The sequence below is a fragment of the Triticum dicoccoides genome, chromosome 7B, assembly GCF_002162155.2.
Source record: "Triticum dicoccoides isolate Atlit2015 ecotype Zavitan chromosome 7B, WEW_v2.0, whole genome shotgun sequence".
NCBI lineage: Eukaryota > Viridiplantae > Streptophyta > Magnoliopsida > Poales > Poaceae > Triticum > Triticum dicoccoides.
The window spans coordinates 105,967,988-106,040,076 of NC_041393.1; positions in this window are offsets into that span (position 1 = coordinate 105,967,988).

Consider the following 72,089-nt stretch of genomic DNA (forward strand, 5'->3'; position numbering starts at 1 on the left):
GATATGGGTAGTACAAGAGTTGATCTACCACGAGATCAGAGAGGCTAAACCCTAGAAGCTAGCCTATGGTATGATTATTGTTCGTCCTATGGACTAAAACTCTCCGGTTTATATAGACACCGGAGAGGGCTAGGGTTACACAGAGTCAGTTACAATGGAAGGAGATCTACATATCGTATCGCCAAGATTGCCTTCCACGCCAAGGAAAGTCCAATCTGGACACGGGACGAAGTCTTCAATCTTCTATCTTCATAGTCCGGGAGTCTGGCCAAAGGTCATAGTCCGGCCATCCGGACACCCCCTAATCCAGGACTCCCTCACCACCCATCCAGATTCAAGTGATCTTTCCCACATCAGACAAGTGCCCCAAGAAACAGTACATCACTTCTAGGCCATATTCCTCCTTTTAATGAACAAGGTTAAGGACTATTGCGAGGAAGACGCAGTCTCATTCTTTTGCAAAAATTGCACGGACAAGGGAATCCTCAACGCCATAAGTCGTCGTGACATAGTACACTTTGCCAACTTGGCGGCCATAGTACATAAGTATTGTGCTATGGAAAGCACCTGGAAAACCCAAACAAAATTCTGGGATCCTCCGGCTCTCATTAAACCCTCCGTCCGAACTAAAAGGGTGCACTCTCGCAAGTCACCCGATCCAAGTACCAAAAAACCAAGGTCTGCCGCAGGGCCTGGAACCGTATTGGAAGGATGGCTCAATGGGCCATGCAAAATTCACAGTACACCGGATGCCACACCAACACACGGCCTTAGAGCATGTTGGATACTACGGTAGGTGGCCTAGAGCGGTGACGATCTCCTCAACAACAATACCATAGAGCAACATCCTGCCGAAAATAACAATACGGTACTGACAGTCTTTGAGACTTTCACCTCAAACAATAGGCGCAAGCAAGCATTCCGCGGCCTCGCCAAAGTCTGCAACGTTGCAACAGTAAATCCATGGAACGACACGGCTATAACTGTCAATGCCAGTGACGAACCCCAATTCCGAACAGTTTGGGCACCAGCCGTTCTGGTCCTCGGTCCAATCGTGGACGGCTTCCGGCTTACTAAAGTGCTCATGGACGGCGGCAGCGGATTAAACCTCATTTACGAGGAAACCCTCAACAAGATGGAAATAGACAAGAGCCGCATTGAGCAAAGCAGCACGACCTTCAGGGGAATCATCCCAAGTCGGGAGGCACAATGTGCGGGAAAAATCACACTAGATGTGGTATTCGGCACGCCGGAGAATTACATGTCTGAAGAAATCATATTCCAAGTGGCCCCGTACAGTAGTGGATACCACGCCCTTTTAGGGCGGGACGCATTCACGAGCTTTCAAGCTATACCCCATTACGGGTACATGAAGCTCAAAATGCCCGGGCCCAATGGAATCATCACTCTAGCTAGTGACCCGGACGTAGCACTCCGCGCTGAAAATAAAATCGCCGCGCTGGCCCTTGAGGCACTATCGGAAGCCCTCGCAGCCGAAGAGCTAACCACGCTACGCTCCATAGCGGACATGGACGACGTGATACTCGACAAACGACCCAAGTCCACCTCTTTCAAACCAGCGGACGAGATAGTCAAATTCCAGGTCCACCCAACGGACCCTACTAAAACAACTTCCATTGGGGCACAACTGAACCCCACAATAGACGTTGCACTGCGAGAGTTCTTGCGTGAGAATTAGGATATCTTTGCCTGGCATCCTTCAGACATGCCAGGTATCCCACGCAGGTTGGCTGAACACAGCCTAAATATACTAAAGGGATACAAGCTGGTAAAGCAGACTCTTCGGCGCTTCTTAGAGCCTAAGCAGCAAGCCATGGGAGAAGAGCTAGCCAAGCTACTTGAGGCCGGATTCATTAGAGAAATAAAACATCCGGATTGGCTAGCAAACCTAGTGATTATACCAAAGAAGGACAAATCCTGGCGCCTACGTGTTGATTTCAAGGACCTCAATAAGGCTTTCCCTAAGGATCCCTTCCCCCTCCCCCGCATTGATCAAATCATTGATGCTACTGCAGGACACGAGTCGTTGTGTTTTCTCTATGCATACTCCGGATACCATCAAATCAAGACGGCAGAGTTCGACCAAGCCGCAACGGCATTCATCACACCATACGGCCCCTTCTGTTTCAATATTATGCCTTTCGGGCTCAAAAATGCCAGTGCAACCTATCAATGCATGATTCAGACATGCCTGGAGAAGCAGATCGGCAAAACAGTGGAGGCATACGTAGACAACGTGGTCATCAAAACCAGACACGTCGAATCTTTAATAGATGACTTGAGGCTTACATTCGATAATCTTCGAAGATACAACATCAAGCTCAATCCGTAAAAATTTGTTTTCGGCGTACCTGCCGGAAAGCTGCTAGGATTCATCATTTCCAACAAAGGAATTGAAGAAAATCCGGCAAAAATTCGAGCTCTGTCACAGTTGGCCACCCCAACAGACCTCAAGCAAATCCAGAAATTAACTGGAAGCGTGGCTGCCCTAAGCCGCTTTATATCCCGATTGGGAGAAAAGGGACTACCTCTTTATCGCCTTTTTTGATGCACCAAACACTTCGAGTGGACGGATGCGGCCACGGCCGGACTAGAAAAAATAAAGGCTCTCTTGGCCAGCAATCCGATCCTGGCCACGCCAAATACTGGCGAACCTATGCTATTATACATGGCTGCAACACACCAGGTTGTAAGCGCAATGCTCGTCGTCGAACGAGAAACGTACGGACATAAGGTCCCGCTTCAAAAGCCGGTATACTACGTATCCACTGTCCCCACTCCATGCAAGTCCCGGTACCCACATTATCAAAAGATAGCATACACAGTCTTCATGGCATCTCGAAAGCTACGACACTACTTTCAAGAGCGCTCAATCACGGTGGCCTCCGAAGTACCACTCAATGATATAATAAATAACCGCGATGGCACGGGACGGGTCACTAAATGGGCTATCGAGCTCCTCCCATTTGACATAACATACAAACCACAGTGAGCAATTAAGTCGCAAGTACTGGCTGACTTCGTCGCCGAATGGACAGAAGTCGAACTCTCTAAAGAGTATGGCACATACTCCAATTGGATCGTGCACTTCGACGGCTCTAAGATGCTAGCCGGATTGGCAGCGGGTGTTGTCCTGACATCCCCCACCAGAGACATGGTCCAATACATACTCCAAATACTATACAAAGACTCCAACAATGCAGCCGAATACGAGGCACTGTTGCATGGTCTTCAGATGATAGTATCCATGGGAAACCAATGCCTAGAAGTGCGCAAGGATTCGAACCTTGCAATATCTCAGATAAATGGAGACTTCGATGCCAAGGATCCGAAAATGGCGGCCTATCGAAATGCCGTCCTCAAAATGTCAACTCGGTTCGAGGGGCTCGAATTCCACTATGTGGTTCGAGAAAACAATCAAGCGGCGGATATCGTCGCCCGCATCGGTGCTAAGCGGGACCCCGTCCCACCTAATATGTTCTTGGAAAGGCTATTCAAGCTATCTGTGGTATGGGAAGGGGAGACCGGCAATATCAGTCCAGATCCGAATATAACTCCAGATTTCGAATAATCTGACGTAATCGGAGGCTCCGCCACCAAAATAACACCTTCGACCCACGTGATCATGGCTGTCATTGCCCCATGGACAGAACCCTTCTTTGACTACTTAAATAGGCAAGAACTCCTTGAGGACCAAAATGAAGCACATTGCATGTGCGGCGCTCTAAAGCCTACAAAGTCCACGAGGGAGAGCTTTATAAGAAAAGCGCTACCAGAGTGCTCCAAAGATGCATCTCCGAGGAGGAAGGGAGGCAGCTCTGGGCGGAAATCCAGCCGGACTCGGGGGCCATCATGCCGCAGCTCGGGCTCTTGTAAGCAAGGCCTTCCATACAGGTTTTTACTAGCAGACAGCCCGAGCAGACGCACAGGATCTCGTCCAACATTGCGTCGGTTGCCAGCCCCCTACCGCTCTTCAAACAATCCCCATAACTTGGCCCTTCACGTTCTGGGGTCTTGATATGGTCGGACCCTTCAAAGGGGGAAGCCATAAGAAAAAATACTTATTGGTCATGGTGGACAAATTCACCAAACAGATAAAAGTCAAACCAGTTAAATCGGCAGAATCCGGACCAGTGATAGACTTGATATCAGGGGTCGTACACCGTTAGTGAGGGAGTCCCGGATTAGGGGGTGTCCGGATAGCCGGACTATGACCTTTGGCTGGACTCCTGGACTATGAAGATACAAGATTGAAGACTTTGTCCCGTGTTCGGATGGGACTTTCCTTGGCGTGGAAGGCAAGCTTGGCGATACGATATGTAGATCTCCTCCCATTGTAACCGACTCTGTGTAACCCTAGCCCTCTCCGGTGTCTATATAAACCGGAGGGTTGTAGTCCGTAGGACGAACAACAATCATACCATAGGCTAGCTTGTAGGGTTTAGCCTCTCTGATCTCGTGTTAGATCTACTCTTGTACTACCCATATCATCAATATTAATCAAGAAGGAGTAGGGTTTTACCTCCATCGAGAGGGCCCGAACCTGGGTAAAAACATCGTGTCCCTTGTCTCCTGTTACCATCCGCCTAGACGCACAGTTCGGGACCCCCTACCCGAGATCTGCCGGTTTTGACACTGACATTGGTGCTTTCATTGAGAGTTCCTCTGTGTCGTCGCCATCAGGAAGGATGCCTCATCCCGTCTTTAAAGATGGCGCTGTCGCTAAAGGAGCTTTGACTATCGGCCAAACTCTCCGGCTAGGCGGTTTTCTTATGACCGCCTGTTCGGCGGCCGCAGGGACGATGACTTCTCGGCTCATCGAAAGCAATCTCCACGTCAACTCGGAACTCGTCGAGCAGTTAGATCTGGTGGAGCTCTCTTCCTTAAACGAGCTCTTGGATTACATCGCCGCCCTGGGAGTCACTACAGACTACGATCTGATTGGTCTTAAACCCGATCCGAGAGACATTAACTCTCCCCAGGTCACCCACCATGTCGCAGTGGTGGAGGAACAATGTGGCAAGTCTTCATCTATCTTAAGGACTAGTTATGTCCGGATTCCCGACCCCTCCAAGCCGGATACCCGTGGAGGGGAGGACGTCACTCAAGCCCTGAACCTAAAGTCAGGCAGCGGGCTAGATTCATAGGACAACATCCAAGAACCCAAGCTTCCGAGTTCGGAAACTCCTTGGCCCCTGAGTCTCAGATTGGGCGAGGTTCCGGATTTAATTCCACCCGCCCACCCAAATATAAGGGATCTAACCCAAATTCAGCAAGAGCCTGCAGAAACAGTACACCGTTACTGGGCCAGATTCCTACTGGTTATGAACAGGATAAAGGACTGCCGCGAGGAGGATGCAATTTCATTCTTCTGCAATATTTGCACGGACAACGGAATCCTCAACGCCATAAGTCACCATGAAAATTACACGCTTCGCCGACTTGGCATCCATAGTACGAAAGTACTGTGCGATGGAAAGCGCCTGGAAAACCGAAATAAAATTTTGGGACAATCCGGCCCTGAACACAGCCCCGGTCCGAAATAAAAGGGTGCATTATCGCCAGTCACCTGGGTTAAACACCAAAAAGCAAAAACCCTCTATAGGGCATGGAACCATACTGGAGGGATGGCTCAATGGACCTTGTAAAATTCATAGTACAAAGGGCGCCACACCAACTCATAGCCTTAGAGCATGTTGGATACTCCGGTAGGTGGCCAGGAGTGGCGAGGAGCTTCTAACTCCAGAATTCACAGAGCACCAGCCCAGGGATACCAGTACGCTATTAATAGTCTTCGAGACTTTCGCATCCAATAATATGCGGATTCAAGCCTATCAAGCAGGCTCTTCGGCGTTTCTCCGAATCTAAGAGACAAGCCATGGGAGAGGAGCTAGCCAAACTAATGGAGTCTGGATACATCAGAGATACAAAACATCCGGACTGGCTAGCAAACCTGGTGATGGTACCAAAGAAGAACAAATCCTGGCACCTCTGCGTTGATTTCAAGGACCTCAACAAGGCTTGCCCAAAGGATCCCTTCCCCCTCCCCCGCATCGATCAAATTATCGATGCTACCGCAGGACACGATTCATTGTGTTTCCTCGACGCATACTCCGGCTACCATCAAATTAAGATGGCAGAGCCTGACCAAGCCGCAACGGCATTCATCACCCCATACGGCCCATTCTGCTTCAACACAATGCCTTTCGGGCTCAAAAACGCCGGCGCAACATATCAGCGCATGATTCAGACATGTCTGGCAAACCAGATCGGCAAAACAGTGGAAGCATACGTAGATGACGTGGTCGTCAAAACCAAGCATGTCGAAACTCTAGTAGATGACTTGAGGCTCACATTCGAAAACCTCCGAGCATATGACATCAAGCTTAACCCAGAAAAACGCGTTTTCGGCGTGCCAGCCGGAAAGCTCTTGGGCTTCATTGTATCCGGTAGAGGAATTGAAGGAAACCCAGCCAAGATCCGAGCTCTGTCACAATTGGATATTCCAAAGGACCTCAAACAAATACGAAAATTGACTGGATGCGTGGCGGCTCTAAGCCGCTTCATCTCCCGCTTGGGAGAAAAAGCATTACCCCTTTATCACCTCCTCCGGTGCACCGAACACTTCGAGTGGACGGATGCTGCCACCGCCGAACTCAAAGAAATAAAAGCCATATTGGCAACAAACCCAGTCCTGGCCGAGCCCAACATCGGCGAACCAATGCTATTATACATTGCGGCAACTCATCAAGTTGTAAGCGCAGTGCTCATCATCGAACAAGAAACGGATGGACACAAATTCCCCCTTCAAAAACCAGTTTACTACGTGTCCACTGTCCTCACTCCATGCAAGTCATGGTACCCGCATTATCAAAAGATAGCGTACGCAGTGTTTATGGCATCCCGGAAGCTGCGACACTACTTTCAAGAGTGTTCGATAATAGTAGCCTCCGAAGTACCTCTTAAGGATATTATAAACAACCACGACGCGACGGGCCGAATTGCCAAATGGGCCATTGAGCTCCTCCCGTTCGACATAACCTATAAGCCACGGCGAGCTATCAAGTCGCAAGTTTTGGCTGACTTCGTCGCCGAATGGACTGAAGCCGAACTCCCTAAAGAGTATGGCACATATTCCAACTGGATCATGCACTTCGACGGCTCCAAAATGTTAGCAGGTCTGGGGGCTGGCATCGTTCTGACGTCCCCAACAGGAGATACAGTTCAATATGTACTCCAGATAATGTATACGGACTCTAAGAACACACCCGAATACGAGGCCCTTCTACAGGGTCTCCGGATGGCAGTCTCCATGGGCACCCAACGCCTAGAGGTGCGTGGGGACTCGAACCTCGCGATATCCCAAATAAATGGAGACTTTGATGCCAAGGATCCGAAAATGGCAGCTTGTCGCAATGCTATCCTAAAAATGTCATCTCGGTTCGAGGGGCTCGAATTTCATCATATAGCCCGGGAAAACAATCAGGCAGCAGACGTCTTGGCACGCATCAGCGCAAAGCGCGATGCAGTACCCCCCAACATTTTCTTGGGAAGGCTATTCAAGCCATCCGTACTATGGGAAGGGGAATCCGGAAATAACAGCCCGGACCCAACCGCAACGCCCGACACCGAACATTCTGACACAACGGGAGGCTATGCCAACGAAGTAACATCCTAAGCCCACGTAATAATGGCAGGCATTGCCCCGTGGACAGAACCATTCCTAGCCTACCTAACTAGGCAGGAACTCCCCGAGGACCAAAATGAGGCACGCTGCATAGTGTGGCGATCTAAAGCCTATAAAGTCCATGAAGGAGACCTTTATAAGAAAAGAACTACCGGAGTCCTTCAAAGGTGTATCTCCGAAGAAGAAGGGTGGAATCTTCTGGTTGAAATTCATGCTGGACTCGGCAGGCACCACGCCGCAGCCCGGGCCCTTGTAAGCAAGGCCTTCTGTACAAGATTTTATTGGCCGACGGCCCGGGCAGATGCTCACGACTTAGTCCAACGATGCGTCGGTTGCCAACTCTTTGCTAACCAAAGCCATATGCCACCTGCCGCCCTCCAAACTATACCCATCACCTGGCCCTTCGCGGTCTGGGGGCTTGAGATGGTTGGACCCCTTAAAGAAGGAACCCACAAGCAAAAATACCTACTGGTCATGGTGGACAAATTCACCAAATGGATAGAGGCCAAGCCCATTAAGACGGCCGAATCCGGACCAGTGATAGACTTCATATCAGGGGCCGTACACCGTTACGGCATCCCCCACAGCATCATCACTAATAATGGCACGAACTTTACGGCCGACGAGGTCAAACTCTGGTGCAAAAACATGGGCATCAAGCTCGACTACGCTTCAGTCTGTCAACCACAAACTAACGGCCAAGTCGAACGGGCAAATGTTCTAATAATGAGCGGCATCAAACCCAGATTAGTGCGGTCCCTCAAGGAATCTAACATGCACTGGGTAGAGGAGCTCGACTCCGTACTCTGGGGGCTGCGGACCACTCTGAATCGCACAACCGGATTCACACCATTCTTTATGGTTTACGGCACAGAGGCAGTTCTGCCCTACAACATTATTCATGACTCACCTCGCGTGCGCATGTACGAAGAAAGAGAAGCCGAACTCGATCGGCAGGACAGTTTGGACACCTTGGAGGAGGAGCGTGACGTGGCAAAAGCCCGTTCAGCATTCTATCAACAACAGGCTCGAAGATATCAAAGCAGAGAAGTACGGGCCAAAACTTACAATGTTTGCAAGTTAGTTCTACGCCTGCCGGACAAGAAAAAGGACAAACTCTAGCCCAAATGGGAAGGTCCCTTCATTATTGACCAAGTCCTCACTGGTGGAGCGTACCGTCTACGAGGTGCATCGGATAACTGACTCGAACCGAACCCATGGAACGCAGCCCGTCTCCGAAGATTCTATGCCTAGCGCCGGACTCTGTGTTCGTCTCCTTCCTCTGTCTATTTATTATACATTAGCTGTCTTATATTTCTCTACTTCTCCCTCCTTTTCTCTTACAACCTATAAGGGCTCGTTCGTGCCTTGTTCGCACACAATTGACACGCTATTCGCGCTCATCATACCTGGGGGCTTCTTTAACAGAAGCTTGTTTATACAGGGCCTCATGCCCAACACATGTGTCACACTTTCGCATGTACCTTTTTTCTCACCATTATATGCATCGATATGACTTAAGTTTTGGCCAAGCTGGGTTGCCTGGCTCCTGTGCTTACCCCTACGTTCCCGATTGTTCGGCTAGGCAGTAAAGGGAGCACCTCTGCGATTGTTACTGCCGGGTCAGCCGGATGTGTACCTCAGACTGGGTGAAGCCGAAAGCTAGCGTTCTTAAGGGAATATTCGGTCGGTGAACTAAAGATGATTTCCCACTCATTTATCTATCCGCCCCCAGATGCTTTTCTGCTCTTTTCACAGTCCGGACATGCACTTTAGGGCATGCCTCCCTAGGGAAAGGAACCCCTAACGGAACTATTCTCCCTGGAAGATGTTTCTTACTAACCATGTAATATAACATAACTAGTTGGGCACTTGTCTGTTCAAGCACTAATGACCCCTACGCCTGGTCTCCATGCATGCCCCAGTTCTTACATAACCGAGAGGGCATTCGGAGACACTCTGAACTATCGGATCCCGAGGTTGAAGCGAAAAGGTCTACCATGAAAAACGATCTACAATCCGGCTAGAAGGCATTTTCTATGTCATTTTAAATTACATAGTCAATTTGACTGGGTATATTCCTCTTCAATACCATCCAACAGGCTGTCTAGTTTATAGTCCTGTTGGGAATATTTGGCGGCCAACTCTACCTGGCCGTACATTAAACTCATAGGGATATCCTTCCCATCGGGCCCCACTGGTCCGACATCGGCCATGTGGTTTGGGTCGGCCTTCGTGTACCGCGTCTTCACCATGGCCCAGGCCTCCCTGGCACCTTGACAGCATTCCGATATCTTCCATAATCGAAAGCGCCACCGTGCTCCCTTCAGCTTCTCTGCAAGCTCTCCAAGGCCTTCGGGCATGGAGACGGATGGCCACAAGGCCTGGACGACGCCTTGCATTACCTGCCGAACTCGTCCGTGCAGTTGTAAGAGCTCGGGAAGAAGGTCACCCGTAGAACCGGGCATTTCCTTGGCAGGCCGACCTGTCAGCATACCTACAGACATAAATCTGTCAATCAACTTCCTCAACGAACTCTTTTTCGAAGTTCATTCAAGCACTTACTAAAAATGCCGCGTCGAAGCCGCCGGTTCTCCTTCACGGAGTCCGACAGCTGAGCACGAACATCCTTTAGTTCCTCGCCCAGCTGGGTGTTGGCATCCTGGAGCTTATTCTTCTCTTGGCTCACCCTCGTAAGCACGCTCTCGCCGGCCTTTAACCATCGCAAGAGTTATTGCTTGTCCGGATCCACTCCGGCGCCATCTGCAATGTTATTGTCAGATTTGCACACATGCCGCCCTTCACAACATACTAATCTTTCGAAGCATATATTACCAGAGGGGGTCTCCTTGGTCTCCCCCGCCGCGGCTAGTGCGGCCTCAAGTTGGGCTTTGCACTCTTCCAGCTCCTAGGACAGTTGGGTATTCTTTTCTGTAAGATCCTGCATAACAAATGATCCTTAAATTAGTTATTCTAACTGTTTCACGTCTCGGGGGCTACTGACATATATAACCATCAAATTTTCTCACCCGTATGTCTTTTACATACTGCTCTGTGACTCTGGCTAGACCATTTTGAGCGGCACAGAGGTACGCATCTCCCGTATTAACTGCATCCAATGCCTCCTAGGAGAAACAAGCGTCATGAAGAACTGTCCAGCAACGCCTGTGGTTCATGGCACTCTCCACCTCGGAATTGGTGGCAGACAGCCCGTCCGCATCCTCCGTCGGAGGAGCGCCCGATGCGCGCTTCGTGTTCGCCTCGGCCTCCGGACCTGGCCTTGGAGCCTGGCCGGTGGAGGCGTGATTGGCAACCTCTCCGGATATAGTCTGGCGAGTGCTCTTTTCCCTGAAGAGAGCACGAGCGTTAGTATACCTTAAGGGAATAAAACCTAGGAATAAAATCGCGCTCCATACCGCTGCGCCGGCTTCTCAATCTGGACCGCACTTCTTTTTAGCATGTCGGGCCTTGATGCCCCTTGTTGGCTAGCCACCGCAGGCTCGGCCCTCCGTCTCAAGGACTTCCCCTGCGAAAAACGCCATTGGTATACGGTGGTCAAAAATAAGCACGGGTGGATCGTCTTAAAAGTACGAGGACTTCGGTCTTGGTTACTTGTGAGGCTGGAAGTGGTCCGGGATAATCGGCCGTAATTGCCACGAAGGTGTTGTCCTTGCTCAATTGATGAAACACCCCATCAATCAGCTCCACAGATAAGTCTGGGTCCTCTTGGCAGTCCGGGTCGAAGGACCGTTCCGGGTCCTCGGGTTGTGGAGGAGGGTTGTTTATCTCCTTTACAGCCTGGCGTAGCTCCAACGTTAAAATTGCTAGACTGAATACTTAACTATGGGAATATGAAGCGGATGGGCGAGTGAAAGTGTCCGCTTACCCAGCTTGAAGGATTATACATAGAAAATCCGCCCCGTAAGTTGACGCGGAGGAATTCCTCCTCTTCTCCCTTGTACAAAGCGTACAAGATCTTTATTAGAGCGGCAGCCGATTCCGGCCCCTTACGTCCGCACCGGGTGGCGTTTTCCTCCCCATTGAAATCCCACATGGGGTGGCCTCTATACTGAAGCGGTTGCACCCCCCGCATAATGCATGTGGCCATGACCTCGATCATGGTCAGTCCGGAATGAGCTAATAACCTTATCCGGCCCATCAGGTAAAGGACGTCCTTGTCATTTTCCTTCTGAGGGCTTCATGGACGCCAGCTTAGGCGCTTCTTCAAAGGAGCATTATTAAACTCAGGGAGGCCGATCCGAACAGGGTCCAGCAGGGGGACATCTTCTATATGAAACCATTCTGAAGGCCAGTCTTCGGACGTCTTCTTTGGGGTTCCGGATAGATATCCGGTCCCAGCGATGTGCCATAGTTCGGCTCCGCCAACTTGATATATCAACCCCTCCTGAGAACGGGGCACAAGGCAGAACAACTTCTTCCATAGCGCAAAATGAGCCTCGATGCCCAGAAACAGCTCGCAAAGGGCTACGAAGCCCGCAATATGCAATATGGAGGCAGGCGTAAGGTTTTGCAACTGGAGGCCATAGAACTCTAGGAGCCCCCGGAGAAACGGATGAATTGGAAATCCGAGCCCTCTTATCAAATAAGGGACAAGGTATACCCGCTCTCCTTTGGAGGGATTGGGGACGCTCTCCACTTGCTCTCCACCATTATAGGTGGCAAGCCCGGTTCGAACCGGGACCATGTAGGCTGGGGGGAGAAACCCCTTGGTTTGGAGCGCCATTAGCTCGCTGTGTGGGACGGAGCATCTCGCCTTATCTCCAGGCTGAGGGCTGGGGGGCGAGAGGAGGAGCTGCGTCAACTAGCCATGGTGGAATGGATCTTTATTGAATGCACTCCGATAAATGCTCGCGGAGGGAAGATTGTGTGATTCGGATCTAAATCCCCTTCTCTTTTATAGGCGGCTCATTTGCGCAGCTAGGGGGGTAAATGAAAAAACACCCTGTCTTTTTGCATTCGCTTGACACGTGGAAGATGGCCATTATTGGGCGCATAAGCCAAGGAGCGCAACATTCACCGGAAGCCGGACACTATTCAATAGGTATATGGAATTTGGAGAAGAACCCGCCTTGCAATGCCGAAGACAAATCTGGGCGCCGGACTCATCGTCATTGAAGCCCGGTTCGGGGGCTACTGAGGGAGTCCCGGATTAGGGGGTGTCCGGATAGCCGGACTATGACCTTTGGCCGGACTATGAAGATACAAGATTGAAGACTTCGTCCCGTGTCCGGATGGGACTTTCCGTGGCGTGGAAGGCAAGCTTGGCGATACGATATGTAGATCTCTTCCCATTGTAACCGACTCTGTGTAACCCTAGCCCTCTCTGGTGTCTATATAAACCGGAGGGTTTTAGTCCGTAGGACGAACAACAATCATACCATAGGCTAGCTTCTAGGGTTTAGCCTCTCTGATCTCGTGGTAGATCTACTCTTGTACTACCCATATCATCAATATTAATCAAGAAGGAGTAGGGTTTTACCTCCATCGAGAGGGCCCGAACCTGGGTAAAAATATCGTGTCCCTTGTCTCCTCTTACCATCCGCCTAGACGCACAGTTCGGGACCACCTACCTGAGATCCGCCGGTTTTGACACCGACAGTTAGGGTGCCCCCTCAACATCATCACCGACAATGGCTCAAACTTCACAGCCGATCAGGTGAAAACTTGGTGCGACAATATGGGCATTAAGCTCGATTACGCCTCTGTCTATCACCCTCAAACAAATGGTCAAGTCGAACACGCAAATGGTCTTTTTATGAGCAGAATAAAACCCAGACTGGTGCGATCCTTGAAGGAGTCAGATACGCACTGGGTCAAGGAGCTCGACTCCGTACTATGGGGACTGTGGACCACGCTGAATCGCACTACCGGATACACACCATTCTTTATGGTGTACGGCACAGAGGCGGTATTGCCTTGCGACATCATTCATGACTCACCTCGGTTGCGCATGTATGAAGAGAGAGAAGCCGAGCTCGGTCGGCAGGACAATCTAGATGCCCTGGAGGAGGAGCGCGATGTAGCAAAGTCCCGTTCCGCTTTCTATCAGCAACAGGCTCGAAGGTATCAAAGTAGAGAAGTGCGAGCCAAAACATACAACATTGCTGAACTCGTCCTACGCTTACCGGAGAAGAAAAAGGACAAGCTCAAGCCGAAGTGGGAGGGTCAATTCATCATTGATAAAGTTCTCACCGGAGGAGCGTACTGCCTGCGTGATGCATCGGATAATCGATTAGAGCCGAACCTATGGAATGCGGACAGACTCCAAAGATTCTACGCCTAAGCGTCGGACTCTGTGTTTGTCTCCTTACCTCTGCCCCTATTATATTATACCCTCTCTCTTTGTTCTTCTTTCTTTTTTTACTCTAGAAGGCTTCAAGTGTGACACGCTTACACAATTTTAACGCGCCCTGCACGGTACTTATACCTAGGGGCTTCTTATACAGAAGCTTAATATAACTACTTTCCAGGCTTTATGCCTAGTGCATATGCGTAACTTCTCCATATGTGCCCTTTTTCGCCATTATATACATTGATATGACATAAGTTTTGGCCAAGCTGGGTTGCATGGCTCTTGTGTTTATGCCCTACGTTCCCGTTAATTCGGCTAGGGCACAAGGGGAGCACCTCTGCGATTGTTACTGCCGGGTCAGCCGGATGTGTACCTCAGACTAGGTGAAGTCGAAAGCGAGCGTTCTTAAGGGAATATTTGGTCAGTGAACAAAAGATGTTTTTTATCTATTACAACATAAATCCCCAGATGTTTTGTATCTTGCGCCTTTGTTCGCAGTTCGGACATACACATTAATGCATGCATACCCAGGGAAAGGAACCCTTAACGGAACTATTCTCTCTGGAAGATGTTTCTTACTATCCATGTAATATAACACAACTAGTTGGGTACTTGTCTGTTCAAGCACTTATGACCCCTACGCCTGGTTTCCATGCGTACCCCGGTTTTACATAACTGAGCGGGTATTTGGATACACTTCGAACTATCGGGGCCGGAGGCTGAAGCAAAAAGGTCCGCCAAGACAAATGATTTACAATTCGGCTAGGGACTATATACGTCCACTGAAGTACATAGTCACTTGGACTGGCTAAATTCTTCTTCTATACCATCCAACGTGCTGTCTAGCCTACAATCCTGTTGGGAATACTTTGCCGATAATTCTACTTGGTCATATACCAGACTTATGGGAATCTCTTTCCCATCTGACCCTACAGGTCCTACCTTGGCCATATGGTTCGGGTCAGCCCTTGTGTATCGTGTCTTCACCATGGCCCAGGCTTCCCTTGCACCTTGTCGGCAGGCCGATATCTTCCATAAGGAAGCGCCGCCGTGCTCCCTTGAGCATCTCCACAAGCTCCCGCATGCCTCCTAGCAGGGAAGCGGATGGCCACAAGGCCTGGGCAATACCCTGCATCACCTGCCGAGCTTGTTCGTGCAGTTGTAAAAGCTCTTGCAGAAGATCATATGCGGATCCGGGCATTTCCTCTTTGGGACGGCCTGTTAGCATACCTACAGACATATCTCTGTTAACTCGTTTCTTCGCTGAACTGTACAACAGTTCGTTTAGGCACTTACCATAAATGTTGCGTCGAAGCCTCCTATTCTCCTTCACGGAGTCAGCAAGCTGGGCCAAAACATCTGCTAATTCGACGCCCAGCCGTACATTGGCGTCTAGGATATTGTTTTTCTCTCGCCTAACCTGTGTAAGCACATGCTCGCTAGCCTTTAGCTATCTTAGAGCATGCGGCTCATCATCTCGTACGATCTCCAGATTCTCTCCGGGATCGTCTGTAGAATCTAGTGTTAGATTTGTAAAGCATGCCGAATATTAACTGGTGTACATACTGATATTCTCTTTGATCAAGACAAAGTATTACCAGATGAGGCCCTTTTGGATTTCTCTATTTCGGCAACTGCAGCCCTTAGCTGGGCTTTGTATTCCTCTAGCTCTTGAGATAAATGGGTATTCTTCTCTGCAAGAACCTATGCATACAATGATCCTTAAATCAGTTGTGCCAACTGTTTCAAGTTTCAGGGGCTACTGATATACATACTTATCAAATTTTCTTACCCATATATCCTTCACATACTGGTCCGTGGCTCTGGTGATTGCATCTTGAGCAGCTCGGATGTATGCGTCTCCTGAGTTGAAGGCATTAAATGCCTCTTCGGAGAAACTAGCATCGCAGAGTACGGCCCGTCGGTGCCGGTGATTCATGGCGCTCTCCACTTTGGAGTTCGTAACAGAGATTCTATCCACATCCTCTGTTGGAGGATAGTTCGGCTTTGTCCCCACATTAGCCTCCACCCTTGAGGCTGGTTCTGGAACCCGGCTAGCAGAGGCATGGCCGGCAGGGTCTCCAGATATAGTCCGGCGACTACTCTTTCTGCCAGGACACAATGGACGTTGTTACATTTCAAAGACGATAATCACGGAGCAGGTTTTAAATTATACCTTTGCAACGGCGTCTCAATCCTAACCGCCTTCCTCTTAAGCCTGCCTGGCCTGGGTGCCCTTTGCTAATGAGCCCCCGTGGGCTCGGCGCGGTGTCCCGGTAGCCGTTTCTATAAAGTACAATATATGTGTATAAGGTAAGGCATGAAGAAGGAACCCTTTTTGGAACATAGGACTTCGGTTTTACTTACGTTCGATACAGGGAGCAGTCCAGGATAGTCAGCGATGATGGCCACCAAGGTGCCGTCATAGCTTGCCTGGTAAAATGTCCCGTCGACAAGATCCACAGATATGTCCGGATCTTCTTCAAGTCCGGGGTCGAGGCCCCGGTCGGGGTCCTCTGGCTGTGGAGATGGGATGTGAATCTTCCTCACGGCCTTTTGCAATTCCTGCCAGAAATTGGCAAGGTAAGTGTTTATGATGAAGAGTACGGGAGTGAATGGAGTTGAGTAAAGGATAGCAGCTCACCCAGCTTGGGGGGTTGTATATAGAAAATCCATCCCGTGGCTTAATACGGAGGAACTCCTCTTCTTCTCCTTTGTACAAGTCGGACAATATTTTCGACAAAGCTGTGGTGGAGTCCGGACCTTTATGACCGCAGCGGGCGGCGTCATCTTCTCCATTGAAGTGCCGCATGAGTTTTCCCCGATATTGCAGTGGTTGCACCCCCCGCATTATGCATATTGACATAACTTCTATTATTGTCAATCCTGATTTTGCCAGCGTTTTTATCCTGCCCATCAGGTAAAGGACCTCTCTATTATCTTCCTCCTCGGGGCTCCGGGGGCGCCAACTTTGGCGTTTCTTCAGCGGAGCATTAGTGAACTCAGGAAGGCCCGTCCGAATTGGGTCCGAAAGGGGAACGTCCTCTACATAAATCCACTCCGAGGGCCAGTCTTCGGATGCCTTCTTTGGGGTGCCGGATAAGTATCCGGTCTCGGCGACGCGCCATATTTCAGCTCCGCCCACTTGATATATTGATCCCTCTTGATTATGAGGGACGAGGTAGAATAGCCTCTTCCATAGATCGAAATGAGCCTCGCAGCCCATAAAAAGCTCATAAAGCTCAACATAACCTGCGATGTAAAGTACTGAGGCAGGGGTAAAATTATGCAGTTGGAGGCCATAGAACTCCAGGAGCCAGCGGAGGAATGGGTGGATTGGAAACCCGAGTCCCCTCAGCAAATAAGGGACAAGGCATACCTGTCCCCCTGAGATGGGTTGGGAAAGCTCTCTGCTTGCTCCCCGCCAATATAGGTGGCTAGTCCAGCTCGGACGGGGACCATTTATGCAGGCGGGAGAAACCCCTGGGTTTGCAACTCTACTAATCGGCTATGGGGAACAGAACACTTCTCCCAATCACCTAGCTTAGTGCTACGGGAGCAAGGGGAGGAGCTGCGACGGTCGGCCATGATGGGATGGTTTCTTCCGAGTGCGCTCTAATGAAATGCTTGCTGAGGGGAGGATGGTGTGATTTGGATCTGAGGATCCCTGTCTCTTTAAATAGACGATTTACTTACATGGTTAGGGTGGCAAATGTAAAAATGCCCCGACTTCTCACATTCGCTCGACACATGGAGATAATCATTATTGAAGCACAGAAGCTGATGAAGTACAACATTAATGGGAAGCTGGACACTATTCGCTACAACGGGTACTCTGGATTCGGAGAAGAACCCGCCTTGTAATGTCGAAGACAATTTTTGCACGCCGAACTCATCGTCATGGAAGCCTAGTTCGGGGGCTACTGAGGGAGTCCTGGATTAGGGGGTCCTCAGACAGCCGGACTGTTGGACTTTGAAGATACAAGATTGAAGACTTCGTCCCATGTTCGGATGGGACTCTCCTTGGTGTGGAAGGCAAGCTTGGCAATTCGGATATGTAGATCTCCTCCTCTATAACCGGCTATGTGTAACCCTAGCCCCGTCCGGTGTCTATATAAACCGGAGGATTTATTCCGTAGGACAGGAACAATCATAATCATAGGCTAGCTTCTAGGGTTTAGCCTCTACGATCTCGTGGTAGATCAACTCTTGTAATACTCATATCATCAAGATCAATCAAGCATGAAGTAGGGTGTTACCTCATCGGAGGGCCCGAACCTGGGTAAACATCGTGTCCCCAGCCTCCTGTTACCATTAGCCTTAGACGCACGGTTCAGGACCCCCTACCCGAGATCCGCTGGTTTTGACACCGACACCCCTCCCGATGAACAGGATCCCATTTTGACCATGACCGATTGAACACAAGTCTGTTTCCTCCGTTCTGCGGTATGCCAGGCCTCGTTTCCATTGGTTGTTCCGTCCAAGCTGGTTGGCTCCCAATGAACAACACGCGTTCCGTTACCTCCCCATGAACACGACGACGACACAGTTTCTCTGTTCCGACCCAGCCATGTACATGATACCTGGCCGTACATATGCGTGAGTAGGCGTTCGAGACCCCGCCCGTATGTACGTATGTGGACATATTTACTTTCTTGCACCCTGGCCAATGTACGTATGTGTACATGCTACGTGCGCGCCTCTACTACAACACGTGCACGCCTTTACATCGACCAGTATGTACGTACATATTCGCGACCAGAATGACAATGCTACGTACGCTTCGACCAGGTGGGTCCCGACTGTCAAGCACTTCCTTGCATGCAAAGATGTAGCTGGTGGGTCCCAGCAGTCAGGGGGTGAATCATTTTTTTGCCCGTAAGATGGACGCACTTCCTTGCGTGCGAAGATGTAGCTGGTAGGTCCCAACGGTCAGGGGGAAACATTTTTTCACGAAATACAGGGCCTGTCCGGTGGGTCCCTGCTGTCAGGTGGGGGGATCTTTATTTTCCATGTAATAAGGAGGCACTTCCTTGCTGCGGTCGTGGACCCAGCAGTCAACCTCTCCACGTACAGTACTCTTCCAATGGAAGTCGGTCCTTTACCACATTGACCACACCGCGCAGAGAGCACCAAGGTGGTGGTCGTCAGCGACGCCTAGTAAGGGGATGACGCGGAGCCAGGGAAGACATGGCAGTGGATGCCCACGTGGAGAGAAGTACGAGGGTTCACTGGTTCGGCTGCGGTGTGAGGCTGCAGTCACCGCAGAATAACAAGTGGTGTGGGTGAGTGGAGGGATGGCCTGGCCAACGGTGGGAGTAGTAGGGGCAGTGAGGCCTCCGTGACAGCATAGCTGTCCACGGGAGGCAGGAGCACGCAGCACGACCGGCACTGCTTTGGGCAGTTGGAGCAAGAAGACCAGAGGTTGAAGAAGCACTACGGCCGTTGGATGGACATCGTGCAGTCACTAGAGCTAGAATCGTTCATATTGACTAAGTTGACAAAGCCCTCCATCCCTGTCAACTTAGTAGGCCCACAAGTCAGCATCCCACTATGTTGGGTCCTAGCTAGCAGGGGGAGTATTCATTTTTTTGTGAGTAAAGGAGGCACTTCCTTGCGTGCGAAGATATAGCTGGTGAGTCCGAGCTGTCAGCGGCGGGTACGTTTTTTTCATGAAATACGGAGGACCTTTCGGTGGGTTCAAGATGTCAGGTGGAGGAATCATTATTTTGTGCGTAATAAGGAGGCATTTCCTTGCGTGCGGTCGTGGACCCAGCTGTCAGCCTCTCCACGTACAGTCCACTTCAGATGCATGTCGGTCGTTGACCACATTGACCATGCTGCGCCGAGAGCACCTGTCACACCCTGTTTTTGTAACATGTCATTTGCATTAATAAAGCATGAAAATTTGGACCAACAAAAACTTTTGCATCATTTGGCTTTTTAATTGGAGTTGGTTTTTCTCTCTATGATTTTTAAGTGCTCTTTAAAGTCAACACAACTCCAACTTATATACTTCATCTCCTTGCCCCAAACTTCTGCCCAATGATCATGCCATGTGTATAGTGCAATATAGTATTTTCTTACAAAAATAATTTGGCCAAATAGTATTTTCAAAAATTAGTTTTCCAAAAACCCCTGAATTGAGGTTTGCACTACAAGTACTTGATTTGGGGTATGAAAAATATTTCAAAGAGTATATTTGAAACCTATTAGATGTAGGACTCCCATAAACCACAAAAATATAATTTTTAAAGGTAATTTTCCTGTATCATTTGAAGGCTTTCTCTTTAGGCCAGAAATGGTGTTTAATAGGTTAAAATTACTTAAAAGCTTCAAAAATATTTTAGAAAAATTAGGGAAACTCAGTGGTCATATATTTTCCACATATAAGAGTTTCAACACATGGTCATGTTCAAAATATTGGGCAAAACCCTCCAAAACCATTTCTGTCCATTTCAAGTATTTGCAATATTTCTACAAGAAATATTTTCCAATAAATCCAAGGAAACTCCAGCAAGTCACAAATGCATATTTTGATCACCTTGCAAAGCCTCATCTCAATTAAGGTCATTCTGGTTCACCCAAATGACCGAAAACCCCCTGTGATCAGAATCAAATTTGAACAACTTTGTACTGCCAACTTTCTCTCCTAGATCCCAGCTTTTGTGATCATGATCACATGACCAAATGAGGCCACCACACCAAGTGGTGCATCAAGGAGAAGTGATTTACTCAGCTGGATCTGCACAAGTTCATTTCTGCTAATTTCTAGGGTTTACAAAAGTTGCATTGGCAACTTTGCCCAAATGAGCTCAAGATTGGTGGAAGGCCCTAATTATATGTGCCATTTCACCCTGTGGGGTCTCATCACAAATGGAGATCATCTACTTGCCGAAACCAGCATCAAACACCTTCTGCCACTTTACCAAAAACCCTGTTTGGTCCTCTTCCACTAATCTCCATGAGTATAACTTTCTACCACAACCCCTCCTAGTCCCCCTCTATTACCTGGGTGCTTTTCGGCCCGAGGAAGCAATGATGAAGGGGGGTGGAACCCCATTTTTCTTCTCTGGAAAGTGGATTCCTCCCTCTCTCTCAGTCCCCTTCTCTCCCCTCAGCTTTCCAGAGCATCCAAGGCTCCCCAGGACTTTTGCCCACACCTCCTGCAGCATCCAGACACAAGTGGAAGCGCGCGGACGCGGGAAAGCCGCGGACGCCGGCCAAAGTCGCGCTCTAGAGCGCCTGGAAGGGCACCCGACTGTTGACGCCGCGTCCCCCGACCACCTCGAGCCTCCCCCGCACGCCAGTCGATGCCCTCGACGTCCGCTCCACGCCAGCAGGCCGCCCACTTGCTCCCGCGCCCTCCTCTCTCTCCTGCAGCTCGCGCCAGAGCGCCGCCCCGCCCGGCCAATGCTCGCGCCGCTCCTATGGCCCGCCCGCAGCTCATCCCGCTCCTCCTCTCTCTCCCTAGCACCCTAGACAACCCCCACGAACACCCGCGAGCCCTCCATTCCCTCTCTAACGGCCACCTGAGCCAATCCCGCGGGCACCCATAGGCCACGCCTACGGTGGACCTTGGCCAGCCTATATAAGGCGACCCCGAGCCCCTCTCTCACTCCCTGTCGCTCCCCCACACTCCTAATCAACCTCCCGCACCCCCATTCATCTCCAGAGCCGCCCAAGCTCGAGATCGAGCTCGAGCTACACCGCCTCGGCTCGTCGGTGTTCGCGCGATACAGGCCTCCCCGCCCCCGTTCTCTCTCGATCTGGAACCTCGCCGCATCACCGACACTTTCCCCTCTCTTCCCCACTCTTTTTGCAGCCAGAACGGCCGAAACCATCGACGGCCGAAGCACCTCCACCGTGTGACCTCATCGCCGGCAAACCAGGTTGCTTCGGCAACCACCTCCACCACCACCCGAACGGTGACATCCCCCCGAGTCCAATGGTACCACCCACGCATCCCCCCGTGCCCTATATCACCGCTGGCGAGCTCGCCGTCGCCTCTGGACTGAGGTAGACGACGACGGCCGTGGGCCCTGCCCGTCAGCCTCACGCCCTGACAGGTGGGATCCACCCGTCAGGTTTAAAAATGCACGCGCGCGCACTGGTTCGCCCGTCGGCTGAAGGCGTACTTCGCCTTTATGCCTTCAACATGGCGGCCTCGCGCGGGCCGATTTCCCCCTGGGCCTGCTGCACTGTGGCCTTCCTGGGCCAGTGGCACAGTGCCATTTCTCCTCTTTCTTTTCTGTCACTTTTCCAAAATTTCCTCAGGATAAAATATTTATCCAAATGCAATAAATCCAACTCCTATAATCTTAGAATAATCCCACCTATTTATTAATGTAACTTTCAAACACATCCACTACACTTTTCTGCACTGTTCAAATTTAAATTCAAATTTGAACAATAAAATCCCTATTTAAAAATTCATTACCCTGTCCCCCTGACTCCAAATCCAAAACTAAGAGTTTTCCCCTTCTTAGTTTTCCTCCTAGTATTTTACAAAAATAAGTTGACATTTTTCTGAGCACTTTGACTTTTCTGTTTTCATTATTGTCTTATTTTTTCCGTTGTTTCTTGCAACGATTAGATCCCGTGTTTGACGAAGTAGTTGGAGAAGAAGAAGGAGAAGGGCCTGAAGACTTTGAAGACCAAGCCAATCAAGGCAAGCATCCCTTTGACCATGTTTGAGAAACTTTTTTATGCATGTCATATAGCACTTTATTATTGTTGCAACGGAATCATGATGAGATGGTAACCACTTTGGTGGGTTGCCTTCGTTACCTCCTCGTTGATACTTGCATTGTGCATGACCCTACCTTCCTATGAGGGTTATGCCAGTGGGAGTAGATAGGTTGCTAAAGTAGTTGCTACGCAAAAAGGGACGGGATTATGCATGGTGATGGAGGCAAAGTATTTTTCAAAAGACTTTTTGGAAACCCCGTCGGGTGCCACTTATGCCCAAGGGTGGTAATGATATGGGTAACCACTTGATGACGAAGTGGTGTACCGAGGCAAGTGTGAGTGCTATTTTCAAAAACGGATTGGTTTAAGTTGCGACCATTATTCCAACCTTACATGCGCAACCACTCTACCCTTATATGGGAAAGGGCATTATTGATTACCTAGGCTGATACTAGCTTGGAGCCCGCATTACTAGTGACGGGAGAGTTGTTGGTGCACTCTTCGGGACGAGGTCGTGCCAGGTAGGGCGACCATGACTGTTTTCACAGGGCACCAGACACACCGTTGGTACCCCGTGCTTGTGGTATGTGATGAATATGGGAGCGAGGCTCCACAATTTTAAGATGTGAAATGTTGGGCACGGGGGTTACTACCAATCGAGTGGACTCTATGTTAGTGTCGTCTAGGGAAAGATAATGATCGGGTGCTTACCCCGGGTACTTGAGGTACTGCGGGTCGTGGATGACACGGAAGTTCCCCGGATCTTGTGGGTAAAGTGTGCAACTTCTGCAGTGTGTAGAACTATTCGAATAGCCGTGTCCATGGTCAAGGACAGTTGGGTAACCGCTCTTGGGCTATGTCCACATGTTTACAAACTAGTGTATGTGTTTGGATAAGTGGGAAGAACTGCTTGGGTCAAGTCAAAGGACTTGACATGATTGAGTTGGGTTGATGCCCACTCTATTTATGTTGATATCTGTAACCTGTTCTCATGGTTACCTGCATTCTCCTGATGCATGCCTTACAAGTTGTTGAACATGTCATTGCCCTCAAAACTAGCTTTCCGCAAAAATGTACCTATATCATGCATTGTTGTACCTTGAACCAAAGCATGGGTTGCTTGCGAGTACATTCAAAGTACTGATTGGCTTGCCACTGGTTATTTAATTGACCAGGCATGGAAGAGCAGGTGTTCGAGGAAGAGTTCTTTGGTGATGAACACACGAACTAGGACGCTTCCCAGTCAGAATGCCTGTAGGGTTAAGACAGATGGCATGGGTTCCACTTATCAACGAAGATTTCCGCTGCTTAAGTTTATTTGGTATTCAGCCCTTGTGGCTCTATCTATGTAAGACTTGACCATAATGGTCATAATTTATGTAAGACGGTATGTATGGATGTAAGACTCTTGTTATTCAGCTTCTGTGTGTTCAGTGAGCATTGATCTCTGGGATCACTGTACACGTGCATTCAGTGATCACGACTTATGAGTCGGGGTCCCCATAGAGCTGGTATCAGAGCCATCCTGACTGTAGGAAGCCTTAGTTAGCATGGACGTTAGTTAGAATGAGACTATCTACGAAATAACCTTTATACCTACATTTTCTAAAATTATCCCAAACACAAGTCACCTTTCCCCTATTGACCCTTCCCCTTCCACTTTTGTAGATGGCCGTCGTACCCGAGGACTTCCTGACCACCGGATCTCCCGTGCTTCTCGAGGACAGCCTCAGGAAGTTCCAGTTCACTCGAGCCCCCACCTTCTCCTACCACGAGCACCGGATCAACAGCACCAAGAAGGAGTATCGCATGGAGGTAGTCGTGAGGGCGAACGACTCCCCGACAAGCTGGTACTTTGAAGGACCCCAGATGGCGACCCTGTTCCTCGCCGTTGAGACTGCTGCACTCAAGGCACTGACTCGCCTTCGAGATCTTCTGCCAGAAATGGCAAGTGAGCCAGCCACTCGTTACCTGCCTTATCATAAGGAGGGTGATGGCGAGAGCAGTGCACCAGCTCCGCCCATGGATGAAGGACTTTCCCTCCGTTTCCAGACCTATTTCAGCTTGTGTGCTGACAGCCTGACACAGCACTTGGCCTCGGAGTCGGTGGAGCTTCGGAAGGAACTCCATGAGACCAAGGAACTCCTCCGCTTGGCTCTGACGAAGGCGGACAGGATCAAGAAGGATGGTGCACCACTTGGACAGCCTGTTGTAGCCTATCGAGGCGGGCGACCCCCACAGATCACGAATGCCAAGGGGTCATCTCAGCCACGCCGTATGACGGTGAAGGACTACCGCAACCTCTTCATGGTACCCCCGGCGAAGCAGCGCCGTGTTCAGCTCCTCCACTCCCCCACTCCCTCAAGTGACGAAGAGACTGAGACAGATGAAGATGAGGAGGAAGACCCAGAGGAGCCGGAATACCCGACCGAGAATTCCACCACCTAGACACCGTTCAGGACTATGATAGGCCAGTCCGTAACCCTTAAGGTAGGATAGGTCATGTACCCCTTATGGGAAATGGAGTCCATGTAATGGTTCAAATGAAACCATGTTGTGTTGTGTTTACTTTCGACTTGTTTTGATGGAAGTTGTACTTTTCCTTTCGGGAAATTGTAAACAACTACATCACCCATTTGGTTTTAATGCATGAGTTTGGCCCTTCCGGCCTTGGCTTAACTTAAAATTGTATCACACCCACCCCTTACTGGGCATCCCATCTATATTGCTTTCTCTCCTTTTCCCAATCATGAAACCTTGACCGCTCCAACAGGATGCCTGTTGTAACACGTACTGGTACCTCTACCCAGTAGCAAGAAGCCGGAGGTTCTGCTGAAGCAGGAGCCAACAAGGACCAAGCCCGAGAACAGACTCCACCACTGCCACCACCTCCAAACATGGACATGGCTCGGCTTCTCCAAACCTTCCGGGAGGAACGCCAAGCCAACACTGCAGCCCTCCAGACGATTGCTCAAGCTGTGAACCGCCAGCCGGCGGGGAATGGCAATGGGCATTCCACGTTGGCAGAGTTCAAGAAGCATGCACCACCCACCTTCATCGAGACTGCTGAACCCCTTGATGCAGACGACTGGGTCCGCACCATTGAGGACCTATTGGAACTAGTCGGCTGCACTGAAGACCATGATAGGGTGGCGTATGCTGCCCACTGTCTCGGGGGAACTGCCAGAGCTTGGTGGGATGGATTCAAAGTCATGCATGCGGGGCAAAACATCACTTGGAATGACTTCAAGGCAGAATTTCGCAAGGCCCACATTCCTTCTGGGATTATGGCCATTAAGAAGCGCGAGTTCCGGGCCCTGAAGCAAGGGAGTAGCACTGTCAAGTAGTACATGCAGAAGTTTAGTGTTCTATCAAGGTATGCTCCTGAAGATGTCAGCACCGATGCTTCCAAAAGAGAGCGCTTCATGGAAGGCCTCAATCAGACCCTGTAGTACTCGCTTGTCGTGTGTGACTGCCCAACCTTTCCTGACCTGGTGAACAAGGCACACATGCTTGAGGACAAACGACGTGCTTTGGACAATACTCGTAAGCGCAAGATGATCAACAAGGGTAACTCCAGCAACCAGAAGCCTCGCCCATGGCAGCCAGCCCCTGTCAAGCCAACCTATCAGCAGCCAAGAGCCCCTGCGCCTCGCACCAACTATCAACCTCAGGAGTATGCCAACCCCAGGCCAGCTTTCAATAACCCCAATAACAGTGGAGGCAACAAGATCAACAACCCAAACCAAGTCACTTGTTTTGGATGTGGTCAGGCAGGACACTACTCCAAGTATTGCCCCAACAAGAAACCCGATGCCCCACGCCCCAATGCGCAGAACCCAGGGCAAGGCCGCGGAATGCCACCAAGGAACCAAGCTCCCCGCAACCCGCCCAACAATGGCAAGGGTCGGGTGAACCATGTCACTGCAGAAGAAGCCCAGGAAGACCCAGACGTCGTGCTGGGTATGTTCCTTGTCAACTCAGCACCCGCAACTGTTTTATTTGATTCTAGAGCCATGCATTCATTTGTCACCCAAAGGTTTGCATTAAAAAGTGGCATGACCCCTACACCCCTAAATAACGCTATGATGGTACAAACCCCCGGAGCAGAGATGAGAGCCAAGATAGGATGTAAAGGAGTCAGGGTTGTCATTAATGGGGTAGCTTTCCTAGCAGACCTTATCATCCTAAGATCACAAGGCTTGGACGTGATCTTGGGAATTGTTGGCTCAACAAGCACCAAGGCTTGTTAGATTGTGCCAACCGAACTGTCATAGTAACCAATGGCCAAGGAGTTGAAGTTAAGTTTGCTGCCAACTCCTCTTCTGCTCAAGCGACCCAAGTCAACTGTCTGACTGAAGTTGGATTGGAGCAGGTATCGGTAGTATGCGAATACCCCGATGTCTTTCCCGATGAACTACCGGGAATGCCTCCTAACCGAGACATTGAGTTCATCATCGAGCTCATGCCCGGAGCAGGACCCATCTATAAGAAGCCTTATAGAATGGGATCGGGAGAGTTAGCAGAGCTGAAGAAGCAACTGGAAGAGCAGTTGAGGAAGGGATTTATCCGCCCTAGTGCCTCCCCTTGGGGATCAACTGTTCTGTTTGTGGCAAAGAAGGACGGTACCATCCGCTTGTGCATTGACTATCGCTCCCTCAATGAAGTTACAATCAAGAACAAGTATCCACTTCCCAAGATTGAAGATCTATTCGATCAACTCAATGGGGCCAAGGTGTTCTCCAAGATTGACCTCAGATCTGGGTACTACCAGCTGAAAATCAAACCCCAAGATATTCCAAAGACGGCATTTGTAACCAGATATGGCCTGTATGAGTGCACGGTCATGTCCTTTGGATTGACCAATGCCCCAGCTTACTTCATGTATCTCATGAATAAGGTCTTCATGGAATATTTGGACAAGTTTGTTGTCGTCTTCATTGATGACATTCTTGTCTTTTTGAATACGGAAGAAGAGCACGAGCAACACTTGAGGATGGTCCTAGACAAGCTTCGAGAGCACCAACTGTACGCCAAGTTCAGCAAGTGAGAATTTTGGCTGCACGAGGTTGGATTCTTGGGTCATAAATTGTCTGCCGAAGGATTGTCAGTGGATCCCACCAAGATCCAAGCCGTGACTGAATGGCAAACCCCGAGCAATGTGAAGAAAGTCAGAAGCTTCCTCGGACTCGCAGGATATTACCGCAAGTTCGTTGAAGGATTCTCGAGCATTGCCCGACCCATGACCCAACTCTTGAAGAAGGATAAAAAGTTTGAATGGACGCCAAAGTGCGAAGAAAGCTTCTAGGAACTGAAGAAGAGATTGACCTCTGCCCCAGTTCTGGCCACCCCAGATATACACAAGGAATTTGTGATATATTGTGATGCGTCGAGAGCCGGGCTTGGAGGTGTTCTTATGCAAGAAGGCAGAGTCGTGGCATATCTATCCAGACAGCTACGTCCTCATGAACAGAACTATGCTACTCATGATCTTGAGTTAGCAGCAGTGGTCCATGCCCTGAAGACATGGCGGAATTACCTCCTAGGGAAGCGGTGTGAGATATACACGGACCACAAGAGTCTGAAGTATATCTTCACTCAAAAAGAATTGAACATGAGGCAGAGAAGATGGCTAGAGTTGATTAAGGATTATGACCTCAGTGTTCAATACCACCCTGGGAAGGCTAATGTGGTAGCATATGCCTTCAGAAGAAAGGCTTGTTCCTTGAACGCTATGATTAGGAAAAGGCTACCCGCCTTGCATGAAGAACTAGAAAGTTTCGGGTTGGAACTGGTTGTACCAGGATTCTTGGCCAACCTCGAAGTCAGGCCTACCTTGATAGCTGATATTAAGGAAACGCAAAAAGGACACGTAAGCATCGAAGGCATCAAGAAGAAGATGAAGCAAGGCAAGGCCCCAGGATTTTCAGAAGATGGGCAAGGGATTGTGTGGTTTGGGAATCGCATTTGCGTACCGAACAAGGTTGAGCTCAAGAATTTGATCTTGCAAGAAGCTCATGAAACCCCATATTCCATCCACCCCGGAGGAACCAAGATGTATCAAGACCTGAAGGAGAGATTCTGGTGGCATGGCATGAAGAGAGAGATAGCCACTTTCGTCGCTAAGTGTGACGTATGCCAGAGAGTCAAAGCTGAACATCAGTGACCCGCTGAATTGTTACAACCTCTCAAGGTGCCTGAATGGAAGTGGGACAAAGTCGGGATGGACTTCATCACCGGATTACCTAGGTTAAGCAAGGGACATGACTCCATATGGGTCATTGTTGACCATTTGACCAAGGTAGCCCACTTCATTCCTGTCAAGACGACCTACAAGGGGAACCAGTTAGCCAATCTCTACATCAACCGGATCGTAAGCCTTCATGGTGTTCCCAAGGAAATTGTGTCAGATAGAGGAACCCAATTTACCTCAAGGTTCTGGAAGAAGTTCCAAGAGGCCATGGGGACCAAGTTGTCGTTCAGCACTGCTTTCCATCCATAGACCAGAGGTCAGACGGAACGAGTGAATCAAATACTCGAAGACATGCTCCGAGCCTGTGTCCTAGCATATGGAGCTAAGTGGGAAGATTGCCTACCCTTTGCCGAGTTTTCCTACAACAACAGCTACCAGTCCAGTCTTCAGATGGCGCTGTTTGAGGTGCTATATGGACGGAAGTGCCGCACCCCCCTCAATTGGTCCGAGACTGGAGAAAGACTAGTCTTTGGACCCGATATCCTCCGTGAAGCAGAAGAGCAAGTCCAACTTGTCAGAGAACGTTTCAAGACTGCCAAGTCAAGACAAAAGAGCTACGCTGACTCATGTCATCGAGACATGACCTTCCGAGTTGGAGATCATGTCTATCTCTGGGTCACACCTCTCAAGGGAACTCAGTGCTTCCATGTCAAAGGAAAGCTCGCACCAAGATACATCGGCCCCTTCAAGATTACTGACCGACAAGGAGAAATTGCTTACCAGTTAGAATTGCCACTTGAACTATCCGATGTGCACAACATATTCCATGTGTCACAACTCCGGAAGTGTCTCCAAGTTCCAGACAAGCCTGAGCTTTACAAGGACGTCGATCACCAAGCCATTAACCTTCAGCCTGATTTGACTTATTGTGAGAGGCCCATCTACATTTTGGATGAAGCTGAGCGACGCACTCAAAGCTGCACCATCAAGTACTTCAAGGTCCAGTGGAGCAACCAGACTAAAGCAGAAACCACCTGGGAACTTGAAGACTACCTTAGATCCGAGTTCCCCGATCTCTTTTAAGAGCTTAGTTTAGGAATCTCGGGGACGAGATTCTTGTAAGGGGGTAGGTCTGTCACACCCTGTTTTTGTAACATGTCATTTGCATTAAAAAGCATGAAAATTTGGACCAACAAAAACTTTTGCATCATTTGGCTTTTTAATTGGAGTTGGTTTTTCTCTGTGTGATTTTTAAGTGCTCTTTAAAGTCAACACTACTCCAACTTATAGAATTCATCTCCTTGCTCCAAACTTCTGCCCAATGATCATGCCATGTGTATAGTGAAATATAGTATTTTCTTACAAAAATAATTTGGCTAAATAGTATTTTCAAAAATTAGTTTTCCAAAAACCCCTGAATTGAGGTTTGCACTACAAGTACTTGATTTGGGGTATGAAAAATATTTCAAAGAGTATATTTGAAACCTATTAGATGTAGGACTCCCATAAACCACAAAAATATAATTTTTAAAGGTAATTTTCCTATTTTATTTAAAAGCTTTCTCTTGAGGCCAAAAATGGTCTTTAATAGGTTAAAATTACTTAAAAGCTTCAAAAATATTTTAGAAAAATCATGGAAACTTAGTGGACATATATTTTCCACATATAAGAGTTTCAACACATGGTCATGTTCAAACTATTGGGCAAAACCCTCCAAAACCATTTCTGTCCATTTCAAGTATTTGAAATATTTCTACAAAAAATATTTTCCAATAAATCCAAGGAAAATCCAGCAAGTCACAAATGCATATTTTGATCACCTTGCAAAGCCTCATCTCAATTAAGGTCATTTTGGTTCACCAAAATGCCCCAAAACCCCCTGTGATTAGAATCAAATTTGAACAACTTTGTACTACCAACTTTCTCTCCTTGATCCCAGCTTTTGTGAGCATGATCACATGACCAAATGAGGCCACCACACAAAGTGGTGCATCAAGGATAAGTGATTTACTCAGCTGGATCTGCACAAGTTCATTTCTGCTAATTTCTAGGGTTTACAAAAGTTGCATTGGCAACTTTGCCCAAATGAGCTCAAGATTTGTGGAAGGCCCTAATTATATGTGCCATTTCACCCTGTGGGGTCTCATCACAAATGGAGATCATCTACTTGCCCAAACCAGCATCAAACACCTTTTGCCACTTTACCAAAAACCATGTTTGGTCCTCTTCCACTAATCTCCATGAGTTTTACTTTCTACCACAACCCCTCCTAGTCCCCCTCTATCACCTGGGTGCTTTTCTGCCCGAGGAAGCAATGATGAAGGGGGGTGGAACCCCATTTTTCTTCTCTGGACAGTGGATTCCTCCCTTTCTCTCAGTCCCCTTCTCTCCCCTCTGCTTTCCAGAGCATCCAAGGCTCCCCAGGACTTTTGCCCACACCTCCTGCAGCCTCCAGACACAAGTGGGTGCGCGCGGACGTGGGAAAGCCGCGGATGCCGGACAAAGTCACGCTCTGGAGTGCCTGGCAGGGCACCCGACCGTTGACGCCGCGTCCCCCGACCACCTCGAGCCTCCCCTGCGTGCCAGTGGATGCCCTCGACGTCCGCTCCATGCAGCAGGCCGCCCACTTGCTCCCGCGCCCTCATCTCTCTCCTACAGCTCGCGCTAGAGCGCCGCCCCGCTCGGCCAATGCTCGTGCCGCTCCTATGGCCCGCCCGCAGCTTGTCCCGCTCCTCCTCTCTCTCCCTAGCACCCTAGACCACCCCCACGTACACCCACGAGCCCTCCATTCCCTCTCTAATAGCCACCCGAGCCGATCCCGCGGGCACCCATACGCCACGCCTACGGTGGACCTCGGCCAGCCTATATAAGGTGACCCCAAGCCCCTCTCTCACTCCCTGTCACTCCCCCACACTCCTAATCAACCTCCCGCACCCCCATTCATCTCCAGAGCCGCCCGAGCTCGAGATCGAGCTTGAGCTTTGCCGCCTCGGCTCGTCGGCGTTCGCGCGGTATAGGCCTCCTCGGCCCCCGTTCTCTCTCGATCTGGAACCTCGCGGCATCGCTGACACTTTCCCCTCTCTTCCCCACTCTTTTTGCAGCCGGGAACAGCCAAAACCATCGACGCCCGAAGCACCTCCGCCGTGTGACCTCGTCACCGGCAAACCAAGTTGCTCCGGCGACCACCTCCACCACCACTCGAACGGCGACATCCCCCTAAGTCCAACGGTACCACCCACGCATCCCCCGTTCCCTATATCGCTGCCGGCGAGCTCGCCGTCGCCTCTAGACGGAGGTAGATGACAATGGCCGTGGGCCCTGTCCGTCAGCCTCACGCCCTGACGGGTGGGATCCACCCGTCAGGTTTAAAAACGCACACGCACGCACCGGTTCGCCCGTCGGCTGAAGGCGTACTTCGCCTTTACGCCTTCAACGTGGCGGCCTCGCGCGGGCCGATTTCCCCCCTGGGCCTGCTGCACTGTGGCCTTCCTAGCCCAGTGGCACAGTGCCATTTCTCCTTTTTCTTTTCTGTCACTTTTCCAAAAATTCCTCAGGATAAAATATTTATCCAAATGCAATAAATCCAACTCCTAAAATCTTAGAATAATCCCACATATTTATTGATGTAACTTTCACACACATCCACTATACTTTTCTGCACTGTTCAAATTTAAATTCAAATTTGAACAATAAAATCTCTATTTAAAAATCCATTACTCTATCCCCCTGACTCCAAATCCAAAACTAAGAGTTTTCCCCTTCTTAGTTTTCCTCCTAGTATTTTACAAAAATAAGTTGACATTTTTCTAAGCAGTTTGACTTTTCTGTTTTCATTATTGTCTTATTTTTTCCGTTGTTTCTTGCAACGATTAGATCCCGTGTTTGAAGAAGTAGTTGGAGAAGAAGAAGGAGAAGGGCCTGAAGACTTTGAAGACCAAGCCAATCAAGGCAAGCAGCCCTTTGACCATGTTTGAGAAACTTTTTTTATGCATGTCATATAGCACTTTATTATTGTTGCGTCGGAATCATGATGAGGTGGTAACCACTTTGGTGGGTTGCCTTCATTACCTCCTCATTGATACTTGCATTGTGCATGACCCTACCTTCCTATGAGGGTTATGCCAGTGGGAGTAGATAGGTTGCTAAAGTAGTTGCTACGAAAAAAGGTACGGGATTATGCATTTTTCAAAAGACTTTTTGAAAACCCCGTCGGGTGCCACTTATGCCCGAGGATGGTAATGAGATGGGTAACCACTTGATGACGAAGTGGTGTACCGAGGCAAGTGTGAGTGTTGTTTTCAAAAACGGATTGGTTTAAGTTGCGACCGCTATTCCAACCTTACATGCGCAACCACTCTACCCTTATATGGGAAAGGGCATTATTGATTACCTAGGCCGATACTAGCTTGGAGCCCGCATTACTAGTGACGGGAGAGTTGTTGGTGCGCTCTCTCGGGGCGGGGTCGTGCCAGATAGGGCAGCCATGACTGTTTTCACAGGACACCGGACACACCGTTGGTACCCCGTGCTTGTGGTATGTGATGAATATGGGAGCGAGGCTCCACAATTTTAAGATGTGAAATGTTGGGCATGGGGGGTACTACCAATCGAGTGGACTCTATGTTAGTGTCGTCTAGGGAAAGATAATGATCGGATGCTTACCCCGGGTACTTGAGGTACCGCGGGTCCTGGATGACACGGAAGTTCCCCGGATCTTGTGGGTAAAGTGTGCAACCTCTGCAGAGTGTAAAACTATTCGAATAGCCATGTCCACGGTCAAGGACAGTTGGGTAACCGCTCTTGGGCTATGTCCACACACTACTAGGAAAAGAACTATTAATGGCGCACCGGTTTTGCCTACTAATGGCGCACTACCGGTGCGCCATTAGTACCACGCCACTAGTACTTTTTACAAATGGCGCACCACTAGTGCGCCATTAGTATCTGGTATACTAATGGCGCTCCAAGTAGTGCGCCATTAGTATGTAACACCATGCGCCATTAGTATGCCTCCCCGGGGGCCATACGTAACCATGTGCTTTGTCATACTAATGGCGCACTCTATGGTGATGCGCCATTAGTATCCTTTCGCATACTAATGGCGCACCTGGAGGTGATGCGCCATTAGTATGAATATTTGTTTTTTTTACTTTTTTGATTTTTGCACAGGTTACAAAATATATTATTAGAGAAAATATAGACAGCAGCACACAGCAACATCAGATTCATCGAATACAATAGAAGATTAGTCTCCAAATACAATTCATCATATTAGTCTCCGAATTCAAAAGACCAAACAAAGATAAAACATTACAAGTCTCAAGACCGCGAGTATCGAGTTTGTCTTCACATTACAAGTCGATATCGATCATCAAAACTACCATCACATAGAAGAGAGGTGCGGTCATCACGATGAGCATCATCGCGATCAAACTGGTCTTCACCCGGTTCCTCCAACGCTCCCTCCTCTCTCCCGCTAGATAGCAGGCGTATCTAGATTCAGCCTCCGCCCTAGTGGTGTACCCTTTGTAACTGTTACCGCTGAAATGGTGAACCTGTCTCCGACACTCCTCCCAGTCGTTGTAGACTCCGGGAACGTTACCCTTGTACATGACATACGACGGCATCTCTATACACAAGCCAAACAACACACAATACATAAGCAATATGTAAGTATGCAACAAAAGGATCGGAAGAGAAAACCAAGGCATTAATAGCACGATTCATGATCCTACTAATAAATAGCATCGATTACATCTAAGTTGAATGACTATCCAAGCCAAAGAGACATACGAATTCATTAAAGTTTAATTACAACATGAGCCAATCAATGTTTCAGAACTACACATCACTACTTTCGACTCGACTCATCGGACAAGAGCGTGGATGAAGCCGTCGTCTGTCGTGATGGTCATGAAATCGCGGTCGTTGTCACCCTGCATTTGTAGCGTTCCATCTATCTCACTGTTGGACGATATCCGAGGAAGAACTGCCCCGAGGTATGAAGGACATCTTGATGGATGATGTCTGCAAACTCCGACTGGATGCGAAAGAATTCTTGTATGAGGTCCGCGTCCTGGATTGCCGACAACCTCGCGGCCCAATCTTTGAGATTATCTGGTAGCAGAAGGTGATGATGGTCCCTTACGATCGCCCGCATGTGATGGAGGGTGTAGTAGGCATCCTTCTAACTGCCAGGCGGCTGCTTGACGCAGCAGAACTTCGTATTGTGTGAGAAGGTGTGCGTGTTGTACTTACGAACTGCCCTGGTGAAGGTGCCTCCAGATTTGGCATAGCCGGGGAGAACATCATCAAGAACTTTCTTGACATTTGTGTAGTCTATCTTGGAGTTACGGTTCGGGTCGAAATACGTGGCCATGGAATATTTCGGGCTTAAGAGGATGAGTGTGCAATGTGTGTCACTGCACCGAACACGGAATGTTAGAAAAAAAAGAATGATCGAAATCTAAGAAATCATATGTTACGGGGCGGTTAAGGGATGACTTACTCGGGAAAGTAAGCCACAAGGAAGTTATCCTTATCTGGGTTTGCCAGAATGACGCCTTCAAGGTGTGAACTCGCAACTTGGCGGTCCCCAGCGCTGCTCAAGTGCTTGGCACGCATGTAGAAGGGGTCGACTATCACGATGTCCGGGGTCTTGTCTCTAATGATCCGCATGTCCATACTCAGCGAAAACAGCCGAACGAAGGTGTAGTGCAGCAGATGAAGGTTAAACATAGCAAAGTTGTCATCGAACCGCAGGACAATCATACCCCCGATGTCGCCATACACAAAGCCCTTGCCCTCTGGCACCTTGGCCACGAAAACCGGTTATGCCACATCATTCTCTCTGAGATGCCTCTTCTCCAAAGAAAGAACACTGTCGTGCAGACTCCGCATAGCACCAGTTGCAGCATTGAGCATATTTGGCGGTAGCATCGCCCTAGCCGCCACATGCACCCTCCTCAAAATATCCTTAGGTGAAGGTGGCCCGTCCTGAGCACGGATCGAACTCGGTGCCGGCTGGCTCGCACCGGCGCCCTTGTTAGTCTTTCGTTTTCGTCCCTTCTTCTTGATCTCCTGTAATGGGACCGAGTTCTGCTCACAGACCGCCTTCTTGAGCGTGTTAGGGCTGATAATATTTCGCACCTCAGCTATCTGAGGCTCGATGAAGGCGGGAGCTAGAGGTGTCTCTTGAGAACTGAACGCCAGACGACGCCTGTTGCAATTGGATTTCTCTGCAGTACCAGCTAGATCGAGGTCATCTTGGTTGGGTTCTTGAGAAAGAGGCCTGCAGAACTCGTCAGCGTACCCATGTTCGGCAAAGTACTTATTGACTTTGGTAAATGTACCGTCGTCGTTGTCGTCGTCGTCCGGATCCTGTGCCATAGGGATGTCCGGATCCTGTGCCATAGGGATGTCCGGCATAGGGATGTCCGGCAGGTCCGGTAGCGTTGCGGCGTTCTTGCCATGGCTTGGCGCTGGCACGACTAGCGGTCTTGTCTGTGGGGTGGTGTCCCCCGCCCCCAAACGAATCTGGCTCTTTGGCCAAAGCAGGGGCCAGTTTACGCAGGCGCTGAGGGTCATCTCATCTTCTTCGTCGGCCCAGCGGGTCGAATCGGAGGTAACAAGTCGTCGCAGCCTGGCAGCACCCGAACCACTTCAACCCTATACACTGTGGGTGGCATCGGATTACCGTGGAACATGGGGTTACCCGGTTGAACGATTCTGCCCTTGGCAACATCGACTAACTCGCCGCCCACTAAGAGTGCAAGGAACATCTGCGGCGCCCTGCGAAAACATGTAGGGCATCAGGGATGCCCAGTCAAAGGCAAGGAGATGAAGTCATCGGCCGAGAGGCTTAGTTACCATGATGCCGTCGAGATCGGCTAATGTCGAGGCACCGCCAACGGCGGGCGTGCAACTGACGGAGGGGGCGCTTGCTGGCGAGGTGCCGGTCGGCGTACACCCGGGTGCATTAAGCTCCAATGCCCGTGCCAGTGCTGGAGACACGAATACCGCCTCTGCCGGAGACACCAATGGCGCCATCGGAGACACCAATGGCGCCGCCTGCGCGCTGCGCGAGTTGCTGGCCATGAAGCTGGGATCTGGGGGAGGCCCATGTTGGCCGCATGCAATCCACGTCATCAGCCCATGAATCAACGTAGGCACCATGGCATTGAGCTTCGTTCCCAACTGTTGTTCCACTTGATCTTGGACAAGCTCCAGAATCCGCTCCACTTGTGCCTTGAGTGCTTCAACCTCGCGCGTCTGGCTTTCCGAGCTGGTCTTTTTCTCCTTCCGCCCACCAGCTGTATAGTATGACGACCATTTTGTGGACAAGCCTTTGCCGGCCACACGACCAGTTGACGTCGGCTTACTAAGCTTATCCTTGTTTTTCATTACGCTCAACACCCTATTTAAAAGGTTTCGAAAGGGGAGCTCTAGAGACGACCCCATGCTACTGCTTTCAGTTTCCTGCGGAAGGAACGTGAACCATTTAGAAATATTGGGGATTAATTAGAGTGCAACCATATGGAGCTAATTACGCGGGGGTGTATTCCTTACCAGAACAAGCTCAAGCGCCCTAGTCTTCGGATCCGTGGTAAGCTCCTTTGTTATCGGGTCCTCCTTGTACCGGGCCCTGACAAAGTTCCTGGTCTGCTTGTCACCGCTATATTTCTCGAAGCGGGGCGGTAGGCCTTGCTCGGCACGCTCCGCGTCCTCCTTGTCCCATATAGGCTCCATCACTCTGTAACCGCCGGGACCGAGTTTGTGTTCCCCTAAGTTCAACTCCCACATTTCTTTCCCCCACTGACTTGATTCGGAGGTTGCGCTGCTCTCGCACTTGATCTTGAACTCCTTGTAGTCATCTTCGCTGATCGAAGGATATTTCGCCTTGATCTTCTCATAACTATCACCTTTATCAATCATTCTCTTCACCGTGCTTCTCCAAGTAGACAGGGCCGTGCTCATCCTCGTGAGGGCGGCACTGTTCACTTTATTCCCTGAGAGGCGTGTGTTTTCAAAATCATCGGGGAACTTGTATCGTTCGTGCAGCTTCGTGAAGAGGAGGTTGCGCAAATTCCCTCGGTCCTTATGCCTAAGGTTCTCGGTGTTGATCGAAACGGTGCTCTAGAGAATGCACCCGAGCTGAAGCGAGTACCCCTTGACTATAAGTTTGGGCTCCGTTGGATGCCTGTCAGAGTCCACTTGAGTAAATTCCTCCTTGAGGGTGCGGAGCGCATTCGGGCGCCGGTGCTTCCTTTGCTTCTTCGGTTGGCTGCCATCTGTGTGTACGCCGCCATCATCAGTGGTGGCATCCTCGGCGGCACCATCAGCGGTGTCATCCCCGACGCCACTAGGGGTTGTGTAGTCAGGATCGGTGTCTTCCGTGGTGTCCTCATAGCGGTGAGGTTGTTCCTCCATCTCCTGGGACAACTCCCAGAATTGCTTGCGGCCCGAACCGTTGGCCTCATCGTTGTTGGCCATGTTTCGCCCTAAATAGGAAAACAGTTTGGTCAAAAAGTTGGTTATTGTCAAGGAACAAGATCATGGTCTCATCATTTAGGGTTTGTCGACACCGAGGCATCCTAAAAGCTAAGCTTTTATCATTTAGGGTTTGTCGACGCCGAGGCACCCTAAAAGCCTAAGCGTACATCATTTAGATTCTCATCGACACCGAGGCACCCTAAAAGCCAAGGTTTCATCATTTAGGGTTTGTTGATGCTGAGGCACCCTAAATGCTAAGTTAAGTTTTCATCATTTAGGGTTTATTGATGCCGAGGCACCCTAGGTTGGGCCTAATCACTTGGCACTAATCACTTGGCTCTATTGCCACCTATGTTGGGTTTATCATCTAGGGTTTATCGATGCTGAGGAGAATTCTAAGTTGGGCCTAATCACTTGGCTCTATTGCCACCTATGGTTTAATGCAGCAAGAATAAAGGGGCAGTTGATCCTACTTAATTAAGTACTAAGATATCCCGGCCCATGCATTGTAGCAAGTACCCCATATGTCCGAATTTTAGCAAAGTCATGCTAAAATTCACGGAAAATTTCAGCATGACCTTTGCTGAAAATAGGACATATGGAGTACCCGAATTTGCCGGAACGGAAGTTAATCGTCATTCCGAAAAACTCAAGGGCATCTCGGGGTACCTGCAAAATCATCACGACAGGAAGGGCCTCTCAAGGGCCTCAAGCAGCAGCGGCGTCTCCCAGGACCCCATTTTTTTGCTAAATTTCTTTGAGCAACAATCAGAGCAGAAAATTTAGCATATTTCTATACAACAGCACTGTAAAGATGAAGAACAATTCTACATCAGCCCATTTATATACAATAGCATCTTTGGTCATACCAATTTCTGAAACAATTCAAATCTGAACTGTATCTCTGGTCATAGAAATTTCTGAAACAATTCAAATCTCAACTGTGTCTCTAGTCATACAAATTTCTGAAACAATTCAAATCTGAATTGTATCTTTGGTCATACAAATCTCTGAAACTATACAAATCTGAAATATATATTTGGTCATACAAATTTATGGAACTAATCAAATCTGAATTGTATCTTGCGTAGGCACCACTACTTCAAGTGCCATACTACTGCAAGTGCCATACTACTGCAAGTGCTATACTACTGTAGGAAAGGAGGATCATCGTACACATATATATGTATAGCAATTGACAGGAGCTTCATCATTTTTAGTAACAACAATACATATATAGCAATTGGAAGCAAACAGATGTACACATAAGATAAAAATGTAGTGCTTAAATTTTAATGCTTACAAAAGACTTGCTGAAATAGTGAAAAATATGGAGTCACCAAGCTAGCTAAGAAACTCCCAAAGTCCACTAGCAAATCTAAGATATAATCCTGTTACACACATCATAACAATTTAAGATAATTAGGATAAGGATAGTAGGAAATGAAAAAGAAAGAGCTCAAAAAACAATCACAACAGAAAAATAATAAAAACCTAGTCCTAGAAGAAAATAAATCCTAAAAGAAAAGAAATCCTAAAATCTGGAGCAAGTCCTAGCAGTAGTAGTCCAACTAGATGGCCACCACTACTACTCCTATCACTAGAGTAATTTAGGTACACCCAACAGACCTTAAACTACTACTTCATCATTGATGACTCACATGGTACAAAAGAAGTTGAGTGGACCAAGTTACAAATCCAACAAGATTCTAGGATGTGAACCAAATGATTTGCCAATAAAAGGTAACAACGATATTGCATGAATAGATCTTCCTAAAATAGGAATGATAATCTACTGTCAATAACCATTGAATAAAACAGATTTACCAACAAAATCTAAAAGGACACCTGCCTATCAGATTCAAACAGTTTATCATTTTCTAAAGCCATAAGCACAACAGTCATGATCAGAACTAACACTACTTCAGACAAATAACCAATTAAGCGCCAAAAAAGAAAATAAACACTAATCATCAGGCACTCTCCTGCTACAGCTAACCAAAATCTGCTAGCCAATGACACAAGACAACATAATAAACAAGTCAAACACTACATCATAACCACCATGCAATATCTTTAGATAGTTTGAGCACTACAATTCTCACAAGATCTGCAATAGTTCAGGTAAAGACAGTGATGACCAAGTTGTAACTACTTGAACAATCAGTGGACAAGATATTCACAACATAAAGGTTGTGCACCTCAAATATATAAATCACATGGTATACAAATAATGCATAAAAGAAAGCTAACAATAGCATAGCATGGTTAATAAGGCCACCGATTTACCTACCAGCATCCTTTGAAGCAAGGATAAGGACCCAAATAATCAGTACTAATACATAGGACAGTAGTTCAACAATTCTATCAAGAAAGCATAACAGAGCACTAATTCCTTAGTCATCCTCCAGGAACACTACTGAACAATTTATAAGGACCAAAAACAATATGCAGGAGCACCAATTTGAATGACCAAATGGTAGCTACATGTATGGCAATTATGAATTTCTTGACCGGTTTTGATAGCAACATGTAGGACCAGGCAAAATAATTTTCCTAGACTTGTCTTAACAACATGTGATTTGCATGCATCTATCCATAATGGCCATTACTTATATCTCTATCTGAGAAACCTTAGGAACCCTATGGTTAATTGAAGGCAGGAATTGAAGGTATGGCAGAAACATCAAACTGACAACAAGAAACAGCAGTCGCGTGACGGTGGCGGCGGCAACGCACAAGCACGTGGGGCCCGGCGTCCGCGCACGAGCGCGCGGGAAAGGCAGCCACAAGAAGCAGTAGCAGCGGCACGATGGGGCGGCGGCGGCGAGCTCTCGCTCCTAACCCTAGGTCGCCGCCCTGTGGGGGCATGGGGATGAGCGGGGGAGAGAGGGAGGGAGAGACAGATACTAACCGTCGTCGATGAGCAGCAGCCGCTAGGGGAGGCTCGCGCCGCCGTCGAGGAGCGCGTCCGACGAGGCTAGACGCTGTCGAGGGGCAGCTCCGACGAGAGAGATTTGGTGGTGGCGGGGAGGTCGCGGGCTCGAGGGGGAGGAAGGGGATAGGGAGGCAGCGGGGGCGCGTGGGCGGCTTTGGCGCAGTGGGTCGGAGCAGCGGCGGCGGTGGCGCGGTGGAGGGAGGGACGAGGGAAGAAGCGGCGCGGTGGATCGAGGGAGAGGGATCTGGCGAGGGAGAGGGAAGGGGGGATCGGGCGAAGGGGTATCCAGCTAGACAATTTAGCAATGGCGCACCACCCTCTGGTGCGCCACTAGTAGTTTTTTTTCTGATAGCAATGGCGCACCCTCCTCTGGTGCACCATTAGTAACTTTTTTTTGATAGCAATGGCGCACCCACCTAGGGTGCGCCATTAGTAACTTTTTTTTCATTATTTCATGTTGCATCTAATAATTTGTTTTTTATCAAATTTGTTATTTTCATGAGGACTAGAACAAAAGATATCATCAAATATCATCAAATTTTTTTTGAAACTATCATCAATTTTTTTAATTGAAAATATCATCAAATTTGTTATTTGAAAATATCATCAAATTTCTTATTTGAAAATATCATCAAATTTGTTATTTAAAAATATCATCAAAAAGTGGGGGAGGGTGCGGGGTGTCGGCGGCGGCGGTGGAGCTGGGGGTCGTCAGCGGTGGTGGAGCGGGGGAGGGTGCGGGGGGTGCTCGGTGGCGAGGGGGATCTGGCAAGGGGGATAGCTATCGAGAGGGAGGGGGGTCGAGATCGAGTGTCCTCATGAATATTCAATATTTTTTCATATTGAATATGAAAAATATCATCAAATTTGAAAAAATATTCATGAATTCAAAAAGTGCCCATGAAATTTAAAAATATTCATGATATCAAAAAGTGCCCGAGAAATGAAGACTACGATTTAAATACAATCGATCTTAGCTAGCTATCTGTTCACAATCTTCTTGCCCTTCTTTTTCGCAAATGGAGTTCTTCTGTGGAACGGACGTCCTTTAGGTAGGGTGGTCCTGCTTCTTCTTGTGGTGTGTGCTGCTACTTCATCGTCGTCGTCATGTTCGATCTTTGGGTCGTCGTACTTGTCGAAGTCTTGCTCATTGGCTACTCCATCCATTCCAATGATCTTCCTTTTGCATCTCCTCACGACAACACGACTGGGCTTTGGCGGGTCGGTAATGAAGAAGCATTGGTCCACTTGGGAAGCCAGTACCCATGGCTCATTTTTCGCGGTGACGTTTGCGCCTGCGGTCTTGGATTTGGCTTCGGGTATAACCATGGTGGTGAAATACCGGTCTTCTTTTAGGACGCTCTTGGCCCATCTGACATGGAACATCGGGACCTTCTCTCCAGTGTAGCTCAACTGCCAGATCTCCTCGATCCTTCCGTAGTATCTGTCCTTGTCGTTACCGATGTAGGATTCCATCGTTACCCCAGAGTTCTGATAACCATCGCTCTTCATGTCCTTGTTCTCGGTGTAGAATGTGTAGCCATTGATATCGTACGCCTCATAGGTCATCAGGTTGTGCTCGGCGCCCTGTGACAAGGCGAATATGAGTTGTTCTTCCATGGAAGAATCCTCATGTAAAGGGTACGACGGAAGCTTCTGCTTGAACCAACGCGTGAAACATGAGTTGTGCTCTTTGATTATATCTCTGTCCGTCCTCTGTTGGCCTCGATCATTGTATGTCTTCTCAATAGAGGTTTTGTGCTCTACCACCCAAGGATCGACCACGTCTATGTGTTGTAGCGCGACTAGGTTTGCTCTTTCAAAGTTGGCGAGTCGACCCTCGAAGTCGACATGCATTTCGCGGCGACCCTCACGGTGACCCCATCCAGCGAGCCTGCCGAGGTGCTTGTTGACGGGCAGACCAACGGGGTTCTCGATGCCTAGATAATTCGTGCAGTAGGAGATGCACTCTTCGGTCACAAAGCCCCTGGCTATACTTCCCTCTGGACGTGACATGTTGCGAATGTATCCTTTGACGACACCATTCATCCTTTCGAACGGCATCATGCAGTGCAGGAACGTCGGCCCGACTTGGATGATATCCTCCACGATATGGACCAGCAGATGCACCATAACATCGAAGAATGCGGGCGGGAAGTACATCTCAAGCTCGCATAGTATCACCACGATCTCTTCCTATAGCCTTCTGAGTTGCCTCACGCCAATCTACTTCCGAGAGATGACGTCGAAAAAGTTGCATAGGCCAAATAGCGTTTCACGGACGTGCGCGTCCATGATCCCACGTATTGCAACTGGAAGTATCTGCGTCATCAGCACGTGACAGTCGTGAGACTTCATTCCGCTGAACTTCTGCTTTGCTGGGTCTAGGTATCTGCTTATCTTCCCTGCGTAACCGCAAGGAAGTTTTACTCCTACGAGGCAGGTGAAAAACTGCTCGATCTCCTCCTAACTTAGAGTGAAGCACGCGGGAGGGTAGTCATTTCCAGTCTTCTTGGCCTTTTTGCCTTTGCGACGACTTTCTGTGTCCTGCTTTGCCTCATCATCGTCATCATCATCATTAGCGTGAAGCTCCTTCCTGATGCCCATTGATTTCAAGTCTGCCCTTTCTTTCGGCCCATCTTTGGTCCTCTCTGGCATGTTGAGCAGGGTACCAAGCAGACTCTCGCACATGTTCTTTGTGATATGCATGGCATCAAGGCTGTGAGGCACATGGTGGATCTTCCAGTACGGCAAGTCCCAGAAAACAGACCTTGTTTTCCATACCTTCAGCAACGGCTCTGGCGCCTTTCGCTTCTTTCCCGGATCTAGCGCCTTTTGCTTCTTTCCTGGCAGTGGGCAATCTTTCCAATTTTTCAACAGCTCGTCTATTTCCTCGCCGCTCCTCGTACGCGGGCGTTTTCGGGGTTCGGTTTCACCATCGAACAGATCCTTGCGTTTCCTCCATGGGTCATCATCGCGAAGCCACCTTTGATGTCCCATGAGCATGGTTTTCGAAGACCCGGGATCTCTATCTAGCTGGCGATACGTTGTGTCATCCATGCACCTTACGCATCCAGAAAATCCATGGACTACCTGCCCCACGAGATATCCGTAACCGAGATAGTCGTGCACCATCGTGACCAGTGCGGCTCTCATAGGGAAATATTCTTTCTCTGCGGCGTCCCACGTATTGGCTGGCGTTTTCCACAGCGTGTCTAGCTCCTCCTTCAGCAGCCCCAGATACAGATTGATGTCGTTCCCTGGTTGTTTCGGCCCTTCAATTAGCATACTCATGTGAATGTACTTCCTCTTCATGCACAACCAGGGGGAAGGTTGTACATCCACACAAACACTGGCCAGGTGCTATGTGTGCTTCTCTGGCTGCCAAACGGATTGACTCCATCGGTGCTCGCGCCCAGCACGATGTTCCCTGGATCCTTCCCAAATTCTGGGTATTCGAAGTTCAACGCTTGCCACTGGCTCACATCCTTAGGGTGACTCAGCATCTTGTCTTTTTTATTTATCTCCGGATCATTTCTGTCATCTTCCCGCTTCTTCTCCTCTCTATCCGCGTGCCAACGCAGGAACTTTGCTACCTTAGGGTCCGCGAAATACCGCTGCAGACGAGGAGTGATCGGAAAGTACCACACCAATTTTCGAGGAGCTTTCTTCCTCTTCTTGTATCGAGTGACGCCGCACACCGGACATATGGTAGACCCCGCGTGCTCGTCCCGATAAATGATGCAATTGTTCATCCACACATGGTATTTCACGTGCGGTAAATCCGGAGGACACACGATTTTCTTCGCCTCCTCGAAACTGGTCGGGCACTTGTTCCCCTTGGGAAGACGTTCATGCCAGAATGACATGTTCTCGTCGAAGCATGCGTCGGTCATTTTGTGTTTTACCTTCATCTCTAGAGCCATGAGTGTTACTTTCAGGCGGGTATCCTCGGGCCTGCATCCTTCATATAATGGAGTAACCGCGTCTATCTCCAGTTGATCCAGCTTGGCTTTCTCTCGGGCGGCAGCTCTTGCGTTATCCGTCTGCTTGAGAAGCAGCTCTTGAATATGAGGGTCCTGCACCCAGCCTCCATCATCGTCTGCTCCGGCATCTTCATCTTCATGATCATGCCCTTCATCTTGATCTTCCTCATCATCATGTATGACATCTTCTACATGATGACTGTGTACAGCATCACCGTCGTGATCATGTCCTGGAGATTCTTCGTGTTCTCGCCCGCCCTCACTGCGGTGGTTGTCTTGTTGCCCTTCCTCATTTCTTGCCCGGCCCCCATGGACGACTTCATAGTCATCTTCATCACCTTGCCACCGATAGCCATCCATGAAACCACGCAAGAGCAGGTGGTCCCGCACCTGCCCGGAATCCGGGTCCGCAATAAGGCTCTTTAGCTTGCATCTTCGACACAGACATCTTATCTCCGTCTCGTTCTTTTGAAGCATCTCGGCCTTCGCGGAGCTCAAAAACCTATTCACGATGCCTTCGGTCATTGTGCGGACCATGGTCGCCTGCGGGGTAGAGCAAAACGATATTTTAGAACCAAGAAATTTTTTTGCATGACCTTACCTAAAAATAGGACCAAAAAGAATGCATAGTGCCAAAATTCTCGCCGAAACGGAAATGAATCAACATTCCGGCAAAATATTGGCAACTATCGCATTTCAAATACCGGTACCTGCAAACACAAACATATATGCAACACCACAAACATATGCAACACCACAAACATACATAGATCTAGCTAGGCCACAAAAAGTGCATGTGCATGTTGTTGGAGCGAGCTAGGGAGAAAAAAAGTAGATCTACAACATGAAGATAGCTTTCCCCTTACTTACCTATCAAAAAAGGTAATTTCACCACTTAATTTTGATGAATCTACGGTGCAAATGAGTTGATGAGGAGGAGGCAGCCGAAAGCTTGGAGAAGGAGGTGGAGGGAATGAAGTGGGGAAAGTGAGTGGGTAGGTGTGGCTGTCCAAAATATCTTGTTGGGGTCCCAGGTTACTAATGGCGCACCACCTGCACATGCGCCATTAGTAACCCTGGTTACTAATGGTGCACCTGTAGGTGGTGCGCCATTAGTAGTTTTGCAAAAAAGTAAAAAAAATAAATATATATACTAATGGCGCACCGAGTCACAGTGCGCCATTACTAGTTTAAACTAGTAATGGCGCACTGTGACACGGTGCACCATTAGTAGTTTTGCAAAAAAAAGAATAAAAAAAGAATATAGTACTAGCGCACTCTCTGCCTGGTGCGCCATTAGTATGTATGGAAAAATGAAAAAAAAATTATTACTAGTGGCGCACCGTTTGTCTGGTGCGCCATTAGTGTCTTCCACACTAATGGCGCATCACCAAATGGTGCGCCATTAGTATATAGTAGTGGCGCACCACCTGACAGGTGCGCCATTAGTGCCCATCCCATCTATAGCCCTTTTCCTAGTAGTGACATGTTTACAAACCAATGTCTGTGTTTGGGTAAGTGGGAAGAACTGCTTGGGTCAAGTCAAAGGACTTGACATGATTGAGTTGGGTTGATGCCCACTCTATTTATGTTGATATCTGTAACCTGTTCTCATGGTTACTTGCATTCTCCTGATGCATGCCTTACAAGTTGTTGAACATGTCATTGCCCTCAAAACTAGCTTTCCGCAAAAATGTACCTATATCATGCATTGTTGTACCTTGAACCAAAGCATGGGTTGCTTGCGAGTACATTCAAAGTACTCATTGGCTTGCCACTGGTTATTTAATTGACTAGGCATGGAAGAGCAGGTGTTCGAGGAAGAGTTCTTTGGTGACGAACACGTGAACTACGACGCTTCCCAGTCAGAATGCCTGTAGGGTTAAGAGAGATGGCATGGGTTCCACTTATCAATGAAGATTTCCGCTGCTTAAGTTTATTTGGTATTCAGCCCTTGTGGCTTTATCTATGTAAGACATGACCATCATGGTCATAATTTGTGCAAGACAGTATGTATGGATGTAAGACTCTTGTTATTCAGCTTCTATGTGTTCAGTGAGCATTGATCTCTGGGATCACTGTACATGTGCATTCTGTGATCACGACTTATGAGTCGGGGTCCCCACAGCACCAGGGTGGTGGACGACGGCGAGGCCTATGAAGGGAATGACACGGAGCCAGGGAAGACTCAGCAGTTGTTTCCCATGCGGAGGGGAGTACGACTGTACGAGGGTTTACTGGTTCGTCTACCGTCGCCAGAGAATAACAATAGGTGTGGGTGAGTAGAGGGATGGCTAGGCCAGCGATGGGAGTACGGTGGGGTGGTGAGGCCTGCGCGGCAGCACAGCCGACCATGGGAGGAGGGAGCAGGCAGTCCCACCGGTGCTTGTTTGAGCGGCTGGAGCATGAAGAGCAGATACTGAAGAAGCACGACGGCCATTGGATGGACATCCAACAGTCACTGCTTGTGCGTCAACCTTTTTTAGGAAAGCCTCAAATCTCTGGAAAACAGCATACAACCCATCTGCCATTATTTCTAATAATTTACAGCCCATTTGCTAATTCTGAAGGTTTTTTTGGAGCCCATATTCTTTTTGTTAGCATTACAGCCCATATTGTGGCCATGGTTAAAATTAAACGAAATTTTGCATATTTCGGTGCGGTCCGAACTGTTTTTAATCCTGAAATTTCAAGTCACATTCAAACTGATTTAAAAAATAAATGTATATCAATATAAAATCCAACAAATTGTCCACGCATAAAAATCAATGCAATTTAAAATCTTGAAAGAATAAATAGATAAATTTGAAACTAATTGGCGGTTTGATGTGTTTTAAAAATGTACAACCCATTTGTTGTAGGGTCAAACCCTAGAGGGGATCTTTTCACACTTGGAGGGGGAAAAGGAGGAAAAACACTCAAGAACACAAGGAAAAAACACTCAAACAAACCCAAATATCACATCCACTAGAGTAGCATACATGAGATCCACAAGATTACAAGATCAATTCAAGGAAAATAGCTCTTGGATAAGGTTCTTCCCACTAGGTGAGGTCTTGCATCCAAGAGGATCTTCTCCAAGAGGAGGGCTTGATCTCCGAGAGGAGCTTCTCAAAGAGGAGGTCTAGATCTCCTAGAGGAGGAAGATGAGCAAAGCCCTCTTTTGTGTTCTAAATACTTTGCTAACCCTACAAATGAGCTAGGAGATGCCCATATATAGTTTGGACGAAATAAGAGAGGAGGGGGATACAAGGGCAAAGCCCCAAGGTGGCACGCAGGCTCTCGGTGTCGTCCGGGCACCCGGGGTCATGGGGGACGGGCACCCGGACCGGCCAGGGGCCAACTTCAGGTTCGGCTGGGCACCCGGTGGCAAGGGGTCCGGGCACCCGGCCCGTACAGGGGCTCGGCTGGAGGGGGTCCGGGCACCCGGGGTGGCGCCAGGCGGGCGGCTGGGAGGGGCCGGGCACCTGGGGGTCCAATGTCGGGCACCTAGTGGGGTGGCTAGCGGCTGGGAGAGGAGGGCCAGGGCACCCGGGGTAGTCTGGGGCAGCTCCCAGATGGCGAGGCCGGGCACCTGGGGTTGGGGAGGCCGGGCAACCGGGGTGTCCAGGGGGTTTCTCCTCCGTGCTTTCTTATTTGCTCTTCTTGTCCTCTCCTTCCTCCTCTTGCTCCATGGGTGCTCGAACCTTCACCTTCTCCTTCTCACGATCATCCCCTTGGTATTCTAGAATGCATAACGTGTCTTTATGAGGTAGAACCCAATTCTCAAGTGAATCCGAATGAAAGTCAACCTCGTTCTCGATGGCGCGTACACGTGCTCTTGTCATTGGTCCACTTGGTGCTTGCGGTGGCGATGGAGTGTCAGTGCGGGTAGACGAGGGATGCTCTGCATCATCTCCCCCCCCCCCCCTGGGGAGAGATCCATCCATGGATCATGCTCTTCATCACCATGGTACTTGGCCAAGTCTTTGACGTTGAAGATGTTGCTAACTGATGACCCACAAGTATAGGGCATCTATCGTAGTCCTTTCGATAAGTAAGAGTGTCAAACCCAACAAGGAGCAGAAGGAAATGACAAGCAGCTTTAAGTAAGGTATTCTCTGCAAGCACTGAAATTGTAGGTAACAGATAGTTTTGTGATAAGATAATTTGTAATGGGTAACAAGTAATGAAAGTAAATAAGGTGCAGCAAGGTGGCCCAATCCTTTTTGTAGCAAAGTACAAGCCTAGACAATTTCTTATAATGAGAAAAGCGCCCCCGAGGACACATGGGAATTATCATCAAGCTAGTTTCATCACGCTCATATGGTTCGCGTTCGTTACTTTGATAATTTGATATGTGGGTGGACCGGTGCTTGGGCACTGCCCTTTCTTGGACAGGCATCCCACTTATGATTAAACCCTATTGCAAGCATCCGCAACTACAAAAGAAGTATTAAGGTAAACCTAACCATAGCATGAAACTAGTGGATCCAAATCAGCCCCTTACGAAGCAACGCATAAACTAGGGTTTAAGCTTCTATCACTCTAGCAACCCATCATCTACTTATTACTTACCAATGCCTTCCTCTAGGCCCAAATAATGGTCAAGTGTCATATAGTTGACGTTCACACACCACTATAGGAGAGACAACATACATCTCATCAAAATATCAAACGAATACCAAATTCACATGACTACTAAAAGCAAGACTTCACCCATGTCCTCAGGAACAAATGGAACTACTCACAAAGCATATTCATGTTCATAATTAGAGGAGTATTAATATGCATAAAGGATCTGAACATATGATCTTCCACCAAGTAAACCAATTAGCATCAACTACAAGGAGTAATCAACACTACTAGCAACCCACAGGTACCAATTTGTGGTTTTGGATACAAGATTGGATACAAGAGATGAACTAGGGTTTGAGAGGAGATGGTGCTGGTGAAGATGTTGATGGAGATTGACTCCCTCCCGATGAGAGGATCGTTGGTGATGACAATGGTCATGATTTTCGTGGAGTTATAGGTCTTTTGGAGCTGTGCAGAATAGGTTTCCAATATTTGCTCCTTTTCCAGACAGAATCCGAGCTGCCGGCATCCTCCATCTTCATGATAAACCTTGTAAAATAAGAGAGAATAGCCATAAGTATTGTGACATAACGTGTAATAACAGCCCATAATGCAATAAATATTGATATAAAAGCATGATGCAAAATGGACGTATCAATTCCCCCAAGCATAGACCTCGCTTGTCCTCAAGCGGAAGCCGATATCGAAAAATATGTCCACATGTTTAGAGATAGAGGTGTCGATAAAAATAAATTACGGACATGAGGCCATCATGATCATTCTTATAACAACAACATGTATAGATTTTGTCATATGATTTCTTATTCTCAACTAACAATATGTTCACAATGTCAAGTATGGTTCAGAAACTTCATTGAAAACTAACAAACTATAATCTCAGTCATTGAAGCAATTGCAATTTATCATAACATCAAAAAGAGTCAAGAATAGAGCGTTTCAGCAAGTCCACATACTCAACTATCATATAGTCTTCTACAATTGCTAACAGTCACGCAATACTTATGGTTATGGAGTTTTAATCGGACACTGAGAAAGATAGGGGCTTATAGGGTTGCCTCCCAACGTATTCACCTTTGGGTGATGTCAACAATAATAGTTCATGCTAACGAACATCCAATTGGATATATGTATCAGGATCTTTCCAACACGAGGTGCTTGCCAAAGGATAAAATGAAAAAGGGAAAGGTGGAGATCACCTTGACTCTTGCATAAAGTAAAAGACATAAAGTAAAAGATAGGCCCTTCACAGAGGGAAGCAGAGGTTGTCATGCACTTTTATGGTTGGATACACAAAATCTTAATGCGAAAGAACGTCACTTTATATTGCCATTTGTATATGGACCTTTATTATGCAGTCCATATCTTTTATTGCTTCCATAACAAGATCATATAAAGCTTATTTTCTCCGCACTAATAAGTCATGCATATTTAGAGAGCAATTTTTATTGCTTGCACCAATGACAACTTACTTGAAGGATCTTACTCAATCCATAGGTAGATATGGTGGACTCTTATGGAAAACTGGGTTTAAGGATATTTGGAAGCACAAGTAGTATCTCTACTTGGTGCTAGGAATTTTTGGCTAGCATGAGGGGGAAAGGCAAGCTCAACATGTTGGACGATCCATGACAATATACTTTAACTAAGATGTGAGAAAGCATAACCCATTACGTTGTCTTCCTTGTCCAACTTCAACTCTTTTAGCATGTCATACTTTAATGAGTGCTCACAATCATAAAAGATGACCAAGATAGTACATTTATATGTGAAAACCTCTCTTTCTTTATTACTTCCTATTAATTGCAATGATGAACAAAACTATGTTTGTCAACTCTCAACAACTTTTAAGCCTCATAGTTTCTATATGTGAAGTCATTACTATCCATAAGATCAATATGAACTCTTTTAATCTTTTTATTTTCTTAAGATCATAGCAAGATAGCAAAGCCCTTGACTCAACACTAATCTTTATTATAGATAGCTCATGGACTCGATTACATAGAAGGATCACAAAGCAAAAATCAAAGCTAATTCAAAGCAAAACTTTATTCTACTAGATCTAAATATTACCAAAAGGGTCGAAGTAAGAAAAACTATAAAGATAGGAGTGTGATAGTGATATGATACCGGGGCACCTCCCCCAAGCTTGGCAGTTGCCAAGGGGAGTGCCCATACCCATGTGATTATGTCCTCGGAGGCGGTGAAGAAGGAATTGTTGATGATGTAGGCTTGTCGTCCATCTTCCAAGGCATAGGCTCACCATCTCCGGGATCCTCAAATCTGCAGCCAAACTCATCCTCTTGAATCTATATTCATACTCACAGTTTTGGTTTTGCAAGTCATAGATCTGGGCTTGGAGATGCTCGATTTTCTCATGAAGCTTAAAGATTCTCTCCCCAATGTCCTTGGCATCCAACTTGTGATTGTTGGTGAAATCCGTGATCATCATCTGGTTGGCGTTGAGTCCACGCTCCACCATCTCTTGGCACTTGAAAACTCCATAGCTTCGAGCTTTGTCTCCATGCTTCTGGTACGCCTGGGTCCCTCCACATCGCGGATGTGCAGCACCCACTCACGCATCTCAATGGTTTGAGGGTATTGCAGCACCTCCGCCAGATAGGGGTTGATAACCCTCTCAAAAAACTTGTCCTTGGGAGCGCTTGGAGACATCATGGTGCCCTATATCTGTCAGAAAAATAGCTCGAAACAAAGACAGAAGATTTTTGCGTGATACGGTGGTCAAAACCTTCAGGAGATTATATAATGAATTTTTACCGATAAAAAGAAGTAACGTGCAAGAAAATGGAGTTCCGGAGGCACATGAGCTACCCACGAGACAGGGGGCACGCCCAGTAAGGGTGGGGTGCCCTCCACCCTCGTGGAGGCCTCGTGTCCTTCTCGGATTACTTCTTGCTTCCATAAATTTTCAAATATTCCAAAACGGAGGAAAATTTCCATTAGAATTGCTTTGGAGTCGGTTTACTTACCATACCACATACCTACTCCTTTTCGGAGTCTGACATGTTCTAGAAAGTGTCCCTTATGTATTCCTCCGGGGTTACGGTTTCAATAATATTAGTTTCGACATTTATAGGGTTTCCTGAGATATAATGTTTGATTCTTTGACCGTTCACCACCCTCGGCCTTGTGCCTTCGAGATTGTTGATTTTTATGGCACCGGAACGATAGACCTCTTCGATAATGTAAGGACCTTCCCATTTAGAGAGAAGTTTTCCTGCAAAAAATCTTAAACGAGAGTTGAATAGCAACACGTAATCACCTACGTTAAACTCACGCTTTTGTATCCTTTTGTCATGCCTTCTTTTAACTTTTTCTTTAAACGGCTTGGCATTCTCATAGGCTTGGGTTCTCCATTAATCAAGTGAGCTAATGTCAAATAACCTCTTCTCACCGGCAAGTTTGAAATCATAGTTGAGCTCTTTAATGGCCCAATATGCCTTATGTTCAAGTTCAAGAGGTAAGTGACATGATTTTCCATAAACCATCTTATACGGAGACATACCCATAGGATTTTTATATGCAGTTCTATAGGCCCATAATGCATGATCAAGTTTCTTGGACCAATTCTTTCTAGATCTATTAACAGTCTTGTGCAAAATTAATTTGATCTCTCTATTACTCAATTCTACTTGAGCACTAGACTGTGGGTGATAAGGAGATGCAATTCTATGATTAACATCATATTTAGCAAGCATTTTACGGAAGGTACCATGAATAAAATGTGAACCACCGTCAGTCATGAGATATCTAGGGACTCCAAACCTCGGAAAAATAATTTCTTTAAGCATCTTAATAGAGGTGTTATGATCAGCACTTCTAGTTGTAATAGCTTCTACCCACTTAGTAACGTAATCAACAACAACTAAAATATGTGTGTATCCATTCGAGGCAGGAAAAGGTCCCATATAATCAAAGCCCCAAACATCAAATGGTTCAATAACAAGAGAATAATTCATAGGCATTTCTTGACGTCTACTAATATTACCAAATCTTTGACAATCATCACAAGACAAGACAAACTTACGGGCATCTTTGAAGAGAGTAGGCCAATAAAAACCGGATTGCAATACCTTATGTGCAGTTCTATCTCCAGCGTGGTGTCCTCCATACGATTCAGAGTGACACTTGCGTAGGATCTGTTCCTGTTCATCCTGAGGTACACAATGTCTAATAACACCATCTACTCCTTCTTTATAAAGGTGTGGGTCATCCCAGAAGTAATGTCTTAAATCATAAAAGAACTTTTTCTTTTGCTGGTATGTGAAACTAGGTGGTATAAATTTAGCAACAATGTAATTAGTATAATCAGCATACCATGGAGGAGTACGAGAAGCATTCATGACTGCTAATTGTTCATGAGGGAAGCTATCATCAATAGGTAGTGGGTCATCAAGAACATTCTCTAACCTAGACAAGTTGTCTGCAATGGGGTTCTCAGCTCCCTTTCTATCAATAATATGCAAATCAAATTCTTGGAGCAAGAGGACCCATCTAATAAGTCTAGGTTTAGCATCTTTCTTTTCCACAAGATATTTAATAGCATCATGATCAGTGTGAATAGTTACTTTAGAATCAACAATGTAAGGCCTCAACTTATCACAAACAAATACAACTGCTAAAAATTCCTTTTCAGTAGTAGCATAACTTCTCTAGGCATTATCAAGAATTTTACTAGCATACTGGATAACAATTAATTTCTTATCAACTCTTTGCCCTAGAACAACACCTACAGCATAATCGCTAGCATCACACATAATTTCAAAGGTAAATTCCAATCAGGTGGCTGAACGATAGGTGCAGTGATCAAAGCTTTCTTAAGTATTTCAAATGCTTCGACAAGATCATCATCAAAGACAAAAGGAATATCTTTTTGCGATAAATTAGTCAGGGGCCTAGAGATTTTAGAAAAGTCCTTAATGAACCTCCTATAAAAACCGGCATGACCAAGGAAACTTCTTATACCTTTAATGTGCTTGGGACATGGCATCTTTTCAATAGCATCAACTTTAGCTCTATCAACTTCAATACCTTTTTCAGAAATTTTATGCCCCAAGACAATGCCTTCATTAACCATAAAGTGGCACTTTTCCCAATTCAAGACGAGACTAGTGTCTTCACATCTCTGCAAAACTCTATCAAGGTTGCTCAAGCAATCATCAAAAGAGGATCCATAAACGGAGAAGTCCTCCATGAATACCTCACAAATCTTTTCACAAAAGTCAGAGAATATAGCCATCATGCATCTTTGAAAGGTAGCAGGTGCATTAAATAAACCAAAAGGCATACGTCTATAAGCAAAAGTACCAAAAGGGCAAGTAAAAGTATGTTTTGATTGATCCTCCACCGACACAGGTATTTGAGAGAAACCATTATAACCATCTAGAAAGCAGAAATGTGTATGTTTGGATAGTCTTTCTAGAATTTGATCAATAAAAGGTAAAGGGTAATGATCTCTCTTAGTAGCTTTATTTAATTTACGGAAATCAATTACCATCCTATAACCTGTAATAATTCTTTGCGGAATCAATTCATCTTTATCATTAGGAACAACAGTAATACCTCCCTTCTTAGGAACGCAATGGACAGGACTTACCCAATCACTATCAGCAACGGGATAAATTATACCTGCCTCAAGGAGCTTTAGTATCTCCTTTCTTTCCACTTCTTTCATTTTAGGATTTAACCGTCGTTGATGATCTCTAACTGGTTTGGAACCTTCGTCCAATTTAATTTTATGTTGGCATAGAGTGGGACTAATGCCCTTAAGATCATCCAGAGTATATCCAATAGCAGCACGGTGCTTCTTCAGAGTTTTCAATAACCTTTCCTCTTCTCGCTCTGAAAGGTTAGCACTAATAATAACAGGATATATCTTCTTTTCATCAAGATAAGCATATTTAAGATTACTAGGTAAAGGTTTGAGCTCAAACACGGGATCACCCTTGGGTGGAGGGGGATCCCCTAGGATTTCGACAGGTAAGTTGTGTTTCAGAATAGGACCCTGTTAAAGGAATACTTTATCTATTTCCCTTCTTTCATTCATAAACATATCATTTTCATGGTCTAGCAAATATTGTTCTAACGGATCAGTAGGAGGCACGGCAATAGAAGCAAGACCAATAATTTCATCCTTACTAGACAAATCTTTATCACGGGGTTGTCTATGAAATTTAGCAAAATTAAACTCATGAGTCATATCATCCCAGCCAATCGTGACAACATCCTTTTCACAATCGATCCTAGCATTAATAGTATTCAAGAAGGGTCTACAAATATAATGGGACAAAAGTCATCTTGTGGGGAACCCAGAAGAATGAAATCAGTAGGGTATTTAACTTTCCCACACAAGACTTGAACATCTCTAACAATCCCAACTGATGAAATAGTATCTCTATTGGCAAGCTTAATTGTAACATCTATTTCTTCTAACTCAGCGGGTGCAATATCATGTATGATTTCATTATATAAGGAAAAAGGTATTGCACTAGCACTAGTACCCATATCACATAAGCCATGATAACAATGATCTCCTATTTTAACAGAAATAACAGGCATGCCTACAACAGGTTTATGTATCTTAGCATCTGGTATAGCAATATTAGCAGCTTCATCATAGAAATAAATAACATGCCCATCTATATTATCGTCCAAGAGATCTTTAACCATAGAAATACTAGGTTCAACTTTAATTTGATCAGGAGGTGTATAGGTTCTAGTATTACTCTTACGAACAACAGTTGAAGCTTTAGCATGATCCTTTATTCTAACAGGAAAAGGTGCTTTCTCAACATAAGTAGTAGGAACAATAGGATCATTATAAGTGATAGTCATTTCTTCAAGTGTAACAGGTGCAACTACTTTTACTTCAATGGGAGGATTATATTTAAACCACCTCTCCTTAGGGAGATCAACGTGAGTAGAAAAAGATTCAGAGAAAGAAGCTACTATCTCAAAGTCAAGTCCATATTTAGTGCTAAATCCCGAAAAGCATCGGTATCCATAAAAGATTTAACACAATCAAACTTAGGTGTAATATCCGACTCCTTATCATCGTCAGAACCCCAATCTTCAGAGTTGCGTTTAATTCTTTCCAATAAATCCCACTTGAATTCAGTAGTCTTAAACATATAAGAACCAGCACAGGAAGTATCGAGCATGGTGCGATTATTGAGAGAAAGTCGAGCATAAAATTTTTGAATAATCATTTCTCTTGAGAGCTCATGATTGGGGCATGAATATAACATTAACTTAAGCCTCCCCCAAGCTTGATCGATGCTTTCTCCTTTGCGAGGCTAGAAATTATATATGTAATTATGATCACGATGAACAAGATGCATAGGGTAGAACTTCTGGTGAAATTCCAACTTCAATTGTTTATAATTCCAAGATCCCGTATCATCGCATAGCCTATACCATGTCAATGCGTCTCCACTCAAAGATAGAGGAAAGACCTTCCTCTTGACGACATCATCGGGAATACCAGCAAGCTTAAATAATCCACAAACTTCATCCACAAAGATAAGGTGTAAACCAGGATGCAATGTTCCATCTCCTGCAAAGGGATTGGCTAGCAGTTTATCTATCATACCCGGAGGAATTTCAAAGTGAACATTTTCAATAGATTCAGTAGGTTAAGGAGCAACTCTTTGCTCTACTGGTCGGGGCGAAGATGCCCTGAACAAGCCCCTCAAAGGATTAGTTTCCATAATGACAAGTGACAGAAAATTTTAGCACACTGTCAGATTTCGGGTTCCGGCAGACCGTTAAGGTTCGAACTCTGGGGTGCGCACAGAGATCACTCCCCCTACCAACTCACGTCTCGTAGCCTCGCAAAGGATCTAAGCTACACGAAGAACAACACAAGGGACGCACGGTTTATACTAGTTCGGGCCACCATTGTGTTGTAATATCCTACTCTAGTTTGTGCTGTGGTGGATTGCCTCAGGGGCTGATGATGAATAATACAAAGGAAGAACTGCCTCGCGAGGGGAGGAGTTCTTGTGTTGGTGGTTCTGGCTAAGGTTCGCTTCGTCGACCTTCAGATGGCCCTATACTATGGTGGATAGCCCTATTTATAGAGCGACGCCCTGGTCCTCTTCCCAAATATTGAGCGGGAAGGGCGCCAACAATTGGCCATTTTGAAGGGGAACATCTAGTACACTTATCCTGACTAAAGTTGGTCCTCGCCTGCCAAAGGCTCTAATGATGACGCCTGCTTGGGCTCCATGATGACCTCCATCCTGCTATTCTGCTGGTCTTGGTCTTCTTGCACCGAAATAGTTGCCTTTGCTTGATACCCTTGCCTGCGCTTGCCCCCTTTGCACCAAAGAGGAAACAAGGACATTGCGCAGGCCGGCACCCGCCTGGCTTCGGTCGTCACGGCTTGCATCACGGGCACCTCGTGAGGTACCCCGCCTTGAACTCTCCGCCTCCTCGTGAGCCAGCCTGAGGAGGTTGTGCCTGAGGAAGCTTCCTGTCGTCCGCCCCGCGAGGCCTGGCCCCTCGCGAGGGTCTTGAGCTTGTGTTGTCGAAGATGGGCCGTACTGGGCCACTACTTGAGCCACGCTGCAGGCCGCAGGCAGGCAAGTCTGGGTACCCCCGTTCCCAGAATGCCGACAGTAGCCCCTGGGCCCAAGGCGCGCCCGGACTTGGCTTAGCAGGGAAGCGAAGGGGCAAGTGAGAAGCGCCATGGGCCCCAACAGCCTGCAGCCTTGGGCGATGCGTGGCAGTTGATTGGACGTGGGCATCCCTGCTTCCCCACGATGCCTCGGCAACTGCATGACTTGACAAAAGAGCGGACCCGGGCCAGGCTTACCTTCTTTGCCTTCACCAGTCATTATCCAGATCCCCTTTCTCGCTCTCCTTCGTGTTGCTTCCAAAATCTTCTAGATCTACTTCGATCCCGCACCTTCGGCAAGCCATGGCGCCTCGTCAGACTCCGGTCGGGGCCTGGTACTCGCCCGCTCTGGATCCTCCGAACGTGTCGGAGAAGAACCTCGCCCTTACGCGCCAGACGATGGCAGCACAAGGCAACGAGGGGGCTGCAGCGCTCAAGGCCGGCTCCGCCCTGCCTGAGGACAAGGGGAGCACCTTCTACCCGCTCTTTGTGAGCGCCATCGCTGCCGGCCTGGTGCCTCCCTTTTCCGAGTTTTTCCTTTCTATTGTTCGCCAATACAACCTGCAAGCTCTGCACCTCCACCCCAACTCTGTTCTTCTTCTGGCGATTTTTGCCTATTATTGCGAGGCTCATGTTGGGGTAAAGCCCTCGGTGGCCTTGCTGCGCCATTACTTTGACCTCCGGGTTTCTCGCGGCCCCATCACCGCATGCGCGAGCTTCGTCGCGTATTCCAGCTCCAACGCCATCTCGAAGCCTGGGAAGAGGATCGAAGGCTTCCGGAGCAAGTGGGTCATGGTGGATGTGGGACGCATCCACCCTCGGCTGGTGTTGCCTATGGGGCAGCCTAAGGCTGTCGACGCTTGGTCCCGCGCGGAGCTCGTCGATCCCCGCGCGAAGCCGGTGCTGAAGAGGATGGACGTGGACCTGTGGCTGGCCAGCATGGTGATGGTGAAGCTGACCGGGGCGACGCTCCTGAGGGAGTTCCTGGAGCACCGGGTGGATCCGCTTCGGGAATATTCGCTCCCACTTGGGAGGCTCGGGGAAGCCGATGTTGCCCTCCGCCCGAGCTCCGCAGTCCTGGCCGATGGAGATCTGGCCGTGGTCCTCCATTCCTTGGTTGGGGGAGACATGGCGAGACTGGAGGGTGCTCCCGCACCCCAGTTCCTTCGGGATGACTGGGAGGAGGTGGTGAATTCCATGCCCGCCTTCAACTGGGAGGGGCATGTGCCTGCGGAGGTTCCCGAGGATCTGGCGGCCCTGGCAATGGTGAACGTATCTTCCGACGATTCCGGCAGGGAGGAGGAAGAAGGGGGGAGGAAGAGGAGTCCGACTCTGAGGCGACCGGCGGAGAGTCCGGGAAGCCCCTCCCCCAGCGCAGGTCCCGCACCCTCCGCCTCATGCCGGACGACGATGAGGGCGGCAACGAGCGAGGTGGGGAGAGCTCGCCCCTGGTCTCGAGGATGGACAGGATGGGGCTTGTTGCCCGCAGGCCTGCTCCGGCTCCAAGGTGGCCTGAGGCCAGCTTCAACTCCTCTGATGTGCCTCCTGCTTCCGAGTCTCCTGAGGCTGACCCCAGCAGCCGGCTCTCGGGCTTCAAATTCGGTCTGAGGCTGCTTGAGTCCGTGAGCGATGACCAGTAAGTGCTTGATTTTCGTTTTGCTTCCTGCTCCTGTTGCTGAGGCTTGACGTCCATGTTCCTTGGCTAGGCCGGTGCCTGCGGCGAAAAGGCTGAAGGGGGCCCCTGAGGCTTCGCCTGGGGCAGCGCTTCCAACTGCGGGAGAAGGAGGTGGGAAGGCTCAAACCTCCCCTGCCCGGTCATCCTCGCGAGGCCAGGTGGGGCATGCTGGAGTGAGCTCAGCCCCCATGGCCCAAGCGACTCCTGAGGCATCCCTGCCTGATGCCACTGCTGCTGCCGCCGGGGCTCAGAAGGTCCCGACGCATGGCGATGTGATCACGCTGTCGTCTTCTCCTTCTACTCCGCCAACCGCCGTTTCTCCGACTCCTTCTACTGTCTTTGATCGTGCTGATGCTGAGCTGGACCGGCTGCGAGAAGATCTTCAGGGCGCCGACCCCCACCTGGTGGCCGGGCGCCTGGAGTTGGCCTCTGGCGGGGTCCGCTCTGACGCCTCAATTCGAGCGGCGTTGGTTCAGGCCATGAGGGCCTGCGACGAGGAGAAGCAGGCCATCCTCCAAGCCAAGGCCGCTCGCGACGCCGCCTTGGGTGAGGTTGTGGATGTCCAGCGTTGTTGCAAGGTGCTGGAGAGCGAGCTGCAAGGCCTGCGCGACCAGCTCGCCAAGGAGGTCCGTGACCGCCAAGAGAAGGAGAAGGAGATGAAGACTCGAGAGGCTACTGTCAAGGACCGGGATGCCGAGCTTGATGAATGTCGTGGTTGATTGGATATGCTGGAGCAGGCATTCGAGGCGAATAGGATCAAGCTGGATGACAAGGCAAGGGTCCCGGCTGAGGACCATGTGGCCTTCGCGCAGCTGGTGGAGAGGGCTCGCGCCTCGCTGAAGACACTTTATGACGGCGGCCTGGAAAAGCCGCTAGCTGGCGCCAAGGATGGCCCCGCCAAGTTGCTTCCCTTCCTGGTCCGCGCACTTGAAGATGTCGCCATCGGCCTTGGCCCCACGGCTGAGGCCGAGGCGCGTGTCCTTGCTTCTGCAGCGCTAACGCGTGTCTTCACCCACGTCTATCTTCGTGACCCCAACGTCGATCTTGACAGCCTGTTGGAGCCAGCGAGCGGCGAGCTTGCCGCTGTCGCTACTGAGGCGGTGAAGGGTCGAGCGGAAGCCCTGCTGGCGAAGTTCCGCGCCTTTAGCACCAAGCCAAGGCGAGATGCTGCCAGCCCTGGGGCTCCGCGAGGTGAAGCCGCCCACCGCAACTCCACCACCAATGATAGCACTGCCGGAAAGTGACCCCTTCACGGCTCCTGTCCTGTTTTAGTTCCTGCAACATGCATCATGCCTTGTGGAGGCGTTTAAACTTGTGTTTGGCGTTGTGAAGACAACCTATGGACTGTAATATTTGCTTTTGAATTCCTTGAGATTTGCGCTTTTCCTTCCTACTTGCTTGTGTTCTACGTCGGCAGAGCCCGGCCCCGCGCATACCTCAGCCGCCGTTAGCCCTGACCAGAAACCAGGACAGGACCAAGGAGTGAGGGGCTACGTGACCAGTTACGCTCCTGAGTCGTGATGCTCAGGAGTCCCCCTTGACGCGCGAACAACAAGTAGGGAGGGGAGGTGTAGGAGTGGATCTACCTTGCTACGTCGGCAGGGCCCGACCCCGCGCATACCTAAACCGCCATTAGCCCCGGACGGGACCAAGGAGTGAGGGGCTACGTGACTAGTTAGGCTCCTGAGTCGCGATGCTCAGGAGTCCCCCTTCATGTTCAAACAGCCTTCCTACCTTGGCTCCGCTCGGGGAGAGACGTGCGACGAACCAGGCCCGAGGGCCCTGGCTGGGTGGCGTGCGCCTGGGCATGACCCAGGCGTAGCCCCCGTGCCCAGCCCCCTCGCGCGGCACTCCCGAGGAGAGGCGTTACGATAGGGCCGGACACTGAGCTCTGGGCTCCCTGAGGTTGATGCGGCCGGGGACCACCCTCAGTTATTTATCACCAGAGCGGAGCATAGCGCTTCCGTATGTGTACGGGCATAGCCGCTCCTCGGCAGTGTCGTCAGCCAGCACGGAGCATGGTGCTTCCACTAGTGCGTGGGAGGGGGCTCCCCTTCGGGAGGAGACCCCGGGGCGTGTACAACCCCGCCCTGACATGTGGCTGGCACGATAGGGCATGACGAGGTGTATCTGGGCACCCGTGAGCCAGCGGGACTCACGGGGCCCTACCTCAAGGCGGGTTGCGCCTAGCTCTAGGCCTTTATTTGTAATGTGCTCTTGCAAATTTGGTTAGATGTCGACGCTCTATGTCCTCAGGTCCCGGCCCTCGAGTGAGCTCAGCCGTCGCTGGTATGCCAGGTCGCAATGCCGTGGACAAGGCCAGGAGGTGAGGGCTGGAGAGCCAGTAAGAGTCCGTGAGTCGTGATGCTCATGTACCCCCCTTTTAACGTGCAAGCGGCTAGCATGAGGGAAGAAGGGTGCCGTCACAGGCATCAAGTAATAATCATGGCGGGTTAAATGCACGACCTGAATAAACGCGAGAGATATACATGCCGCTGGGTCAGGCCCGAGCGGCTTGGGGATAATGCAGCCCGAGGGGCGCCCCCAACAAAGTAACCTAAAGACATGGGCAAAAGGGATACATGCCGCAGGGACAGACCCACGCAGCCTGGGAATGATGCAGCCCTGGGGGCGCTCCCAGCTGAAAATGAAACTCGAAGGATGTCACCTGATGATGTTGGAGATGAAGGAATGTCGAAGTAGCTGACGACTCGCGCTGAGGAAACCGATCCTCACAAGCCCCCAGGCCCAAGAGCCTCGGGAGGCTCCGGTGGCGCTGGCAGCTCTTCAAGGGCCATCTCCATCTCTGTCAGGGCTGCGGAATGCCTGACCTCCTGAGCCTCCAGAATGCTCCTCATGAGACGCTAACGCTCGGCAGCCGTGTTCAGCAGGCCAAAAGGCATGCGAACATAGTTGTGGGGTGGGCCTTCGCAGCGTCCCACGCATGAGGGCTAGAAGCGCTCCTGAGAGGCGGCTCGGTTAAGCCCTGGTACGTCGATGCAGACGTGCAACCCACCATCCTCGCCTGGATGGGGAGCTACGGCGGGTAAGCGGCGACTGCCGCTCATGACTCTTGACTCCTGCAGCTCCTGAATGATCTAGCTGATGAACTCCCGAGGGCTTGGCCCTCCTTGCCTTGTTCCTTCCTAAGGGAAACGTGTTTTGAAACACGCCTCCAAGTGGTGCCCGAGCGCCTCCCTCGTGATCTTGGCAAAGTCGATGGCCCTATAGGAGAGAGCCCCCTAGCCTTGCTCGAGGAGGGCACCGGGCGCGCCTTCCTATGCGATGGAGGGTGGCGCCCCTTGAATGGGCGCGGATCCTGAGGGGCCTGCCTCCCGAGGGTTCGGACCAGGCGATGTCTTCCTCTTCTTAGGGACTGCCTCGGGAAGTCCTCCGCTCCTGTGCTCTGGGTCTTCGATTGCCGTGTCTTGGAAAGCTCGCTCAAGGGAGCACACTGCATCCCTCTCCTTACAAGGCACTGTGATGACTCCACCGCTTCCTGGCATCTTGAGGACATTGTAGCCGTGATGAGTCACTGCCATGAACTTGGCTAGGGCTGGGTACCCGAGGATGGCATTGTATGGCAGGCAAATGTGAGCAACATCGAAGTCAATGAGCTCGGTTCAGTAGTTGTCGCACTGCCCAAAGGTGACAGGAAGCCGGACTTGCCCTATCAGAACAGTGGAACCATCAGTGACTCCTGAGAAAGGCTTGGTTGGCTGAAGCTGATTGTATGGCACTTGGAGATTGTTGAACATCTCGACGGACAGGAGTTGAGTCCCGCTCCGCCATCAGTGAGGGTCCTGGTGACTTGCACATTGCTGATGATAGGGGAGCAAAGCATCGGGAGAACTCTGGTCGTGGCTGCGCACTTGAGTTGATCCGCTGAGCTGAACGTGATAGCGCATGCTGACCACCTGAGAGGGCGCGTGGCCTCGAGCTTGGGAAGGAATGCATTCACCTCGCGAGCAAACTGTTTGAAGATGCGCTGAGAGGCTGGGGCCTGAGCGCCGCCCAGGATGCAAGCGATTGCGCGCGGCTCCTGGAAGCCCCCAGCCCCTTCATCCTGATGATGATCTTCATTCCTCCTCGGTTGAGGCGGCAGAGGAGGGAGGCCTGCGTTGCCTTGAGGGTGATCCTCATGAGACTGATCCCTCCAACCTCCCTTGTGAGGCTGGTCCTACCAGCGGTCCTCGCGAGGTCAGTCACGCCACCCTTGGTCCTCCACCTCTTCCTCCTCCTCAGCCATAGCCCCGGTCATTGCGCTCGGGGCGTCGGCCGACACGCACATCTCGCACAACCCTGAGCTCTTGGCATTCGTTGGTGTTGTGGGTGTGGAGGTCGTGGTACACACAGTACCGGCTGCCCTTGGATGACTCAGGCTGATCCCTGCCTCGCTTGGTGTCCGGCTCTGCTGCAAGCACAGCAGCCCCCTTGCGCTTCACGTCCTTGACCTTGGGCTTCTTCTCTTCCGGATCGGCAGCCGGAAGCTCGAGGAGGGAAAGGAGCCCTTCCTCAGCCCTAGCGCACTTGGTCGCCAAGTTGAATAGCTCCAGGGATGTGCGCAGGTCTTCATGGATTGCTAGATCCTCTTTCATCTTGATGTCACGCGCGCCGTCGGAGAAGGCTGAGATGATGGCCTCCTCAGTCACCCTGGAGATCTTGAGGCAAGAGTTGTTGAAGCGTTGGATGTACTTTTGCAGGGCCTCTCCTAGCTGCTGCTTGATGTGGCGCAGGTCGCTCATGGCCGGGGGCCAGTCGCGAGTGCCTTGAAAGTTGGCGATGAAGCGAGTGCGCATCTCGTCCCAAGAGGAAACGTGCGAGGAGCCAGGTGCAGGCACCGTCCTTGAGCTCCATGGGAAACCAGTTCGCCATGACCTTCTCGTACCCGTTGGCGGCGTCGATGCCCAGCTCGTAGAGCTGTAGGAACTCCGCAGAGTCAGCCATGCCGTCGTAGCGCGGGGGCAGATCTGGCTTGAACTTGCCCGGCCAGGCCACGCTGCGCAGCTCGGTGGTGAAGGCACGATAGCCTGCAGTGGCCACTGGAGGCCTTTGGTGACGGAGAGCTTGATCTTGGAGGTCTCCGCGCGCCGCCGCCAGGAGCAGCGCGGGGACTTGGCACGCTGGAGCAGGAGCGCGGTCATGACGTGCCGGTGCGGGGAGCACATGGGCAGCTTCTTGAGGATGAGGGATTTCTTGGCAGCCCTTCTCTTACTGCGCGGGCGCCGGACGGAGTGGGTTCCGTTCAGGGGCCGCGCGCCGGACGGAGGGGGATGCGGCTGAGGCGCCTCCAGAGCTACGTTGCCCACGCAGGACGGGTGGCAGTGCAGCGAGAGGGATGGTGCAGGGGAGCCCCCAGCGGCGCTGACGAGCTCGGTGATGCGGGCGAGCCACTCTTTGTAGAGGTCGTCGACGGGACAGTAGTCCAGGAGCTCTCGCGCCAGGAGCAGCGTAGCGCTCGCGTCCGCGGGGGCGCGACGGGCGTGGGACGACGAACCAGCTGGAGTCAGCGACGGGTGGCGGTGCGGCCTTCCCGCCGCACCAACGGATGCAGCGACGACGCCTGCTGCTCGTTCCCCACCTGGCCGGTGGTGGCGTGGACGGCAGGCGACGGGGAACGACGGGGAGGCCCTCCGATGGGAGCCGTCTAGGCGACATGGGCCGCGAGGGCAGCCCGGCGCTCGGCGCGGGCTTGACAAGCGTCAGACATGGATGCGACGGACGGCGAAATGCAAGACGACGGAAGGCGGATCCTGGCGCACCCCTACCTGGCGCGCCAAATGTCGGATTTCAGGTTCCGGTAGACCCTTAAGGTTCAAACTCTGGGGTGCGCGCGGAGATCACTCCCCTTACCAACTCACGTCTTGTCGCCTCGCAAAGGATCTAAGCTACACGAAGAACAACACAAGGGACGCACGGTTTATACTAGTTCGGGCCACCATTGTGGTGTAATACACTACAAAAAAAATACACTTCCGTGATGATACGTGTTTGTCATAGTAGGTCGCATTTTTTGTCATGCATGTACATCCATGACAAATTTATGACAAAATCAAGATAGTCATACCTGTGTTGTCGTAGAAGTGTTCCATGACATTACCAAAATTATCATCACGGAAGTGTCCACTTCCATGACGATAAATCACGCGTCACAAAAGTGCTTTCGTCAAGGGTGACCGACACACGACATCCACCGTAACGGAAGGCCGTTAAGCTATCGGGGCGGGTTTTGGATCCGATAACCCGTTAACAGCCCTGACCAATGGGGATTTTCCACGTGTAAAATCATCATTGGCTGGAGGAAACACGTGTCGGCTCATCGTTGGGACAGATGTCATCCGCTCATTGGACCGAAGGCGCCTATGATACGGCGACACGTGGCACGGCCCAACAGAGGCCCATTCCTGTGAAAAGGCCGGCCCGCTTGACTTGGTCAAAAGGTGGCGGGCCGGCCCACGGAAAGCCTGTTAACGACATGTTCGCATATAGCCCATTTACAGCCCGCTAACCCGGGTCCCATTACACCCTATCCGAATTAGGCCCAGTAGCGTCATCTGGGCCGTCCAATATGATTCAGCCCGTTTTAACTTCCCGCCCATGTGTGGCCCATGACTTCTTTCGGCCCATATGAGGACCTTTGTAACTCTTGGCCCATTAACGGGCTGTGGTGAAACTGGCCCGTAATGAACAGTGTATCACTTTATACCCATTAACGGCCCGTTATTCCATTGGGTTGTTTCCAACCCAAGTTATCTTTCGGCCTTCTCAGGACCCATTGATTCTTGGGCTCACTTGCAGCATTCGGTTACATACGGCCCGTTACTGTCATTTTCTGCTTGTGGGCCAAATTCAGCCCGTCGTTACAGTTGGCCCGTTTGTGGACCGTTAATACGTTGGGCTGTTTTCATGTCAAAAAAACCCCGTTGGGCTGTTTTCATAGAGTTATCAAATACGGCCTATTAACGGCCCGTTATGGTCCACAAATAGTACGGTCCATGATTGGCAAAATGATGATACACCCCGTAGAAGGCCCATGGATCCTATGGCCCGTATGAGGCCCATTGTAACGCCCCGGATCCGATGCGCCAGGTGTCTGCCAGTTATTCGCCGTCGTTCCCATGTCATTTTCTTGCGTGTTGCGTTTTATCATGTCATCATGTGCATTGCATTGCATACGTGTTCGTCTCATGATCCGAGCATTTTCCCCATTGTCCGTTTCACAATCCGGCGCTCCTATGCTCCCCGGCGTCCCCTTCTTGCCTCTCTTCGTGTACGAGTATTAAACTTTCTCGGAATGGACCGAGGCTTGCCAAGTGGCCTTGGTATAGCACCGGTAGACCGCCTGTCAAGTTTCGTGCCATTTGGAGTCCGTTTGATACTCCAACGGTTAACCGGGTAACCGTATAGCCCCTCTCTCTTTGCAGCCCAACACCCTTCCAAAGTGGCCCAAAACCCATCTAACTCCCCTCCACGCTCTCGGTAATTCGATCACGATGTGGGCGAAAACCGTGCCTCATTTGGACTCTCCTAGCTCCCTCTACCTATAAAATAGTTCCCTGCCCCGAAATTTTCGTCCAAACCCTAGTCTTCTTCCACCTCTTGCCGTCGGACATGTCCATCCCGCAGCCAGACACGTCCGCCGCTGCTCCTCGCCCAACCAGAAGCCGCCACGTCACCACTCCGCCGCCAGCCCTTCACCCCCATCACGCCGGCCCTCTCGGCCCAGATCGGGGCCCGCCCGAGCCCATCGGGGCCCGGATAAGCCTGCGCGCGCCGCCAACCGCACCGGACCGTGTCGGTTGTCCCCGCCGCCGTCTCGTGCATCCTTGCCGTCGCCGTCCCTCCTCCGCCCCGTCGCCTGAGTGCCGTGCCGGCGAGTGCCGCCGCCGCGCTGGAGAGCGCACCTCCGCCTTGCCCCATCTTCCTCTCTACTTATCTCCCTCACCAGCTATGTCTCTCTCTCTCACAGCACGCTGCAGCCGCCGTTGTTGCCGCGTCCCACCCCCCTTCTCCGGCTGGATCCGGGATCCCCATCGCCGGATCTATCCATCCCCGCCATCTACGCGTCGGCCTCGCCGCTGGAGGGCCGCCCCGCCTCGCCGGAGATGCGCCGCCGCCCCTGCTTTCCCTCGCTCCCTCTGGATCGAGGAGGACGACGACGAGCGCCGCCCGCTCGCGTTGACCCCGCTCCGGCCCAGTCGGCCTCGCAGGCCCAGCCCAAGCCAGTCTGCCTCTCCTTCCTCTCTGGGCCAGGCCCGCTAGGTGAGCATACCCCCCTAAACCTCGCCCGTGCGAAGTATTGCTACGTTGCGCCCGTTCTGTTTTTTTTTCATAAAAACTGCCAAGTCCCCCAGTCTGTGTAATTTTTATGGCATGTTCATGCCATCATATCTCCATGGATGTAGCTCCGTTTTATACGTGTAATATGTCAAATTGTTCGTATCAACGAGTACATCATTTCATTCCGTTGCATCATATTCATTTGAGCTCATCTTGATGTTTGAATCATTGTTGTAAGAGTGCTTCATGATGTTTTTGGCTGTCTGTTAACAGAACGAGCTCTTTTGTCATTTTTGCCATGATTGATGTGTGCATCCTATGAGGTTGATGCCTACATGTGTTTTGAACTATGCCATGTCTTCTTTATAGAGGTGTATGCCATGTATTTTTGTGATCAATGTGGTGACTAGCACAAGCATGCAAACTAGGCATCGTGATGTTGCCGATTTTAGTCCCTGTTCTGCTGTTATTTTGATGCCATGTAAACTTGATGCTACAGAGAGATCCATGCATATTTTGAGATATTTCAGTAAGTATGTTTTGAACATATGGTTATTGTATATCCATTCATGCCCTTGGTTGCAATTATGGAGTAGTCTAGCATGTCATTTTCGTGCTCTACTTTTGCTTCAAAATATTTCCTGGCAGATTGTTTACTTGTTATTCAATTTGGCCAAGGTTGTTGTAGTTGATCCTTGCATGCTATGGACATGTTCTTGACTTGGTTTGTTACACAAACATGTCTTCTTGATGATGCTATGCTTATCTTGTCATGCAATGACTTGTGGTGAGTGTATCGAGCTTGTTAAGTAGTGTACTCGCTGTTGCTGTTTTGCTAGGCTGAATCTGTTATTTCGTGATGTTATATAAACATGTTGCTACTAATAATTCTATGCATAATATGGAGATGTTCTATAAATATGTTTTGATATACATGTCATCCTCTAACCATACATGCCCCTGGTTGCATTTATAGGTTGCTGTAGATTGTTCATATCTTGCTTCAAAGTTGCTTGATAATGTTGCTGTCAGCCTGTTAACATTAAGTTCAGTTGTTACCATGTGTTTTCCTAGTGTTCCATGCACCCTATGGACTTGCTCTTGCCATGCTTAGATGCACAAACATGTCTTCTTACTGTTGGTTGCCTTGCCATGCCATATTTTGCTCTGTAGTGAGTTGCACAAGCTCATCTACATGCCTTCATAATTCTGTTTCTGCCATGTTTGAATCTGTATTATAACTTGCCATGTTTACATGGGTGCCATCATATTTTCTGATCCTTTTTGGCTTATGGTCAGTAAAGGACATTTGATCTATGCATTTAGTAGATTCATGCCATGCCTTTGTTTGCCATGATAAGTTCCTGTAACATGTTGTTTGGTAGCTCTGAACATTGCATCATGATGTTATTTTCTGCAAAGTCTGAATTGTTATTACTTGCAATTTTAACATGTGTGTTTGAGCATGTTCTAGTGATTTTTGGAGATAGCTCAGTGTTCATGTTTTGTAATGCTTTACCTGTACATCATGCCCATGCCTTTTGTTTTCTTGTTGAGGTCATGTAGCATGTTGTTTTGATGCTTGCAATATGCCTAGTTGCTGTTTTGGACAGCTTGTCCTTTAAACTTGTTTCATGTGTGTGTGTTGAACCGTTGCTCCGTTTTGAGTGTGCTCTATATGAAACTTGCTTGATTTTGCATGTAGTTTCATATTATCATGTTGCATCCTTGTTTTGAGGTGTTTGCTTGATGTTTGTGTGTTTTTGCATCAATGCCATGTTTAACTTGTTTTGCTCATATCTTCTAGGCCGTAACTCTGAACTAAATGAACTTTATATGTAACTTGACTAGAATCTCGTGTAGATCATCTTGGTGCATCTTAACTTGATGTTTAACTACTTGAACAAAAGGTTTATTCAGATCAGGACCAACTTCGAAATATGCATATGAGGACTTACCGGAATTGTTATATGTTGTTCCCGGCCTCATTTAAACTTGCCTTGATGTGTTGTTCTTGTTTGCATCATCTCTTGCCATGAGTAGCTTCATGTAGTCTTGTCATGCATCATGCTTGTTGTGCATCATGCCTTGTTCATGTGTGGTGTGTTTACTATGTTGTGTCCTTTTCGATAGTTCCTATTTCGTTGCGATCGTGAGGATTCGTTCGTCTACGCTTGGTTCGGCTTCATCTGTTCGTCTTCTTCATGGACTCGTTCTTCTTCCTTGCGGGATTTCAGGCAAGATGACCGCTACCCTTGATCTCAATACTATCATTGCTATGCTAGTTGCTTCGTTCTATCGCGATGCTGCGCTACCTATTACCTGTTTATCAAGCCATCCCAAATTGCCATGTCAGCCTCTAACCTTTGACACCTTTTCCTATGCAAACCGTTGTTTGGCTATGTTACCGCGTTTGCTCAGCCCCTCTTATAGCGTTGCTAGTTGCAGGTGAAGTTGAAGATTGCTCCATGGTGGACATGATTTTGGTTGGGATATCACAATATCTCTTATATTATTAATGCATCTATATACTTGGTAAAGGGTGGAAGACTCGGCCTTTTGCCTAGCGTTTTGTTCCACTCTTGCCGCCCTAGTTTCCGTCATACCGGTGTTATGTTTCCGGATTTTGCGTTCCTTACGCGGTCGGGTGATTTATGGGACCCCCTCGATAGTTCGCTTTGAATAAAACTCCTCCAGCAAGGCCCAACCTTGGTTTTACCATTTGCCTCACCACCACCTACTTTTCCCTTGGGAGTCGCTCTCTCGAGGGTCATCTTTATTTTAGCCCCCCCCCCGGGCCAGTGCTTGTCTAAGTGTTGGTCCGAACCGAGCAGACTGCGGGGCCACCTCGGGGCAACTCGAGGGCTGGTTTTACTCGTAGGCTGACCTATCCGGTGGTGCCCTGAGAACGAGATATGTGCAGCTCCTATCGGGATTGTCGGCGCATCGAGCGGCTTTGCTGTTCTTGTTTTACCATTGTCGAAATGTCTTGTAAACCAGGATTCCAAGTCTGATCGGGTCTTCCTGGGAGAAGGTCTATTCCTTCGTTGATCGCGAGAGCTTGTCATGGGCTAAGTTGGGACTCCCCTGCAGGGTATAATCTTTCGAAAGCCGTGCCTGCGGTTATTGGCAGATGGGAATTTGTTAATGTCTGGTTGTAGATAACTTGACACCAGATCCGAATTAAAACGCATCAATCGTGTGTAGCCATGATGGTCTCTTTTCGGCGGAGTCCGGGAAGTGAACACGGTCTTTGGGTTATGTTTGACGTAAGTAGGAGTTCAGGATCACTTCTTGATCATTGCTAGCTTCACGACCGTTCTGCTTGATTCTCTTCTCGCTCTTATTTGCGTATGTTAGCCACCATATATGCTTAGTCGCTGCTGCAGCCTCACCACTTTTCCCCTTCCTTTCCCATTAAGCTTTGCTAGTCTTGATACCCATGGTAATGGGATTACTGAGTCCTCGTGGCTCACAGATTACTACAACAACAGTTGCAGGTACAGGTTATGCGATGATCATGACGCGAGAGTGATGCTTGCTTGCGTTGAGTTCTTCTTCTGCTTCTTCGTTCAAGGGATAGGTTCTAGGTCGGCA